General features: G+C 41.6%; 2 long non-coding RNA genes across 3 annotated transcripts; both read right to left on the reverse strand.

Moving 5' to 3' along the window:
* Positions 1-14,254: 14,254 nt before the first annotated feature.
* On the reverse strand, positions 14,255-26,188 carry LOC116438480. The gene is made up of 3 exons (XR_004237773.1): positions 20,414-26,188; positions 19,489-19,648; positions 14,255-17,923 (listed from the first exon to the last, which is right to left on the reverse strand). It is a non-coding gene; the product is annotated as an uncharacterized LOC116438480 (long non-coding RNA).
* A 2,366-nt stretch (positions 26,189-28,554) lies between these two features.
* Positions 28,555-40,820, reverse strand: LOC116438157. 2 transcript variants are annotated; one of them, XR_004237611.1, is made up of 3 exons: positions 40,713-40,820; positions 38,196-38,274; positions 28,555-28,670 (listed from the first exon to the last, which is right to left on the reverse strand). It is a non-coding gene; the product is annotated as an uncharacterized LOC116438157 (long non-coding RNA). The 2 variants fall into 2 exon arrangements; XR_004237612.1 differs by lacking the exon at positions 28,555-28,670 and adding an exon at positions 36,439-37,088.
* Positions 40,821-72,089: the final 31,269 nt, after the last annotated feature.

Raw genomic sequence — 72,089 nt, forward strand, 5'->3', positions numbered from 1 at the left:
GTTTGTACCAGCAGACTTTTAGAGTGGATATTAGGAAAAATTTCTTTATGAAAAGGGTTGCCAAGCAGTGGCAGAGGCTGCCCAGCAAAGTGGTTAAATCACCATCCCTGAAGGTATTTAAAAGACCCATAGACATGTAACTTAGGGATATGGTATAGCGGTGGACTGGCAGTGCCAGGTCAATGGCTGGACTCAATTATTTTAGAGGCCTTTCAAACATCAACAATTCCACGATTCTACTATCATTCTGTACTAACTTCTGTTAAGTCAGGTAATTTGAAGTTCTGCTCTCTGACATGGTCTGCAGTTGTAATGACCCATGACGCTCTTTTTTTCATACTAGTGTGCTTAGTGCTGTCTATATACACATATGTCTGGTACCGCATATGTTAAGTTCCACTTTTTGGTCTCCAATTCTTGGCTGAGCTAAGGCATAACTTCTAGATACAGATGATTTTTTCACAGCAAGATGGCAATTGATACAGGATAGAGAGGACCTTAGAAAACTGGGCAATCACTCTGATTGTAGCATTGTGCGGATGGTAAAACTGGGTTTTCTGGCTGTGGCATTCCATCCTATGACATGGTTGAAATTCTGGCCGACAGGTATCTGTGTATGCAGCAAAACACATTGGTAGGCTTTCTGCTAAGTGGAGCTGGTTTTAAGTTACCTGTCCCACAAACGTTGATTGGATGAAGAGTGGACTTGCTATTGGGGAGACAAGTTATTTTTAAGTATCTCACATATCTGTACAAAATCCTAGTGCTGGTCTAGATTTATTCTCTTGCAAAAGGTAGAGCCTGTGAAAAAAAAAATTTTCTCAAAGTTGATATCATAAATAGCCCTCCAGAAAGTAGTAAAAGATGATTACATAAAACACTATCAGGGAGAAGAGTGTTGAAAACTCTAGGTCTGGTGTGATTTCTCTCTTTGTTTGTGGCAAAATAACTTGTTTCTTTTTCATCCCTAATTAACATATCCATAGAATAGATAAGTCAATTATAAAATATTAAGCTGTCTTATTTCTCCTGCTGTTTTTTTCCATTTTGCTGTGGAAAGTCCACATTAGAATTTTGTGTGTACGTACGTATGTATGTATGCATATGTGCGCTCACTTATCAAGAGGTGTAAGTTAAGGAAATAAGATACTTGGCTTGTTTGGTTGGTAGCTGTCCCAGGGCTGAGATAGAATCCACTGACACGACACAACACAGAAGTTTCACTGAAAGAATAAGCTGGGAGGCTCACTTGTGCACCCAGGCTAAACTGTGCTTTCTGCAGCTGGGAAGGGGAGGAAAGAAAAGTACCTCTGCCATATTTGTAGTTCTCACACCCCAGCAGCTGGTTAGGAGCCAGTTCAGCCCGCAAACCAATTAAGGGGAACCTTGGGGCTGTTTTAACAGTAGCCCCAAGGATTATGCTACAGTTCACACCCCTTTCCTCCCTGCCTCCTGGCCATATCCATGAGATGTCCCCTATGCCAAGAGCTGGGAAAATTCTCCAGGGAAATTCTCAGCTGGCTTGTTGAGCTAGCTTTATGGTCGCTTTGCTATCCTGAGACCTAGACCATTGCTGATAATTTTCCTATTGAAAAGATGCTATTTTGCCATTCAAATTGCTCAACAATATTTAAGATGACAGTTTGTACAGGAGTGATATGAGCAGAAGAGTGAAAATATGTTTAGTTAGGTATGACTACAATATCTAACTGGGACAATGGCTTTTTGTCTGCCTATTGTTGTGCAGTTGTTGTTCCTGATAGGGATGTGTTAAATCTAACAGGCTAACAAGTCCTTTTAAGTATTCATATCCTTACTCTCCCACCCCAAGACAGTAACAATAGCTGCAGGGAAAGACACCCAGCACAAAATCCTACAGTTCTTGTGGATGAAGCCATCCATTTAGCCTCCCCTTAACTGCAAGATGTAGCATACTGTTCTGACACACATCTGATCAAAGTCCTGCTACTATGACCTGACTGAGCCTGTGTCTCAAGAAATTCTAATCCTCTCACTCAAACAGTGAAAGAACAGAATTTCCAATAAGCCCCACTAATGATAAATCTCAGTCCAGGTGTGAAGGTTTATGTTATCAGGTGTGGGACTGGAGAAACTAAAAAAGCAATATAGGAAAATAAGGCTTTTCTTAGTCTTTAATTTAGGATCATGCTCTAACATGTTGTTTCAGATTGATTTAAGCTGCATCTCCTCACCTGTTCTAGTCCAGCATTTAACACAACCAGGTTTTATCAGCAATAACAGAGCAACGAGCCTCCACCAACCCAGAGAAGAAGAAACACATGCCCAAAAACAACACTGTCCATAAAGCATCTTGTTACAAAGATGAAAATTCTCCCTTGCCTTAGAGGAAAAAGCGTGAGAGGGACAGTTTCCATGAGTCTAAATGCTCTTTGTTCCCAAACCAGAATATACCACATGAGAGAAGAAAGGTTTACCTGCTTCTCTTCATTGATCTTAACTAATACCGCATGGAGTTGCTCTCACTTCATGGCAGAATAATAGACGCTGAAGAACCAAATAAGGGTGGGAGAGCAGAATATATTTCCAAGTTCTACCTCTGGCTCCTATTAAAACTACCATGCCATATGTCCTTAGTTTCCACACCAATATAAGGATGATTATGCCCACATCTCACAGAGCTTAGCCTCTAGTGCCTATGAAAGTTGTCATAGTCTTAAGTGAAAGATTCAGAAGCATACAAGAAAATGGATGTCTGTTCCAGGTTTCAAAAATAAGAAGCTCTGTGGGCAATGTCTGCACATCATTGTGAGGGCTCTGCATAGTTCTTCTGCTACATGGTGGCAAAGGGTGTAGCTAGAATGAGTTCATAGTTATTTAAATGCCCTGCTTTATCTCTCAGCTTGCTCATATGAGCAGCCTGGCTGCTTTCTGTGGATTTTTTAAGAGGCAAATGTACTCAAAAATCGAGGACGAATGAAGAAGGGTTTTTTTATGTCTTCGTGTATTACACTGTGGCAAGCACAGCATTCATCTCCCCCATTCCAAACTTCACTGGATTTAAGATTATGTATCAGTGGTAAGTGCTGTGTTTTCATTCTTCCTGTATTTAGACAAATGTGCTTTGTCAATGAAGCATACCTCCCTCACCCCATCTGTTTCAATAAGCTGTGCTGTGCATCTGTCTCTGGGGGCCATCACAGGAGCATGCTTTACTCAGTACCCCAACAAGCAGCAGCTGCAGTTCCTCGGTGCAACATGGCAGGGTTTGAAATTGTAAAAATGGCAGCATTCAACTAACGACAGCGCCTAGAAGAGAGAATGCAGCTTCCAAGCCCTGTAAGATGCAAAGACTCTGGGAGGCACAGATCAAGCCTTTGACAAATTAATTTGGTTATCTGCCTGCTGGTGGGATCAGCTTTTCAGCCCCTGAGAGATGTTTTTAAAAAGTAGCCAAAACAATTAGCTGTATATCTAGTCATTCCAGGCCCCAAGGCAACATGCCTTTTCTCCCATTTCTTATTTCAGATATCAAAAGTTGCCAAAAAATATAAAAATATTAATAATTAAAAAATAATAATTTTTTATAAAAGGAGAGGGGTGTTTGGAAACCTGTAAATAAAATGACATTAACTGCAGAAACCTGGGCCTCGAAGCCCACCTGAACACTTACAGTCTGTGAAGGAGAAGATGGGCAGAATATTCCTTGCAATATAGCTTACTTTGTCCTCAGAGTTCCTTGCTAAATGTTTTGATATAAAATAAATCTTTTAAAAAAATAAACAGAAAGAAGAAAACAAAAACTTGGAGAAAATTTCAAGACAATAACTGTTGCCTGTTTTCCTTTAATTTTAGTGGAGATTGTCACAGCACCCAAAGCAGAAATATGGAATGTATATGTCCTATAGGAAAGGACACAGAGTAGGTGCCTGATGACATAAATATTGAATAGTGGGTTTTGTTCTGCTTATACAGATACACATGTCTGTAATATACAGACACTCTAACTGAAGCAATATTTGCAGGCTTGTTCTTCTAAATTCTCCAGAACATCCCGGTCATTTCAAACTGCCAGGCACTTGAGATTGAATTTTTCTTGTTTTCTCATCACTAAGAAATTAAGTCTGCTTAATTAAGTCTGCCAAGTGTTACATTGAACAAGGACTGTCAATGTATTTTGTGTCAAGAACTTAAGAGGCTCTTACCTAGTATTTCAGCAGTGTTTGTTGTTGCAGATCTGTAGCTGTCAAAGCAGTGGCCAAAGCTTGAACTCTGTGTAAGAGCTGACACTGTTACTCTAAACCATTTAATTTTCCAGACTTATTTCTCCTCATTTTATTCATTAAAACAGAAAAGGGCAGTTAATACATTTACTCTCTGAGCAGAAAATACATATTTTACTGACTGAGCATTAAGGTGTAGTAGATGGATGTCACTGCATATGTCATAATGAAAAAGATAGATTTCATAGCGTCATAAAATCTTTAAATATCTGGAGTTATAAGAGACCGACAAGGACCACCAACTCCTGGCCCTTCACAAGACAACCCCAACAATCACACCATGTGCCTAAGAGCACTGTCTAAACACTTCTTGAACTATGTCAGGCTGGTGCTACCACTTCCCTGGGGAGCCTCTTCCAGTGCCCGACCACCCTCTGGAAAAATCTTTTCCTAATATCCACCTAAACCTTCCTGACTCATCTTCATGTTGCTTCCTCAGGTCCTGTCACGGGTCACTGAGATCAGTGTCTGCCCCTCTGCTTCCCATTGTGAGGAAGCCATAAACTGTGATGAAGGCTGTCCTCAGTCTCCTCTTCTCTAGGATGAGCAGGCCAAGTGACCTCAGCTGCTCCTCATACAGCTTCCCCTCAAGGTGCTTCACCATCCTCATGGCCCTCCTTCAGATGCTCTCTAACAGCTTAATATTGTTTTATATTGTGGCACCCAAAACCACCTCCAGCACTCGAAGTGAGGCTGCCCCAGCACAGAGCAAAGCGGGACAATCCCCTCCCTTGCCAGGCTGGCAGTGCTGTCCCTGATGCCCCCCAGGACAGGGCTGGCCCTCCTGGCTGCCAGGGCACTGCTGACTCGAATTCAGCTTGCCATCAACCAGGACCCCCAGGTCCCTTTCCACGGTGCTGCTCTACAGCATCTCATTACCCAGTCTGTCCATACATCCAGGGTTACCCTGCCACAGGTGCAGATTCCAGGACTGGCTCTTGTTGAATTTCACAGAGTTCGTATCTGCATTTCAGTCACTGCCATGACTAGAGAGAAGGGAGGAAAGCAAGGAAAAGAAATACGTAGAGAGGAAGGAAAGAAAACAGCCCTATTCCCCCAGATCAGGTACCAATGTGTTAATGTATTCTCTCTGAACATATGATACCAAATGGAGGTGCATGAATCTCAATCCTGAAAACTCAGTGGATAGGAAAAAAGCTGACTACTTAAGCCTGCAACAACTTCAGTGCATCTCTAGACACAGCCTGGAGTAATAAAGTGTGAAAGAATTTTCATTTATTCATTTATTTTAAGATTAGATACTTATTTTCTATTTAGTACATTATTTTTAGCATTTGGAGACTGACTTGTACATTTATTTGCCTAGTAGACTTTAAAAGGCAGACATATCAGCCACAGGTACAAGAATTAAACTTGCATCCACACAAGAAAATGAATATGCCTCAAAGAGCTGTAAAAAGGGCACAAAGAATGAAGCATTTGCCCTGGGAGCCCTTTAAAGTGGAGCACAAAATGGAGGCATGTGTACGGACATGAGCCATGGATGGACTGTAGTTGTTGCTTTTGCCCCCAGGAGGAGTAGTTCTTCACTGGGGATAAGGGTAGGGAAATGTTATAAGGAAGACGCAGCCACAAAGTTGGGCTGGGAAGTGAAAGAGAGTTGCTTTAGGCTACAAACTGACTTTCTGGGGCTCTGAGATCCCACTGAAAATCTTCCAGGTTTGTACATGTGCATGGGTGCATATCAACCAAACATGCACCCAAGCTTATAGACGATCTTCTTTCATGGCTGAGCCTAGGCCTTCTGAAATGGGACTCCCCCTCTATGCACTATTGTAGTACAAAAAAATCAACAATATCCACAGCTCCGGAGCTGACCATTGCACAGATAAGAGACACAAGTCCAACAGGACCTTTTTTTTTTTTTTTATTTTTAAATAGGAGTCCGAGCAGAGGTTCCATATTTGTGGCTGAAAATGTAACTTGCATGTGCAAAAGATCTCAACCATCACCCGAAGATTCTGCCACTGATTTTGGAGGTGGAGCCTGAAGTGGACAAGGCAATGAGACTGACCTCTTCAGAAATCTGTTTCAAGTGCAGGCAACAACCAGCTGAAAAACAATGCACCAATGCTTGTGAAGCAGAAGCTTCCATAAGTTTGCACCAGGATATGATTCCAGTGAAAAAAAGGTGGTTAGCAGTATGCTGTGCAGGCCTGAGTTCCCACATGCCTTACCCCATGTGATACTGCTCTTTGCCAACACCCTTTTCCCCATTTTCACCAGAGCTAAATATTTGCCAACCTCTAACAAAATAAAAGCACACACAAAAATGAGGAAAGGGGAGCTGTTAGTTCAGATGCTGCTATTTGAGAGCTCACATAGCTCTGGGGAAATAAGTACTCAGTATGTAATCCCAGCAATGACACTAAAGGTAAATGGATTTGGGGATTTTTGTCATGTACTGTGGTAGCAATAACAGCAGTGACAGGGCATTTGTATCCCCACATCACATCTGGTGAAAATATTTCATCTGGGAAGCACAGCTTTTATCACATAATTTGCTCACATTATTTTAGTGGCTAATGTTTCACACTGCTGGTGATCCTCACCTGAATGGTGGCTGCAAGGTGTCACTCCACTCCACTCCAGATTTGGGAAGCTTGTGATATAAATTGAAGCCAATATATCCACTATCAGAGAAACATGTATTATTATTAAAGCTCATTCATCACACACTGAAGTAAATACCTTGCATGGGGGAATTGGAATCATTTTCAGTGAACTAGATCCATCACCTTCTAAATCAGGTACATCAGCTAGTGAATCAAATGCATCACCTTTGAATTAGACGGACTCCCAGTTGAATTAGATGCATCACCTATTGAATCAAATACATTACTATTGAATCAAAAACTGTACGTCACCCAGTAAATCATGTAAATGTTACCCATACTGCAAGCTGAACAGCTGCATCACCAATAAGTTTAACAGATGACATGTTAAAGCTTCTATAACATTTAAACAATTACCATAAGGGCCAAATTCAATATGTCAGTTACCAGTCCTGAAAGATCAACTTTTCAGAGACAGCAAAAACACTGTAAAGAAGTCTTTCATTTTTTCTAATCTATTAAGCCTATGAGTAGGCAAAACTGGAAGGACTAAGAGGGGAAACAAGATGCAATTCAATAGTATTGCCAGTGTAGCTTACAGCAGCTATAAGATGCTGACATAATCAAGGCGTAAGGTACAACAGTTGTTCCATAATATCTTTAACTGCTGTACCACGTGACTCAAAGAGGGCTAAGCCCATTGTTTAACACAGTGACTACCTTCCATCTGTCACAAGATTCTCAGTTGCCAACACTTCAGGGGTTGAAGCAGTGACCACTAAATACAGGGAAACATTTATTTGTTTATTTATTTATTCTTTAGCAAAAAATTTATCCCTGGGATAGGCCAAGTTTCTAAGGGTAGCACCAAGCAAAAATGAACAACACAAGATGAGCTCTGCTCTGGAATGGAAGTTGAGTCTAATTCAGACCTCAAAAGATATAAGTTTTATGAGCTATATTGTTTGCAAATGTTCTGTAACCTTTAAAAATAACCTTATTAACAGATATTTTGAATAATTTTTATTACTTCTTATCTGGAATTCTAAGCAGTGGGAAGAAATCAAAATATGACACTTTCTGAGTCTTAACCCTCTGATACAAACATGGAGAGTCCCATTTTACAGACTGGCAAAATTAAGAAGGCAGCCTTTTAGTGAATCATTACTTTCCCTTTCCATCCTCCTTTATGTTGCACCAATCATACAGTGAAAGCATCAGATTTAGATGGAGGAGTTTTTGATTTTGTGACTGACACATTTTTGGCAGAAGAACATACTTACCTTCCTCAAGTTATCTGGAGTGCTGGAACTCTGGTCAGCCCTTGCAATAACATGATTAAGATGCAGTCATAGTCATGTCTGAAAGAAGGAAGGACAGAGGACATATACGCTCAAGAGCACTGCAGCAGCATTGCTGCAAATGAATGAGAGCTGAGTCTGTGCTAAGCTCTCCTCTCAATTTAGAGGAGTTTCTTGATGTTTGCCTTTTGCTGAGGAACCCACAGAGGAGAAGCACAGAAGACCAGAATGAGGAGGGAGAATAGATAAATATCTGGTGCAGGCTGGGTTAGTAAAAAGGAGAGGGAAGAAAAAGGAGGACACTTCAATAAGGATATAAATAGGCGGAGTTAATAGAATACTAAAATGCTTTGATACTGGCAATCAAAATCAGCAGCTCCTTTGTTTATGGTCTGGGAGAAGGTGAAGGAAATGTAAATAAAATAAGTGTGTTGAGCTGAGCTGAGGAGAAGCTGATCTGCAAGATTAACTGCATGTTATCTGTAATGGTCATTTTTACCCTGTAAGAACACCACTATCAGTTCAGACTTACTGATACTGAGGTGGTGTGAGCATTCTCTTTCCACTGCAAGCAACACCCAGGATAACAATAGAAGGACTGCTTGACTTAGGTGCATGTGCACACACACAGTGTGTTTTTTGAACATTCACAACATTTAACATCCTTTAGAGAGTTTAGGCTAAGCATACCGTACCTTGCTTTCTCAAACATTGTCACACTTCGGAAAAAAAGGAAGTGTAATACTCAACTCACAGAAATCCCCTTTAAAAGTTCCCAATGAGAATGGCTTGTCTTTCCCATCCTTTGTTATCCTTGTGACAATCATAGTATGGAAGTATTAGGAACAAGACATCGGAATTGCAATGCCCAGTCGTCTGTAACAGACAGAAGTTTCATGCTCTACTCCTTAACCTTTTAAATGGTCTGGGGTTTTTTGAGTGGCTGGTTGTTCCACCTTTTTTCTCCCAGGTTTCCAGGGCTGCACGAGGGGAGAACAGGAATCAGCCAGCCAGTCAGTCCAATTACAGCACATGGAGACTACTGCTGTCTTTCATGAAGGGCATGAGTGAGGAATGAAAAAAATCTCATATGTGTGACAAGAGTTTCAGAGAGAAAAGAGAATGAGACTATATCAGCAGGTGCTTCTGAAGGTAGCCTGCAAAGGAAGCAGGTGAGCTTCTATCTATTATTTCCCCTGGATGGGGGAAAATCATATCTTTATATTCCTTTTTGATGTATGTTATGCAAATATCTTTCCTGAATAAAAATTTCTGCTCTTTATACTCATGGGGTCCTGACAGGCCTTCCCTGGCAAATCAAGTTCTACCTGCTAACTGTGATACTGCCCTGGCTGTCTGTGCCATCCCTGCCACTGGGGATAGTCTCACTGCAGAGCCAGCAAAATGGACAAAACAGAGGGTGTGCCGATGCCTCAGCTGATGCAGTTCACAGCTTGGCGGTTTCAATTAATACACCAGGCATGGACTGGAGCACCTGATGCATGGGCACACATCCCTGGAGCTGGAGGGGGTGATGATCTTTAAAACTGCTGCAAGTAGGTTTATGAGATACTATCTGTCAGAGCAGTTATCTTAGGTCTTGATTAGCTTCTCATTGTCTACACAAGCAGGCCACCAACCTGCCCCAGTATTGTCTGTGCCCAGCCCTTGAAGCAATAACCCAGTGGTAGCACCTCCCCTATGCCTCGTTGTTTCATAGGGCTGTTTGCTTTGCAGGGCTCTGTATTGGATTCCATACAGAGATGACTTAGTACATGATCTCCCCATCTAATTCAAGAGGGAAGATATGTTTCAAAGAGTAACTTAGAGCACTGGAGTCAATGGATGATGTATCTGATTTAGATGGCAAGCTTGACACTACAGTATGAAATACTACATTTCCATTGCAATGCCTTGTGCAAAGCCTTTCCTTCCATGCAGGATGTATATGTATGCATTCCTTTTGGGGTGGGGGTGAGGGTGAGAGCACATGCAGTTTGAAGAGTTAATAGGCACAGCAGCCTTTATGACTCTTGTTCTGTATAGAATCTTTTTTAGGGAAAGCAAACTAGCAGGCATGGCATTGAAAGGGCATGGAGGATTAGTCCAGGCTTGGGGAAATACATTGGTTTCTGTTACCAGGGCCTGATACCATTTGATGCAAACATTTCACTGGAGACAACTTCAGAAAGATGATGAGTGCAACCTGAGTACTGCCTCCATATCACCCAGGCAAGGGTAGGCTTGTCTTCCAGCTCCAACACCACAGAATCCAACTGTATCCAAAGATACTGCTCTCAGTGAACATAGACTCTTGAACAAAGCCGATCAGTAGCAATAATTCTGGTTTCCAAGATCATATGCTTGCTGTAGCTGTTTCTGGGTGGGTCACATGCTGCTGATGATTTGCATGCAGAAGATAGTTAAGTACAGCTTGTAGAGACACGCTCTCCCAACAGCAACACAGTGGGTTGTGATGGACGTTCAGGAACGGAGAAGCCACAGGATTTTTCTACCAGTGCACATCTGGGCTAGACTTTGAAATGGGAGATCAAGAAAAGTATAGTATAAACATGATTTTTAGGAACTGGCAGGTCTTGACAGATGATAATTTTTCTTGTGACTGTGGGCAATTCAGTTTTTCTGCATTGACTCTTCGTTGTTTATGAGATAACATATATAGTATAGAATATTTTACTGGGCCTTCATGGTAGCTTATGGACCAAAGACATTCTAAAAATGTCATAATTCAGTGTCACGGAAAAACCAAAGCTAACAATGGTGAAAACAGTTATGCAAATCAAGCAGAATTTGGCCTCCAGCAAAACATCTGTAAATGATGTGGTAGGACCTGCATGCTAATCACCTTTTACAAATAAGACCTGTGTACTTAGTTCAGCTAAGGGGACAAATTTGGAGAAACCATTCTTTTAGCTGAACTTCTCTGAGTTTATCTCAGGAGAGTTAAGTACAGACCATGACTGTGTACGCGCTGTGGAAGGCCTGCATATTAAAGGAGAAACACAAAGTTCCCATAATTGGCCTACAGAATTTTTCACTCTTTCATCCTCCCTTGTTGCTACACGTCTTTCTTGCTTTTATTGAGTCATTATGTGATTTATAGAACAAATGCAACTGCATTTGCAGCACTGTACTTAGTGATTTCAAAAAAAAAAGTAAGTAAACATTTACTTTTCCTTCCTAGTTCTTCTTTATCTGCAGGCGCCCCCAGGAGAAGAGATGTGGAAATCTAAAAGTCCTCCTGATAGTATACCGCTTGTTGCTTCTTAGAAATGTTTCTCTAAATGGGATCAGCCATCACTTCCTATTAGTACAACCAGCCTTTTCAGTGATGACATTACACAACAGGCAAGACTGTGATTACTTAGAGTCATAAGACTAGTCTTGTGAATATACTCCTGTGTCCTCCTGCATTCTGAGGGAAGAGTGCTTTGCTTTGCAAAACTACTGCGAAGATGTGAAATCTCAGGTGGATGTAGAATGGTACACAGCTGCTCTCAGCTCTTTGCTATCCTCTCTGGCATTGTGCACCATATCTTAGTCTCTTCCATGTCTATTTTTCATAGACACTATCTAGTTGGCCTCATTTTGCCTCCTCAATGGAGATTGCCATGCTGTTGTGAAGACTAATAAGACTTTTTCAGAGGAAGCATGTGGTGGGGACAGGTTGTAAAGATCAGTGTCATTTCACTGACAAGGGAGTGAACTAAATGATAGACCATACCTGTTTGGTCTGTGGTATACCTTCTCAGTGCTTTCCACAGTTTACCCTTTCTGAAATCCTAGCGAGGTCTTTTGTCACTCAAAAATCCCTAGCTGATGTAATGATTGCAAATGAGTGTGCCTTTGTGAGGTGTATGAGAGAGTATATTGCTCATAAATGATCAGAAAAGTAACAGAAGATCCAGCCAGGTGGATGAGGCACTGATGGGTATTAGTCACAGAAAAAGAAATCAGTGAGCACTGGATGTAGGACTGAAAGAAAGAAGTAACTGCCCTCTCTCAGATGCTTACTATGGCATGGGCTACCTGCTTTGCTGACAGGCCACAAGGAGACAGTGTATTTTATCTATCCTTACCATCTTATATTAATTCCTTGAGATAGCGACTGACTTCCATGCTCCTCTTCAGAGATTAGATGTCCATCTACCCTTCCTCCACCACATACAAAGTGTATTTCTTGTAGTCACACTTGGGCTGTGGTAAGAGAAAGAGATGGCACTGCTAGTGAAAGATCATCTTCAAAGTTTGGGTTGTTCCTGCACCAGATATTGGGATAACTGCAGACAACCAGGGGACATTCAGGCTGAAGCTCAAATTATATTGAGCAGCATTCATTTTAAAACTTTGCATCAGAACAAAGCATTAGTCAGGGCAGGAGTTTCTTAAAATCCTGATGTGCCTGAGCTGTTTTAGTGGATTCATGTTGAAGTATTATCAGTGAAGCAGATATCCTCGGTTTGACTGGTTTTGTCTGGCCTCCTTTTCTTCCAGCTGGATGGAATTATGGAATGCTACCTAGGCAGAAACAATATGTGTGATACCTTTTATGGGAGAATGGGTACAGATTTGCAAGTCACTAAGAAGTATTTATTCCTCCAGTGGTGTTTAAATGCAGTCCCATATTGTGCTTGCTCTTTGCCCCAAGGAGAGTTTTGCTCTTTGCAGAGATATAGCAGAGGATTTCAGCAAGTCCTTCGACAGTAAAACTGTATAAATGAGAGGCTCTGGTAAGAAAGGGTCCACCAAAGTAGGCTCATTATCACCACAGAGTAAGAAATATATCAAGAATATGAAAGAATTCTTCCAGGAAAAGAAACCCAAGCATCTAAATTCTTGTCTCATAATGAAACTTAACTATTACAGTTTTAACTTATAAGACCGGTGTTCTGGTTTTAATGTAGGTTCCTTATGCTGTATAGGCCTTATTGAAAAATGAGAAAGTAGCCCCCTCCAGAACAGCCCCATTCTGATACCACTCTACAAGCTGGGGAGAGATCGAAGGAAGTTAGTGACCTAATGAGGATGTAAAGTCGGAGTGAGTGAAATAACAGTCCAGCAGCAGCTAACTCAGCTCTTTGGATGCCTGTGTACACAATCATTACAGGGACCCCAAAAGGAAATATGTTTGAGGAGATCACTTCACAGCCAATATGTGAAACCTTCCTCATAAAAGTTTAAAGTCAGCATTGTGGTGCAGTCCTTTCAGCAAAAACAAGTGCATTAGCACAGAAGAGAGCAGCTTGTAAAGGAGGCAGAGTATTCCCACCTCCCCTTGGTCTTGTCCACTCCCATGGTTGTGATAATCCTTCACCCCTTCAATCCTTTCATGCTAATTGCTTTTTTAAGGGACCAAGTGCAGCAAGAAAAATAAACAGTTGGTTTTACGTCAACAACAACCATAATACAGTGAAAAATAAACCCTCAGGATATTGTTTAAAGCCCAGAGGTCATGAGCCCCAAGACAACGGCTTTTGGTGCACCTGGAGTAGGAGACTCCACATCTCTGTGGCAGATTTGAGAATTCTGTGAGGGCCCAAAATGAGGATGCTGGTGGTACAGGAGGCAGGGAGACCTCAGACCAAAACCAGCAGAATTCATGCCATGATCTGCATCTGTCCACAGAAATTCCACATTTAAAGTCGGCCACTGTGGCTGTGAATTGGTTCCATTCCCCAGTGAACCTGCAAACCACACAGAGTATCTCCAGGCTGCTGCTGCCCAGAGTGTCAGAGAGCCCCTCTGTGCTAGTGTGGGCCTGCACAGCTATCCCACAGAGCGTTATTGCCTGAGGTCTTCTAAGTAGGATAACTATATTAAAAAAAACAAACCTTGCCTCTAAGTAACTTACTAGCTTGAGCTGAGTAACCCACAGATCTAACTTTACTATTTTCCATCCCAGAGCTAGGTAAGGCTGCAATAACTTGAAGCTTCCTCCACTGGCTCCCACCTCATATTTCTCTGTGGGACAAAGAAACAACTCTCAGCTGGTTTGTTTTCATGAAAAGCCTTTTTTTTACTTGCATGAGTGGAATTGATATACAGAAAATTACTGGGACTGTAATAACAAAGTAAAAATAGATGCCTTTGATGGATTAAAAAAAAATTATGCTGTGTTGTCAACTGTATCATTAAATGGCTTAGACGCTGGAATGAGTACACTCTCCTTCCATGACAATGCAGGTAATCCTAGAAAATGTCTTAGGTAATTGTGTAAGAGAGTGCACGAGGGTCCCTGAGCTAATATTTCAGAAACAGTAGTCCATCCCTCACAACTTTGGGATGGGATCAGGATCTTTGGTGCAGCAGGCAATATTGTGCAACAGTTCCTACAACTCCTCAGGAAAGCAACACTGAAGTATGTGTGGTACACTTCTGTTGCCAAATGGTGATGTCTAGTGCCATTTCAGCCACTCTCTGGTTTGTATCTGCAGGTTTAGATGATCACAGGTCTCCATAGGCCCTGTGTCAGATCTGCCAGCTCCCTACAGATGTCATGGGTATACCAGCATGGATTACACAGCGCCACAGAAAGTCCCATGTTAAGCAACTGAAATGTGCCAAGGGTGCTGGTGCAGCTAAAGTGGCAAGAAGCTGGTGATACCTACAGCAGAACTAGAAGAAAGTAGAAATGAGAAATGCAAGAATGAGGAATGAGCTGGGGCTTCACGTGCTGGATTAAGAGTTGGGTGGCCTGCATTCAGTACCCTGTCACAAGCTCTTGAGTAATAGGAGAGTAATTAAATTATTAAATTATTAAATAATAAATAATATTTCTTCATCTTGTTTTTGCCATGTATTAACAGATGATACTCATAGTTTCTTTTCAAGGAAGATATTTAATGTGGGGCTTCAACGGTTACTGCATGTCTGCACCATACATCATGGATTCTTCTTTTACTGTTCTCACAAATAAGAGAGGGAGGACAGAGGAAACTGATCACTCTTCCAGTGTGCCATCTCTTTGCTCTTTGTCTGAGGCTGACTCTCTGAAAACCTAGTTATAAAGGAAGCATGTCTGTCCTCCATTACACTTATTTCTATTTAGTTTGCACTAAAAGCATTAGGATAGGTACTTATCCCTGACACCAAAACCACAGTCTCACTTTTTAATTTCTCTCTTGATTAGCTGATTTTTTTTTTTAAACTAGAATACCCCTACCTTCTTCTCTGATATGTTTTTCCCCTTTTAAAAGTGTATCTGTTGCCCTAAGTGCAACTGAAATGAGTGAACATGTTATGTGGTGCTTCAGGGAATTCCTGAAGGATTGATTCAATTCTTCTGGGATCTGCATTCTGAGAACTGAGAGCACAAGTGTTGCAAAACCTGTTTGTGAATCAAACCCAGGCATTAATATATATTAATGTGTGTGTGTGCATGTGTGCACGTGTGTGTGTTAAGGAAAAAAATAAAGGTTGACTCAAAGAAAGAAAATCAGAGGCAGAAAAAAAGACCAGGATCCTGAGGGTTTGGGGGTATGTTTTTTTTTAAGTGAAAGCTAATGGAATCCAATATAACTGCTGAAACCTTGTCATCCTTGCTATCAGTGAGAGCCTTTGAATAAGCTAAATCCTTAATCAGTATAGCCTAAGACCCCAATGACTATGTGTAGAAGTGTTAGTCCAGATAAATCCTTGAAGGTTTCAAAGATTTGAAGAGCACTGGCACTTTCCTGTGTAGTGCCTGCCCTTTGTCCTTTTCTTCGTGATGTCATTATTGAAGTTTTATACTCACTATGCATGGTGTAAGTTGACATTGACAGTTTCAACACTTTCACACCGACTCTGGAGGATTGTTAGCTTTGAAGCTATTTGGCCTTGAGCAGTGAATTCTTTTTTTGAGCTCATACTGGCTTATAATATCTGAGAAGGTTTGCATCAGCACAGCCCCAGCTTGAATTATGAGAGAAGGCTGGTTTCCAACTTGGAACTGATACCCACATGATAGAAATAGAGAACATTATACCATTTCAGATGGGCAGCAAAGTCAATGTTCCTGAGCCCCCCTGGGACGCAACAATGAGTTTTCATTTTAACATCACAGTTAAAGCAACATCGGCAGCATGGCTTTTCTTGTAATCAGAACTCTGAAAAGCAGTTAGGCTTGGAAGTGACTGTAAGAATATGTGATCTTCTGCCCTGTGATCTGTTTGTTATTAGGCTTTTTGGAAACATCTGCATAGGCCCAGAGGCGTATTTCATATCAGTGTAATTTAATTCAAGTATTTTATGAAAATAAAAATAAAATGCTGTGTGGTGATATAGACACATTGAATATCAAAGCACACAAGCACTAACAAGCAACACAAAGAAAGTGAGCTGTTCAGACACTTACTCATGTGAGCTGTCCTGTGGAACTTTATCAAGATGACACACATAAGCAAAGACTTAAAGGCTGGGTCCAAAGCCTAAGGCATTAGTGACCATTTGGCGGTAGGTTTTGAGACTTCTCCAGCTGAAGCCAAAGAGAATTCTCTACATTTCAAAGAACCTTCAAGGTGCAAGGCCCTGGCACCTTCGAGGATAAAGGGCTGTTGTAACAGAAGAGCTGTGGGAGAGAAAATCTTCCAGGAATTGTGAGCTGAGTTTGTATCTCTCCTTAACAAAACTTCTAACTTTTCATGCATTTCCTCGTAAGGATAAAACATGATGGTAGGATATTCAGCTACCTGAAAATTTCTAGCTCAGGAGGTGAGATGCCATCAGCTACCATCATTGAATACAAATGACATATAGAGGTCCAAAATGCAGTGTTCCCTTTTGAAGTTCTCAACAGACTATATCAAGAGTAAACCCAGCTGAAAAACTTAAAGACCAAGAATGGAATGAAATCTGATTCTTTTGGTATACCTGTTCCAGTCTTTTAATTAAAGATGAAAACAAAGTCACTAAATCAGGACAAAAGCTTTTTCTCCACCTGTGTGCGTATTTAACTTCAATCCTTTAGCCAGATATTGTGAGCAGTCATGGAGTTTATTTAAAGAGTCTTGCATGTCCTGTATAGCCAGAAACATAGATATCTTGAGCCCTTCTCCAGAAATGCTTTGAATCAGTGAAAAATTTTGTGGGATTTTCTAATAGGCAATATTTGGCCATTATTAATCCCAGAGCTATGCACAGAACATGTAACATTTTAGGGTTTGAGAAGGTACCAAAGACTCAATACACCAACAGTTACATGAATGATAGATAACTCTTCCACAGAACTTTTGGCTGGTTCATACTCTCTGCCCTCACATCCCAGCAGTAGCCTTCCCCCTTGCAGTCCAGATTCAGGCAGGCCAAGTCTTGTAGCACACTTGGTCCCTGTATCCTCAGCAGTGACACAAGTCTGTCTTGGGACTTGCCCACTTGAACTGGTCTCAAGTTGAACCAATGTATGCACGGGAATGACCACACTGGGCTGACACTGATTAACAACAGTCTTCAGGGAGAGGTGCAATAGGGAGTCTTCTCAGTAAGAAGAGGGAAAGTAAGAGTTGCCAAAACACACATTGCAGCCCTCTAAAAGAAAAGGCTCTTTCATTTTCCTCTCTGGTCAGCTCTACTAAGCAGAAGCTATGCATCCTCAGATGAAGCAGCTTCTGTAACCTGCTCACCAAGAAGTGTGGGAAGAGCTTCTTGTTCTCCTGAGCTTCAGTCTCTGGAGATTTCACATCCTTTTTTGTGTAGAGGTCAATCTTCCTGTATATTATTTATACTTATAATTTAGGGGATTCAACTTTAACGACCAGTCTTGAAGGGCAATTCCATTTTCTGAGTTCTGGAAGGAAAAAAAGCATTTCCAAATATTTTCCTATTTTTTCTCATGCTGTTTTGTAAGGACAAATAAATCAATGATATTAACAAACACTTGAATAAAGGTATTTTACTTCTTTTGGCCACAAAAATCCACACAAAAGGCAATAATCTTACATTAATATATAGTCTCTGTAAGGTATGAAACTCTCATCAATGGTATTATAACTCCAATAAACTCCATCTCTGAAATTGCTTAAAACTTCCATCACTGCAAGAATGAAGAGAACTTAATTTACTGATTTTGCTGGGTTCTTTTCCACTAGGGCTGGAAACTCATGTCTAAGGTAATGGCTTGACTTTCTGAAGGACAGATGGAATTTTAAGAATTTGGAGAGTACAAGTAGTTACAAAGAAAAATGACAGTCTTAACCAAGTATAATCCTATTCTTACTAAATCGGTGTAAAATGATAGCATGCATTTTGTTTAACTCCGTCACTTTAATATCAGAAAAAAAATTAACTGAAGTCTGCTGCTGAAAGTACTTTAGCCCAGTTCCTCAGTCAGTATAAAATGCCCTAAGTCACTGAAATTAAGGGGCTAGTACTGAATTTCACCCACATAGGTAAGGTGAAGCAATTGCACTGAACTATTCTTGTGTTGGGTACAACCTGTGGCACTTCTCTCCCAGTGCTCTGGAGTCTGCTGGTGTTACTGTACTTATAAATTGCCTCTGGCTATCTACTCAGTAAGTCACTAGAAATGTAGCAGAAATCAATACAAGGAAAAAAAGTCTTCTTGCTGCTATGATTTTCTTCTACTTATATACAGCCTAAAAGGTTCATAGGAAAACTACTTCTGAACCTTCAAATCATAATTTTTCTTTTCGGTTACCTAGTTTCTCGATATATGGACTCATTTTACTTCTAAGTAGAATCATTCTAAGACACAGTTTTAGTCTGCTTGGTTTACTGGTGCTTTTGTGGGCCAAAATATTCTCTTGTCTTTGTTCTGATGAGAGCCATTGTTCTCATTTAGCAAGTGACAGTTCTTTGGAGTGGTTGGGTCAAAGCTTGTGTTGAAGTGGCCTGACTTGGACCTATATGATTCTAGTCCAGGACCTGGCTGCTGATTGGGAAAGTTTGTATAAGGCAGGGTAGCGTGTCGAAATCTCTGGTCAGGGTGAATATCCTCCTCTTGGTAAGTTAAAAATTAAAGTATTTGCCAGATAAGGACTTATTAATATGTATGTGTTGCTGTTGAGATCTACAATAAAATTCCTATTGACTTTCCATGACAGCTACTATATCATTTACTACCAAAACTCTTAGTCAGTTGCTGAATGATTTCTCTCATCTCCTGATGAAATATTTTGGTACAGAACAACAGTGCCCCTATAACTATTAAATGCAGCATTCCCATAGTTGGAGAATGGGCAAATGGGTGAAAATGTACAGTAGTGAACATTTCCCAGATATCAGTGTGGCTTGACACCACCCCAGACTTGCAAAAAAAAGCTTTTTCCTTGAAGTCCCAACCTTTCCTCAAAAGAGAGACCTCATTTATTTATTTAATTTTGTCCACAATACCTTTGTGAATGGCAAAGCAGCATGAAAAGTAGAATGGAGCGAACACTGACTGATGAAAGCTTCTGAGGCACTTGTATGGGGATTATTTGAGCTCGGACGCATCTTTGGGAGTCAGAAGAGCAACTTGAAGTGGGTATTTAACAATCAGCTACCTTTGACTCTAAGCACAAAGAAATGAATGAGACTTAATTACCTTAGAGACAGAAAAAGATGTGGATTAAATTTGAGTTTTTCATCATCTTGCCATTTTTAACAGGGCTGGGTGGTGGGGGAGTGGTGCAGAAGACATCTGAAATATTTACAGAATTTGGGAATAGCAGAGGGAGCAAGATAGGATAGAAGGTTAATGCCATCTTTAATATGGAAAAACTACTCTCTTTCTGTGACATATGCCTTTGGGATAATCTTGATAAATGCACGAGTATGATCCAAATGTCAGCCAGACTTTCATTAGTTCCTATCTCCCCCCTGAATGCTCTTCTACAGTCTAGAAGTTGCCTGCAAAAGTCTAGAAGTGGAGATTATCCAGATAACACACTACAAGGGCAATTTTTAGAGAGGGGAAAAAAGAAATTTCTCAGATAATTCCCCTTCATCCCTGTAATATAAATGAGAAATCCAAGGCTCTTACTGTGTCCATGTGCATACATATGGTCTGACACTCATCTTGGGATTGTGCTACATAAGATGCATCTTGTTGCATCAACCTAATGACTGCAGTGCTTGGCAAAGCTGAACTTTTGGCTAGAAAGGGATATTTCTGGGGTTTAAATACTGTAACTCTAAACAATGCCTCTAACTTTGCTTCTTTCACTGTTCCTAGTCAAGAATCCTGTTGGTCTATTCCATCTTGCAGCATGATTGCGTAAGAATATATAAGTATACATCAAAGTAGTAGAAGAAACATGGTAAGAGGAAAACTTACCTAGGATCTTTGCAGAGAGCCCTGAGTGAACCTTCGCTGGCAGTCTTCAGATGTTAGTGACTTCCCTGAGAGATGACCTTCCCCTCCTGAGAGCCAACAGGCTCTAACATTATTTGGCCTATAAGGTCCCTCTTTGTTCTACTCTGAAAATCCACCTGCCTTGTGTGGATAGGGTTTATCTCATCATGTACTCTTTCATTGAACTCTTGGGTTATACTTGAGGGGCATCAGGGAAAAAAACAAGAGAAAACTTTTAGAGCAGGCTCCTTGCAATACCATAGCAGTCAGACTTGGTTGCATCTTCTTGCTAAACACTGATAGGCCACATACAGCCTTGCTGGGATACCTGAGAAAACATCCTTATTGCTTTCCTCTATCTGCGTGGAAGGTTTATGAAGAATCTGGTGTCAGATAAACAAATACCATAAGACTGTCTCTAAAAGCTTTGTAATATTTATAGTGCCAAATTCCTGAGTCTGCCTTATCACAGACCTGTACAGCCGGTTCCTGAAAAATAAGGATCTCTTGATGTTTTTCTTACTCCAGATGCTGGTCTCCCCTCAAAATCCGCGCTGCAAAAATCAGCTTTAACATGTCAATGGAGTAGTGAAGCACACTTGGAACTGCCTAGGCACTGCCCTCAGCTATAGTGAAAATTGTGTGGATGCTTTATAAAAATTATCTTTTAAAGTAATAATAATGATGATTATTATAGTGTTATTTGTTAGTGTTTTATATTACAGAACAGCTGGCTTCTGGATCAATGGGTGCACTGTATCTGTTACATGACAGAGACATTTTCAAAACAAAATTTGGATTCTTCTCACAACAAAGAGAGAGAGTCAGAGTGTGCCCAATGCAGTTCCCTGGAACACACACGAAACCACAAAGGAATTACAGGACCAAAGGAAAGGAGAAGGTATCTAAGAAAGAACATAGAAGCTGAGTTTGCTGCAAATCCGTGGAGCAGTGATTTGGCATTACAGAAGACAGATAAGAAGACGAGAAGCTTAGAAAAACGTTGAGGCGATGAATCTTGGAGCAAAGTGCAGAAGAGGTGGCCAAATATAAGCAAAGTGTTGATAAAAGTGACCAAAACACTGTGGAATAGTAGTCTATGGAGAAAACTGAGAAATTAGGGGAATGAAAAGAAGAAATCGCACACTGAGAAAAACATAGCAGATACCTGCATGTACCAAACAAAGGAGTGTACGTCTTCCTTATCTGTGTATACACAAAAGCCAGTCCGAGCCAGAGTTTCTGTCAACATGGTTATTATAAACAAGAAGGGATGGGTAGCTGGGAGAGTGGGATGAGAAAGTTACAGTGCATTAGAACAAAAATATAGAGTGAATTTCTAAAGCCTGGGATCACGTAGTTCTCACAATAAAGCAAACAAGGCAACTGGCAGAGTTCTATAGGGAAAATGACATCACTGCAGATTTTTAGGGATAATCATTTAACTGGATTAGCCCCAAAGTGCTGTGTCTAAAATCAGCATCCCTGTCTCTTTATGTACTCCAGATGAAACACATTAGCAGAAATATGGCAAGGGACATTCACAATGCACTGTTCTACATTATCAGCATTTTTTACAAATCTGCAATTAGTCTAAAGGGCCTGGGTAAATTAGGCCTCTTGATAAATGAAGCACCTAGACAGGTCTCAGATTTATTGGATCTAGCTGTCCTGCTGTCCAGAGCCTGTTGGCTAGGCTGTGGAACAGAGATGGTACAGTGGGAAACTCTATGAAGCCAACATACTTGTGAACTGCTGAGTAAATGTTGAAAAAGCCCTGACTAGGATTGCTGACTGATTAGACTTGGAAAGTTTCTGCCAGGAATAGGGTAAGTTAAGGGAAAATGCAATGAGTGAATAAGTTAAGAGATCCTCTTCAAAATTAGGTATATATGTGTGTGAAATCCTCTGATATTATAGTGACAGGGACACATAGTGCCTGAGACAGAGATGAACACATATGGAAAATCAGAGAGAATCAGAGAGGAGAGAGAGGAGAGAGAGAGAGAGGGGGAGAGAGGGAGAGAGGGAGAGGAACACTTAGTGAAGCCAAAGCTGGTATTTTCATATTGTATAAATTCTGGAGAAAAAAGGATGCAATGTTATTAATTCTTCTCCTTCCCCTGACCCTAAACAAGTCTGTCTGAGAGGTGAATATTTTCATTCCTGAAGGGAAGACTGGTAGTTTCTGTTACTTTTCACCTCCAGAGTAATTTTAAAGAAAACAGTATACTATGATAGGGCATCTTTGATACATGCAGCTATTTGCTTACAAGCATAGCCTGCTCCTATCTATTTTAATACCTCCCCTGAGCTAACTATCACACGATAAAGTTGCTGTCACTGGGAAGCAAAAATAGTCTGGAGGGAAGGAGGTATAGGGAATGTCCAGAATATTCTTATTTATATCTCAAGATCATCTGCAGTGATTTCCATCTACAGTGTGGCGACACCTGCCAACTCCTCTGCTGTTGCTCTTGCTGAACTCAGCTGAACAAACCAGTTAGGATTTTCCAGCAGATGTTCAGATGTTTCTCTTCTCCCACTCTCCTTCTTTGCTGCCTTCTGTCTTTAAAAGCCCTGCAGGACCCCAGGTTTGCAACTCTACCGAGCTTCTCAGAAACAGACCACATCCAAAGTTCCACTTATTGCAGTGCTCAGATCAGCAGAACTAATAATTGAGCATAAAGACACTTCATACTGGTTGTGAAAAGTGGGGAAAAGCAGAAGAAGGAACTAAAATGTCTAGACCTGTTTGTTTCTGAAGGAAGTGCAGAGGGCTGCCACTCCTGTCTGACTGCTTCTTTGCTCCCTGATCACTCAGCGTTCTTTAGTAAACCCACATTGATTTCCCTGTCGATAGTGTTCCCTCCAATCACAAAGAAACTGTCAGTGCCAAATAAATGGCCGAGTGTTTTCCAGCAGCACACTTAGTTCATCCACCTTATAAAAAGCCTACTTTGCTGCTGTATCTCTCTCTCCTTTCAAATGAGTACACTCTATGTGATCTTAGAAGAAAGAAATCTCTTGTGCCTACCAGGGACCCAAATTCACACTGGAAGTGCACAGTGTATCCAATTACACTGCAGTTTGATCCTGTTACTTTTCAAGACCTTCTAAATTATGGAATTAAAATGGTTTAGTGGAAAAAAGGGCTGGTGACACTAGCAGTGTTAAGAATTTAGAATGTGCCTTCTCATATATTAAAAAAGGCTCTTTGAATATCATCAAAGAGATTTAAGAATTTTTATTCCTTTTTAAAGCTGTTTTAAAACTGATTAGGCTTTTTAGAATATGTCTGTCTCTCTCTCTTTCCCACTGCCTTTTCTCCCAAGTCTTGCCTCCTGCTGATTAATCAAACTTTTCTTTGTTAACATAGGGCACTTCTGCCAAAATATTATCATTTTGCCAAAGAATGAAGCAGGCAGCCCAGCACTGAGACCTGGCACTGTTTGTGTTAAGGTCTCCTAAACGCTGTAGGTGTAAAATGACTAGAGAGAATCAGCACTTTTCCAACCACTTAATCTTTCCAACAACAACAAAAGCGCCTGACACTATTCTCACAGAAATAAAAAAAAAGGTGGGGAAAACACAGAGGGAAGCTAAAAGTTCTGATGTCCTGTGCACTTGAAAATAATAAAGGAACTTCCTTGGGAAATGTCTGTGAGTTTTTCAGTGGGGAGGTGAAGCCAGATGTATGTCTGTTTGGGAATGAATGTGCACTTATCTTTGTTGAGGCTGAGGGCATCTGCATCCATGCAGCCTAGGCTATGCAGCACCACTGTGAAAATGTTGATATTCACCATTTGAAAGCAATTAGCAGGGCTGTTGTCTTTAAAGTATTCCCTATGTTGAAAATGCTTACAATAATAAACACTAATTGCTTTCAAATGGCAAACTGGAACCACTGCATCTGGGTGGTGTTCCACAAGTGAGCATGAAGGCGCATGTATCTGCGGGTGTAGAGATATATATGGATATGTGTGTATGCATGTTTGTGTGCGCATATGTGTAGATGTGAGTCTAACATAAAACACACAGCCACACCAGCCAGAAACAGAAACCTTCTGCATGTGTTATTCCTGTCCAGGAAAGAAAATCTGAGATAAGGTGACTTTCAAAGGCTGAAGAGAAAGAAAAGATGACAGGCTATCCTGCAGAATCTGAAGGAGAGAAAGCACAGTCTTGTTGTTTAGGCACAGAACTGTGTATGGCCATCTCTGGGTGCTGGGACCAGCCTTGACAGAACAAGTCCCCTGCTGGAGACAATCTGGCTGTCAGGGACATTCACCAATACACTGGGACTATGAAAGAGCGGTTTTCAGCAGCCTTGATCATCATCAGGAGGAGAGGTGAAGGGATGTTTGACTTTTTTCAAACTGTAGAATGTGAAGTTGGGCAATGAAAAATAAAGTGTCTAAACTTAGTAGTGCTTCTTTAACAGTCTAGCTGATGACCTTTTTCCACCATAGAAGATCTCCTGAGGCTAGCACTGAGGCTCTGTTCATAAATGCTTATCAAATATATTGACATTCTCAGCTGCTCTGAGCTAAGTTGCAAAATGTTCTCACTCCATGAGGGATGGGTTGCTAACAAGCCTGTATCTCTTCTCACACCAGCGTAAATCAGAAGCAACACCAAAACAGTCAACGTAAGCCATACTGTCATCAAATTGGAATGAGCGAGGGGAAAATCATGCCTGATTCTGCTTGTCAGTTTACAGCTAAGTTGGAAATCACATGCTTGGCCCTAATTGAACAGTTCTAAATGAAACAGAAGTTCAGTTCATCTTATTCAAACCCCACAGTAAAAATTAACCTAGCTTGCACTGTCAGCAATAATCATGTAAAGTCCTGTGGGACTGTAAAGTTGCAGATGAAAAAAAATATCCTCTCAGTGAGGATGGTATTACACTTTCTAAAGCACCAGAAGCTAGGATCAGAGCTCACCCTCAGGACTATGGCTCCCAGAAATGCGCAGCCCTTGCACAATTCTTCCACTGCTCTGTAAAATGCAGGGCAAGATATACTGTGGCCGTCTCTGGCAGCTGTGTTAGGCCAAACAATGAGTCCTTTAGAAAATCATCCTCACATCTGTGAATAATAATTGGAACATAGACTGGGGACGGCTCTCCATCACAATGTCTCTCTGCAAGGAGGCTTGCAGTTTCCTGCAGTGGGAGAGCAAGCAGGAGGTCCATCAACTCCTGGAAGACCCATTCTGGGAGATCCCAGCTTGCTTTGGTTTGGCAGGAGAGGAGGAGGCCATGAGTCCTCTGGGTTGGCAGGGCTGATGCTCAGTGGATTTGCAGAGCTCTGCTGAGTCTTGGAGCTGCACCATGCAGGTGGCCCTGCCATACAGAAATTCAGGAGGGAGCCACTGAAGGACAGGCACCCTGCCTGGTGGTGTGCTCCCCAGCAGTAGCACCAGTGTCTTCCTCCTGCAGAAGGAGTCGGAGACACACAGGCCCACCGTCACACCGAGCAAGTCACAGAACTCATGGGGAGTCTTTGTGTGACAGCAGAGGATGAGCAGCCCTCCTCCATTGCAATGTGTGGGTACTCCAACACCTCAGCTTGCATCAGGTCAGGCTTAGGTTCAATATCAGCAAAAATTTCTTCACTGACAAGGTGGTTGGGCGTTGGAACAGGCTGCCTAAGAAAGTGGTGGAATCACCATCCCTGGAAGTGTTCAAAAGGCATGTGGATGTGGCACCTGTGGAAATTTAGTTATTTAATCAGTGTTAGGTTATCAGCTGGAGACAGTGATATCAGAGGTCTTTTCCAACATTAACAATTTCATGATTATATACTACTACTTATTTCCAACGGTGTTTGGGATGAAAATTCTGGGGAAAAGAGCTTAGCATGAGATACTACTAATTTTTTGGTGAGAGAGAATCCTTAGAAACAGTAAAGTGACTGATTGTGTGTTCCTCTGAGGTTGTCACTGTCCCTATAAAACCTACTTGCCTCCCTCTTGACCTCTCTGCATCTTTGCTGGCATTGACTTTAGATGCTAGCACCGACAGAGGCTTTGTATCTCCCCCATTCAAAGTACTGTAAAACATGACCGAACAGGGAATATCGGAGGCCGTTAAACATGCTTTAAAAGTTCTTTAATTTGATGTATCATGATAACTGCACTTTAATAAAAGCAATCTCTGGTCTTAATAGCCATACAATAAACTGTTATTTATATGAGTCAACGTGCCTGGCTGAGCCTTCCAGGTGTGCCCCAGACTTTGAATCATCAGAGCAATCCAGAGGGAGGACGTTGTCTGACAGAACCCAAACAAGGCTTATAAACAGGTGCCATTTGGCCTAGTCGCATCTAGGGGTATGCTGGCTATATTAAGCGCCTGGCACAACATGGCACTTTCAGTGCTTTGATTTATTTCAGTATTACATTTAATTGTTTCCTTCTTGCCGAAGCTTTAACATGCAATGCTTGTAAATATAACCTGCGCCCTCCATATGGCATGCCGGTTTTCCATTTTCAAATGCAATCGTCCTGGAATAATGACTGTGGTATAACTCAATTTGAGTTCTGCTGCTGGGGACTTTATTACATAATGCTTTCTAATTGACCCTCATAGTTTAATAAGACAGAACATTTCGCCAGAACATTGACAAAAGTTATTAATTTTCACTTCAGCAGAGACCAGTGTCCCAATTAAATCCCATGATAATGCCTGACTGACTGACTGACCTCATTATGGCTAATGCTTATTAGTCCTGCAGAGAGGATAACATCACACACTGTTAAAATGGCTAAATGAGCACATACAACTATTCAGCATGATTATAATTTACATACATGACTAATTTTACTCCACCAGTCCTTGTCTGGTGAAACTAATGCTGTAAACTCCTGTCACACAACAAGATAGCCGCTGAGAATTTTGAACCTATCATAAAAAAAGACCTTTAGTGTTTTAACAGAAAACAACACCCAGTTAAATCCTGCCTGCCTTCTTGAAAAACAGTTATAAGTACTCATAGTATGTATACTTCAACTGGTAATGTGCTTATGCATGTTTCTTTTTAAAAAGTAATTACTTCATTTTCTTTAATGAACTAAAATAATGGCTAAGATCAAACCTTTCTGAAAGCATTTTTACGTGCCATACAGTTTAACTGCTCTTCCTCATGAAGGGCTGTGTTTTTACATTTTCTAGGAGATGTTAAAATGTAGTATACACAGCAATTTGCATTCATCAGAACCTTTCCCTCTGCCTCTTTTAATAGTTCCTCTCAGGAAATCACTTAAGCCAAAATCCTTTATTAATACATTATAAACTAAAGAAAGCACAAGTTTAAAAAAGTCACCTGTTTTGACAGAGCCCTTCTGAAAGAATGGCTGCATTTTTCATGTGGTTTTAAGAAGAAGTAGGGTAGGTGAGTACAGTGTAAGGACTTCTTACACCCTTTCACTATGGTTTTAAGTTGTTATAATTACATACATCTCATGATATGGAGCATGTACCAATACTCCATCCTCAAGATTTTCTGTGGCTTTATTCCATCTTTTTCCCACAGGATTGTACATTTGACAAAGAACAACAGTGAAAGCCTGTCTCCCAGGATTTGGTTTGTTCAGAGGCAGGGCACTGTGAACTTTCAGAAGAGAAATTGACAAGACAGGACAAGACTCACAGATGCTGGTAGATTAAGATAAATAGCAACACCCACTACCTCACACACACACACATATGCAACCTCACCAGGGCCAGGTGATTTTCAGGTTAACAAGGTTAACTTTCTCAGACACACCTCAATGACATCACAGTCTATGTCCCCTTTCCTTCCAGTAAGATTTATCCGTAATAGAGTGGCCTCTTTGAAAAAAGAACTTCCAAGCCTGGTGGGCCTAGGCTCAGAGGTCATTCTTCTTCAAAATGACCATAAAAGCAAAGCCAAGGTCATCTACAGCAGTTGCTGCCACTGCATAAAGGCTGCATGCATGAGAATGACTGCCAGGGTAGAGTCCCTTTCCCTATACCAGTTCCTTCCTCCTTTTGTTTTCAGACACATCACTTTTTCACTCATAAATCCCTTAACTCATGAGACTGGGTTGAGCCTTTCAGCCTTGTTTTCAACCATGCATTTTCTGCATTCATTGTTTGCAGTCACATACCTCATACCAATGCCTTCAATATACTTCCTGCTCAATCCCCATCTTAATCACATTTCATCTTCTGTCGTTACACCTTGGAAAGGAATATAGCTGACATTGTCTATAAAAATAAAGTGCAGACACAGCAGAAAATTAAGTCTCAGACATATACAATAGATGTTTGCATGGTTACAACTGAGCAAAGAATTTGGCCCAGCATGTTTGTAAATAAAACCTTGAAGGTGCTGAGAGATGTTAATTAAGTTGATAGTGTATTCTTAATTTAAAATTAAGTATTTGTATTTTGCCATTTAACTGTCATGTTTCATTTCCAGTATTGTGTTATGTTCACTAACAACATTATGAGACATAACATAGCATGATCCTTCACTATGCAAAAGAAGCCAAGCAATTGTGAATGCATTAAAGAAACATCTGATCACACCATGCATTATGCAAACAATTATTCCAAACAGAAAATAAGATACTGTAAAACAGATCTTCAGTTCTGGTACAAATCTTCACCATACTCTATTTTGCTGCCACTTTTAATTGTTGTTATCTGGGGAAGGAGGGAAGCAAGCAAGCAAGCAAGCAAGCAAGCTGCCTGAGTCTGGAAGCTGCTGATTTGTGTATGATGATCAGCATTCACACTGTCAGGAAGATCTGAAAATATCCGAAACAAAAATGGCCAAATGGACTCCATCTAGACAACTAAAGGATCACAGGGTCTGTCCATGAATAACATTTCTTTAATTGAGCCTTCTTAGGAAGAGAAATACTGTGGTTTGAAACTTCCTGTGGTTCAGCATAAAATTTTTTTTCATATTGTTTTTTCATATGTTTTTTTCACTTAGTAATCCTTCCAAAATCATTCATAAAGGGATTGACCACAGTTTAGGCATAGGGAAACAACACTAAATCAGTACAGGTAAAAGACAAAATGGACTGTCTGGAAGCTACATACAGTGAGGAACAGAAACAACTATAATGCTGAGTTCAGGCTAGCAGGAAGAAGAGTCCAAAGATATATCTATGGCAGTAGTGTTACACACACAACAGCAGAAGGAAATAAAGTAGCAAGACAGGTGAACAGCTGGAAAATAGATAATAAAAGGCCATAGGGAAGGGGAGGAAAAACTGATGAAAAATGGAAGTTCATGGATAGTGGTCAGGCAAAGGCCTTGTATACTTTAGGTAATGCTGGGTTAGACAAGTAAAGCAAGTCATGAGTTCAGGAAGGTTAGAAAAGGGGAAAAAGGAGGGGAAATAGTATGAAAAGAAGTTTGTTCTTTTTCAACATCTCAGAAGTCAAAATGCTATACTGTGGAATCAAGTGAAAAGGAAGTCAAGGAATTTGTAATAGAAGACTTCTTCATCTGGGGTCAGTCAACAGTTACACTCCAGTCAGATCATGGTGGGAGCCATGTGGACAGAATGTGGCTGTTAGTAACAACAGGAATTCAGAAAGGAACACTTTTGTCCATTTATTTTAGAACAATAAAGAAGAGCATAAAGGTCACAAACTAGTCATGGGAGTTGAACCTAAATAAACTGCTGCCTTATTAGTTCACTCTCAACCTTAAGGGATGCTTTCAGCACTCCTAGAAATGTTTTCTCTCTGGTTCTTATCACTCATGAAGCCTTTCTCAAACACCTATTTTGACGAAACAGCTTGCTGCTTCCATTTATACTATATGGACTGACAACAAACTTTACACCTCAGTGTGCTTTCTTCTCCTACTCTTCCCTCACCTCTGCAAGCGCTTCCTTGATACATTAACTCATGGGATGAATCTTTTGAGTTTAATGCTTTCTATGAAGACTGCAGCTCCTTCTAAATACATGTAACTGGAGGCCACTGCAAGAATTCCTGTCTGAAGCTGATTTTGCTGCGGTGGGTGTAAATAGTCCAACCTGCGCATCATCTGAACTGTGTAAGATAAGAGTCTAAAGAGAAGAAAATAGGAACAGTGTATGTCACTTTTAAGCAGTATATTCCAGGTGGGGATGGAGAAAAGGAGGAGGAAGGAAGTACTGCCTGCAGGTTGAACACTGACTATGCAAGAATTCTGTTTACAAATTACTGGGGGAAAAAAATGGAATAAGAAGAAAAAGCAGTACTTCCTTTCAAAATTGTTTGCACTGTGAAATCAGAAAAGAACCTCCTGTAACAGAAAAATAGCCTCCCTTCTGCCACCTTTGGTGTAGAAAGTGGTACATACTGATAGTAATGCTATGCTACAGGTCAAGTAAAGATTAATCTATCCCATTGATACTGTAAGGGGAGTCTGGGTAGGCAGTAAGTAATCATTCCATTTGGAATTGGTCCAGAATGTGGGGGTTAATGCACCCATTCTTGCAAAATATATCATAAGACCTTTAATGAGCTGAGTGGTCAGTATCAAATCTTGGAAAGGTGTCTAAATGCTCTCCTGACATCATTCTGGGCTGTGGTTCAGCATGGACTAGGGATGAGAGAAGGGAGAGAAAAAAAGGAAAATGCCACCTACAGTACTGAGTTGCCAACACCTAATAAAGAACAAGGAAATGAAAAACTAATCAAAGGTGAAGAAAGGACATGAAAAATTTAAAAGATCAAGTCCAGAGTGGACTACAGAAAGGACTAGAAGCAATGGAAAGGAATGGAAAGAATGGAGGAAAGAAAACAAAGTAAGAAAATGAAACCTGAAGAATGGAAAATCGTTGCTATCTAGAAAAAGAATAATAAGTTTTAAAAAATCAACCAACGAACCAAAACAAAACACAAAAAATCCACAAAAAAACCCAAAAAAAAACCCAATCCAAAACAAAACAAAACAAACCAAACAAACAAAAAAAAAACCAAAAAAAAAAACCAAACCAGAAAAAAACCCACAAACAAACAAAAAAAAACCACACCAAAAAACCCAGCCATAAGAAATACATGGAAAGAAGAGATAGTTGGCCTCCAGGATGTGGCAGGAGTAATTTATTGACAGAAGAAGACCTCACTGTGGAAGGGAGAGGGAGAGAGAGAGAAGAAAAGAGAGAGAGAGAGAGAGAAAGAGAGAAATTAAATTAATTTTTCCCCTCTATGTTCACAAAGGAAGATAAGAGACAAATGCCAGGAACAGACATAAATTTCCCTGGGGTAGAAGACGAAATATTGAAGAAAATCAGGATCATGTCAGACCAGGTGATTGAGAAATTAGAACTTCTGAAGACTGAAAAAGCTTTACAGTCAGATTAGTTCCAACAAAGGACAGTGAATGAAGGATGGGGTAAAGAAATGGAGGAAATCTTTAGATTGCATTTTGGTACAGCAAACCTGGGCTAAAATGGTTCACAAAAAGTTCAGGAACTGTTGAACCAAATATCTCAGGAACTGCAGGATCAGTGTTTCATATTGACTGCGACTCCACCCTAGAGGGACAGAAAGCAGGGGAGACTTCAAAGGTTTTCTCCACAACCACGGAGGTCACCGTCTGCCTGTTTGCTCACTTTTATGTACCTGGCACTTGAGATCTGCTGGCAGTCATTTCAGCGTGGCTCCAGTGACAGGGTGGGCCAGTAACTTTACATGTGGGGTGTCAGGAAGAACTGTGTTCCCTCTACTCTTTAAATCAACATTGTAAATGTGTCAACATCACCCGTAGGAAGCATTAGAAAGTGTTACTTTAAAGTGTTTAGAAGGCAGCTTGGATTTTTTCCATTGGAGTTTTGTGTAAACAAGGCTTTTCTACTACCTGGGGCTCCTGTGGGAGGCACCCAGTCACCACAATGAGAAAATACATGCTGGAAAATACACAGCAAAGGCAGAACCAGTGAAGATTGCTGTATTTGCCATGTATGCATCTAGGTCAAATTCAGCAGTAAAACAGTAGCCAAACCTCGCTAGAAAATAGTAATGGGGTACATTTCATGCTGTATTTTGGCATTTAGTGTTTGTAACATTCTGTGCTGAAGGAAAAGAAAGGTGTGGAACAGTCTGTGTGACTGAGAGGGTGTCAGATTAAAAGAGATGGAGCAAATTAGAGATTGTTAGGAAGCTCTGATTACTCACAACTTCTCAGAAAATTACACTCTAGTTATTTGTTTGGCCGCTGCTTATGTCACCAGTATGTTTGCTCTGGTCTAAAATACTTGCACACAGAAACGCCAAACTGAAGTTAATGGGACTGACATGCTGCAAGAGACTAGATAATTAATACCAGGGTTGGGGTGGAGCAGGACAGGACTGCTCCACTCATTTGTTTTGTCCTGCTCATTTATTACCCATTGTATGAAACAGCTGTAATTCTTTAGCAACACATAAACGAGATTTCTGCCAATTAATAGCAAAGAATCTCACAGCATTGATTGTTGCCCTGTGTCTTAGTCTGCAAGGTCTGCCTCAGACACCCTCTTAAGGAGTAGATGCCATTCATGGCTTTGCTTGAGGGTAAGAAAGTATCCCAGCCTTATGGTCTGAGTAACTGTGAAGTTTCCACTTTTCCAGGGCATTCAAAATTCCTGATATTATAAGATTTCAGTAAATTCTTTCAGCACACTTAATTATTTTTTATGTAAAAGGCAATATAAATATAGGTTGTTCATGGCAGTGCAAAGTCTCACGCAGTGAATTCCCATTACAGCTACAACAGCCTTTTTATTTTTTGTCTCATTTCTGAAGAGTTGTTAAGAAATGTCTACAACCCATTGGAATGACAATGTCTAAGTATTTAAAAAAGTCTCTTACGATCAAATTTTTCTAACCTGGATTATTATATGGGGCTTTCATCTTGCACAAATAAGTAGTTGTCTGCACAACAACCAGATTTCCTTATGTAAATCTGCAAATAGCCAGCAAGATTCTCTCTCTGCACATTACCTATGTATGCAAATAAGTCTTTTGAGAATAGCTCCATTTTAACTTCTACATGTATACACATTCAAGAACAGTCAGATTCTTGCTCATATTATCTAAGAAGGTTGATCAAATACTAAAATTTACAGGATCAATATTTTTTTCTTTTACAAACACAACCAAAGACATTGAGATTTGTGTATATAACTGCATATCACTTTCACTTGAAGCAGGAAGCTTCAAAAGGAACTGCTGCCAACAGGACAACAAAGCTCATGATTTTAACCTTTGCCCTGTAGTCTGTAAGTCAAAGATCAAAGTTCCCTAGTTCCAAAGTTGTTTGCATACAGTCATTCAACACAACATGTGCTTTCAAGGAATTCCTTTGTAAATACAATTATAATGTGCAAAACCCAGCAAAACAAAACAGTAACGTATGTTCACGTTGATTGAAGGTTAAAATCATACGTCACTCTCAGTTTCAGTTTCCTGGGTTTTGGGTTTGCTCTCTCAGATAATAAAAATTGTGCTTTGCAGAACGAGGTGTGTAATAAATTTAGAAGGAAGTTTAATTGGTAGTTTCTGGGATTAACAGCAAGAATGTGAGTATGAAACTACTTACACTATGCACAAACTTTATATGATTTCAATAATGTCTGCACAAAAGGGGAACCTTATTGTTACTTTCAGCTATGCTAGGAAAGTCTGTATTTCCCCAGTAAAGATTCAAGAGCACTAGGCACAAAAATATTGCATTAGCTCTTAGGAAATATTTTGTGCTGGTGACATTTCTGTGATTGTTTTTGGAAGTAGTGACTTAAGGCTCATTAGGTAATGCTAGTTTAGTGCAGACAAATGTAGTAGGTAGTTTTTCACCCATCACCTTTAAAAGTGGATTGAATGCATTGTATTGTATGACCAGAGAGCACAATGCTGACAAGGACGTTCAATTCCTGCCTGTATTTTTACTGCTTGATTATCAGCAGAGCTGTGTGGAGCCTGATGTCTCTTCTAAAGAACAGCAGCTCTAAAAGTGCACCACATCCTTCATGATGACATAGACAGTGAATGTCTATTGCCAAAGCAACGTCCTGAAGGAGGACACAAAACACTGGGGGCTTTTTTGTACCTTCAGTGTCAACGAGCAGATTGTGCTTCTCCATGATGTTAATCTAATTTGAGAAAACAGATTGTTCAAAACATCTTGTCATTGCTTATAGTGCTGTAAGCATAAATGTGCTATATTCTCAGAATGCAATTTGCAAGAACCTCGGTTTGTGTGTTTAAAATTGTGCAAGATTTGCAATAAAGTGCAAAGACAGTTGTTTTGCACTTTTTCCAGTGCCAGAGGGACTGGGGAAAAAAGTATTCTCCAAATACTAAATTTGAACACTGACTTTCAAGAAGCTGAATAAAAATTTAAAAATAATAGTGCTTTTCTATGTTTTTTCTCCCGAAAAAAATTTATCAAAGATTTTTTAATGGGAAAGAGTACATTGAGTTTTAATTTCAGATAAATCAAAATATCCAAAATCAAATATATTTTTGCTTTTCTTCACAAATTGTTACTGGAGATTTCATTTCCTAGTAAGTATTTTTTTCACAGTGTCTGTTCACTAGATCTGGATTTTTGCAAAGTTTTTAAATTTTTGCATATCTTCCCCACTCATTAAATGTAGCACATTCCCAGTTAACACTGGAATAAAAAGTACTTAAATACCAAAAGAAGCTCTGGTATTTCTGGCCACAAGTTCAGCTGTGAGGTCTATGAAATCTTGCAGGGAAACCTATCCCAGCTAAATATCCAACCGAGTTTTGCAGACTCAACAGATGTGGATGGTTCAAATAAGCATCTGGACTTTTGATGTTTACATAAAACCAAACGCTGGTTTTCTGAGGTTCCCCAGATCTAGAGACCTCCCTGCCCCTACTGACAAATTCTGACTGAAACCTGAACCATTTGTGACTAACCAGTATCAACTGTCTGAACCAAAACTGGGGACAGAAACCATCTCTGTCGTAAAATCTTTTCAGAGTGTTCAAGCCATGAGGCAAGCCTAGCAATCTGGCTACATCTCTGATTGCTATCAGGGGCTAACACTTCAGCTGGGACAGATGACCATTACACCATTGACTGCCTAGATTTCTGGATTGCTTTGAAGTGAATTTATCACTTACTGAATAACAATATCCTCACAAACAAATTTTGGGAGGAAAAAAAATAGAAAAAGAGAGCTCTTTAGTTGTATTACCAGGCTCTGGATTCAATTAATTTGTAAGAGTTGAGAAAAGCCCTTTTCTTTTTTAAACCAGACATTTATTTTTAACAAGGGATGAAATCATTGGAGAACAAAAACTGAGACATCTGTTGTTTTATATCTGTTTATTGTAAGTGCTTAAATGTGAGTTCGGTTTCACACAGTTTTGACATTGTTGCTTCATTAATAATGATTACGTAATTGCAACCACAAAACAAGCTGTAAGGCTGTAACATTTTCATTACTTATTAGCAAAGAACTCAAAACAAAAGACAGATCAGCAAGGCGGTAGCAAAGATTTTTGTGTTGAAAGTGGTCCATATATAGAATTTCATAGCAGCTGTGATCTGGATCAAACTGGTGAAAATAACTAATAGACATTTCTGTTAAGGAATTTGATTTAAAAAAAGTCAAAATGTCTTTGAAGAGCAGGCTTATTTCATTTAAATTTTGGGGGGAAAAAACAGCAACTCACTGTTGCTGTTTGATAAAGTTGACAAACATCACACTGTTTAAGTAAAAATGTTTTTCTAATGTTTTTCCTAATTTTTGATTAATTTTTTTTACCTTCACACATTCATACAAATATTAAGTCTAATCTGTGATTTCTAAAGGAGCTCAAAATGTAAAGCGAAGCACTCAGGTTATTTAAACCATTGTAGAATTTTACAATTTTAGGTACAACTCTTCAATGCATATTTTTATTTTAATAATGTCAAATAAAAATGAAATTTTACTTTTTTGACAATTAAAATTTTGAATTAGATTTTTTTAAAACCTTTAACTTTTTCATAAGTGGAAATTTAATTTTCTTACTAGCTGCCATGACATGGCCTCGCCTGCACAGACTACTTGGAACAGGCCATTTTCTTTGTAAATTTCCTAGGCAAGGAAGAGTGTGGTAAAGACGAAGTGTAGTGGCTTCAAGCAATGTAATTGTAAAGGAGGAATGCTGGTATCTCACGAGTAGATACATCATAGCCATGCAAGCAGCAGAGACACCATTTCCCAGAGTAGTAACAGACCACAGGGTACACTATATTAACCACAGCTCTATTTTTACATATGTGATGAATATCTTCTGGGTTTTTGCTTAGTATTTACACAGATACATAAATTTTCCACCCTGAAGGAGTCATGCTAGTATGGACAGTTGCTGTGTGAATCAAAGTAGCAGTCACATTTGTTTCCCCATGTGATATAAAATCACAGGTTTCAGGATACTCAGGCCTCTGCTCTACTGACTTCCCTTAAGCTGCCACCCCAAACTGACAATACCTTGAGCATAAAAGCTTTCCTATGCAGCAGTAAGCCCATAGAAATGCTCAGTCCATAATTGCAATCACAAATTTTAAATCAAATTAAAGCCAAGATGCTGGGGTGTTGTATCATCAAAAGTTTGCAGGCTCAGATGGAAGGACTAAGGAGGATTGGCAGGCATGTGGAAACAGAGCTGTAATAGAGACAAACAGGGAGTCTTAAAACTGAGGACAGAGAGCAATTGACTCTGCTAATGGAAACACATGCAGTATTAAATGAAAGTGTTCCGCACCTTCTTCATAAGGCGGCACTTGGGAGCCCAGTCTCTCCATCCTGTAGGGTACATTTCTAACACAGTGTGAGGGGAAAAACAGCTGAGTGATTCCAGCTCCAGTTAATGGGAGCTGTGCTCCTAATCCATGATGTGCAGTGTGAAATATTTACCTATGCCTTTCCAGTGAGGCTACTTATGTAATTTCAGGGGAGGAAGTAGCCAAGGGGAAGCTGCTTTATACCAATTAAATGGAGAGGAATTGGATGGAGGGCAATTCAAAGCATTCACCCTTACAGGGAGATCTATGTTTAAACATCTCAATGGGACATTTTTTAATGAAGAACTAAACTGCACGCCCTGCGTATGTCAGAAAGGGATAGCTGGGGCCCACAACACTGAATTTCTCTCTCAGGAAGGAGACTATTGTGTAGTGTAGCTTCCTGCTGGGTGATATATTTACCTTATCAAGATGATCACAGAGAACAGTGTAAGTATGTATATTCATAAATCACTTCACCTCCAGACTATGATGGGAGAATGTTGCAAGGTTGGAAGGTTTAGAAAACACCTCCAAGTATCTTGAGGCTTTTGTCAAAGTTTATCAGATTCTGTCTGACCCTGATGAGTCTTCTAACTCCTTGTCTTCATCTTACTTTTAAACTTTTCTCCACACTCCTCCTATTTCTTCCATTCTCCATTTGCCCTTCTCCAGCCCCTTCTTCAATTTACTACAAAGCTGCATCTACTGTCTCTACACATAAACAACACTTGTGCAGATCTTCAATCTCAGTCCAGACTGAGGGGATCAAATCAGAAGATTCTGGAAGGTATCAATAGCTATGTAATATATCATAATATAAAGTCTCTTTGACCCGCTTTGCTAAAATACGAGTGAGTCAAAGCTGGAGTAGTTAACACCCTGAGAAACTAAATGAAAGTCTAACTTTGATATTGGGCAATTTGTTGCAAAACCAGAAACTCTCCCTTATGTTTGGAAGAGAGAGTCTTGGATAACGTGTGACTTACCACCTCTGATGATGTTGCTGTGTATTCTACATACACAGATCAGAAGTCTCATGAGCAAATGTTGAAAAGAGCATCCCACCTACCATCAGAACCAGCAAAACTTTACTATGGATATTTTGGCATTAACAAAACAAAACCAGCCACCAGCAAAGGAATAGTTATAAATTTACTACATTATCCCAGTTCAGAAAACAGTTCAAAACTGTGCCGGTGCTTTGGTTCACAATTGTCTAATTATTCTGGTTTTTCATGCCCAGCCCCCTGTAGGAAGCAGTTTAGATGCAACTTTTTCTCATGCTGGACATAAATGAAACTCCAGCTCAGGCCACAGGCAGACAGCTTTTAGACCTACATTTTGACATCAGTGGAGTTGCTCTGCATTGGCATGGGTGTAAATGAGATCAGAATCTGGCCTGTGCTGTACCACTGCAGTCACTCTTGAGAGCTGAGCTAAGATTCACAGGTGAGAATGTGCACATATCTGCCAAGCCTATTAGCTTGCCAAACCTCAGGTTACATATATTTGCAGATTCTCTATATGACCAGTAACAGATGCAATCACCTGGTGTAGGATAACTGCAAAAAGTGATCTTGTACACTGAGCTCTGGTACACAATTCTTGCTCCTGTGATGTGTGTAGCTATAAAGATATTGGCCCCCTTTGTCTGCAAAGTCCCTCTAGTTTTCCCGGGAAGCAACAATCAGACCAAGAATAAACTGCCAGATGCTTCCATCTAAGACCATCAAGTAAACTCAGCACTAAGAGCTCCTGCCTGCCATACTCCAACGCCAGAAAAGATTGCCACTGTTCCCAGGGAGTCAGAGAACTTACAGATGCTAGATGGGTGGAGAGCAGCGGGATAAGTGGGTAAGGATGAAAAAAATGTCTGCAACTCTGGGTCCTACCATATTTGCCCAAATTATCATTTTCCTGTGGCCTGCCCTTGTGCTGAGATCTGTACTGGGTTGCCTAGGGCACTACTACAATCTACTTTCTTATGCAAACTTTCTTTCTCTTATTTAACTCTTTCATTTGTTTCCGCATGTCAAAACAAGTGATTAAGAATTATGCATCCTCTCACACAATAAAAGATGAATCTTTCCATGGTATACCCCTGGCTTAGAAACAGTATCCATTACTTGCAAAAAAACTGTGGGAAACATGAGGAAGCAGAATGAACATGCAGTTTTGGAAATTGCTAAGACAAGAAACTAAGAAAGTCAAGAAAACGTTGCCTCACACTCCTTCCCAAACCCTTTTCTGAGCTGTACTTGTCTTTCTCAAGGAGTGTGAGACAGCCCAGAAGAGAATGAAATGGTAGGTCTGAGAAGGCTGCAATACATGGATGTCCCAGCATGTTTTTGATACACTGATTAATTTAGGATCTTTGATTACAGATGCAACCCAGTCTGGCTTCCATCCAAATAGATTGAAGTGGGGAAAGAAGACAGACTTCCAGTGGAGGATGGAACCTAAGGATCTTCCTTAGGTTTTCTTGTAAAATAACACAAAATAGCCTACATGAAAGACAAAATTATGAGTGACCCAAGAAGACCATGATGAATAATAAAAATATTGGGAGAGATCTCAAGTCTTATAATTAAAAGTCTTCTGCATTCTCTAACTCCAAGATATGCTGAAAGGTGACCAGACCTATCTTGAAGAAATCCAACAAGGACACAACTTCCTCACAATGAAAATTCAACCTATTTTTCACCTATTCATTGCCATAAATTATTTCAGTAAGCAATATTCTATATTCTTACTTTATTCTCATAAGCTCATTCTTGCTAGTACCCAGTTTCAGCCTCTTTTAGGCTGAAAATAATTTGTTCTCCCCTCCTGTCCACTCCCATACAATTAGGACATATAAAGACTCACTACACCGCATGACTCTGTCTTTCCATCTGTGGAAGACTGCAGGGCTGTGACTGCAGGGCCATGAGGAGAGGTAAGCTGTAGAACTAGTGGTAAACAGCCTGAGGTGCCAATGGGAATTTCAGAACTGACTTCCCCTGGGCTTGGGCAAGAAAACATAATAAGGAAGTCTGCAATAACTGTGGAAGTCTATAGAAAAGTCAGAGAAGAGAAGTGGCTGTGTTCACCTCTGGGCTCTGCTGGGGATGTAGGCAAGACCCACATTTTTACCCCATCCACACTGCAGGGCTGCAGTTGTGATCTTCTGATCACAAGAAGGAGTCTTTGCAATGTAGGGACCAAACGATCCACTTGGCAGGACACATAGATGGCCACACTAGTCTTGTCCACTGTGGCCATCATTCTCCTGCTGAGTCAAACTCCTGTACAAAAGACACTGCAAACTGGTTCAGGGGTCCTAACAATGCCACACAAGGCAATCCTAAGAAAGAAGTAGTTTGTGGGAGTTCATGACATCTATACCTCTTCTTAATGCCTGTAGGCTACTCTGGACCAGATTTCCCTGCTCTGCTGCAACAAAACCACCTCTACTCCCTATCTGGGAATTTTAAAATATCATTTTTTAATGTATTTCTTACCTTGCAGCTATGGTGAAGTAGGAGTGGATGATTTCCTTTCCTCCTCAGAACAGCGATTGCTTCAGAAAATGTTCCTCCAGGAGCAGCTGTTCCCTGTTCAACCAAATGCAAGATGAACATCGGTGCATCAAGCACCCAGTCTTTCCTGCATCACCTCTTTAATATCTTTGTCATCTACCTTGCTCTGTGTTCTTATAAACCAATAGAAGTTCTTCATGCAATAACCCTACTAGGCTTGTGTCCTTGAACCCTGGCTCTCTCTATAGAAACTAACAATTTTCTGACATGCACCAGGCATGGGCCCCTCAAGTGCTGTGCTGTGTGAAACAGAGGGGACAAGAAAGGAAATAAATTATGGGAATAAACCCCTTCCCCAAGGGTTGGAAGTCCAGAGAGGAGAAATACATGCTATAAAGTACAAAAATACTTTATTATTGTCACCTGAAGAAACCTCTTTATTTTGTGAAGTTCGAGCAAGTTGGATTGGCTTCACAGGGAGAGGATGCTAGTTAACCGAAAGCCCTGAAAGCCAGCTCATGCTTTACCAACTCTCCAGACACTGGCTGCACTCCTGGGAAGCCAAAAAACCGAGAGAAAACCTTTAAAAGCAGTTCGTTGCGTCTTACCGGGAGCTGGCTCAAGAAAGCTGAAACACAGTCACCATGTACAAGGAAAGCCCCCACACCTTGTGTATCAGGCCATCTTCAGTTCATCAGAGGCCTGCAAGAGAGCAGAGAGATGGCTTCCTGCCACATATCTCTCACTCGCAGGGGCTGGCTGGGGCTGCGGGACAGGCCTGCTGGAGGACATGGAGGGCAGACAACCCCTGCCTGTGTGGGCCTCCCATGTCTGCAGGAGCAGAGCACACAAACTGAGGGCTGTGAACCCTCTCTGTTACACAGGTTCAGGCTACCAGGCTGTGTGCTGGATGTCTCTGTCTGTGTGCTCATTAGAGAGCCTGGTCAAGATGAGGAGATGCACCGAACACCCGGTCTTACGTAAAAAATTAATAAGAATAATTGAAAAACCTCCCCAGAAGCCACAAGGCTGACAGCAAACCTCTTGCTTCTTGGCCAGATGCCAGCCTACCCCTTGTTTTTGTCTTCTCATCCTCCACTGATAGGTCAACCAGAAGAGCATGTTGGGGTTCACCTGCCATGGCAAGGGGTGCTCTGGGTGAGATCAGACCCCATGCACAGCAGTGCACACACATGCTGTGCACGGTTCTGCCTGGATGCTCTTGTTTGCTACTGGCCTCCAGGCAACATTTTTAAGGGTGGCTGAAGGCTGTGCAGGGATGTTTGGCAGTGGCAGGTCATAGAAGGTTTGGTTTGGCAGTCACAGGAGGGAGCAAGTGGTAGTGCTCCTTCTCTCTAGTCCACCCCACTAAGGACTCAGGTAGGAGACTCTTCTGCACCCTTGTGAGCAACATTACTGTTGAAGGGCCTCAGCCGTCGACTTGCTGCTGGCTCCTTGCATATGCTTCTGGTGGCTTTTCCTCCTCTCTGTGGTAACTTCCATTGCCCTGGTTGAAATGCCCCAAGGCCCCTTGCTGGAGGCCAGAAAGCCCTGCAGACCCCCAGTGTGGTGGCACTTCCTTGTCCTCGTGCACCCAGCAGGAGTTGGACAAGCATGTCTTGGGAAACAGCAAAGCCTCCATGGGCTTGGCAAAGAGCACACAGAAGGGACTACAGGCTTCTTGGGCTGGATGCTGTGCTCACTCTGTAAGACAAATGCTTGGTGTTTCTAGACATAGCTTCAGGGCAGATGTATCAGCTTGTCTAGTCTGAACCCCACAGCTGGCCTGCAAATACTATTCTCAGGCAGGCTTGAATCCTTTCCTTCTTTTATCTGTAAAATCATGGTGACACAGAGGAGGAGGAGGTGGATAGCAATCAATTGCTCTCTTTTTCACCATAAGAACTAGGGAGTGGCAAACAAGTTAGTGGGAGGTGTAACCAAAACAAATAAAAGGCGTTCATGTGAAGAGTACAAAGACTTCTTATGGAGCAGGACCAAGTCTGGGGAATTCTGTTTTCTCATGAGGTTTTGGAGTGAAGGATCTGCTCTCCAAAATCTTTTGGGATTTCTTCTAAAGTAAAGATGCAAACCAGACTAACTGTGCTGATCCACTAGTGCCATGTGAACCTAACTGGGATAATTCAGACATTTTATTCTTTACCCAAGACCCTGTGAAATAATTGGATTAATTCAGAGTTCTGCTTCCTGCAGAAAAAAAAATATCAAGAGTAGGGTGTGACAAACACACAAGTGTGTATCTCCTGCCTTTACCTATAGCTTTTTAGCAAAAAAAACAGTCAGCAGATACATGGGTGACACTAAACAATGGATTGCAGGGAGATGCAAGCAAGTTAATTATCAATAAGCACAGTGGCTGTGCTTTTACAGCCACTTTAGACTCCTCAACCCATTTAGCTAAGCATTGCCATATAGCCCTGCACTGAAGAGTCATTACAAAAAGGTGTCTGAGCAAGGTCTTGTCTGCTTTCAGTTCACCTCTGAAGTGCAGGACCAAAGAAATTTTTCCAGCAACATATTCTTGCTGCTATGTTGTTGATGTCCCAGTTTGAATTTTAGTCCTGGAAATTTGCTTCCTGCATTGCGAATGGGTGCCCTTATTTGCTAAGTAGTGAGCAAATGACTTGCTGAGAGTTCTAACTTAAAATAGAAGAGAGAAAAAGGGGAAGGGAGGAAGAGAGGTTGGGAGAGAAGGAAAGAGGTGGGCAAAAGAAAAGAAAAAAGGAAAAGAAAAGACACTGAAATAGGGAAAATTAAAAAGAAGGAAGGGAGGGAGGGAGGGAGGAATTCGGAAGGAAGGAAGGAATTTAGAAGGAAGGAATTTGAAAGGAAGGAATTTGAAAGGAAGGAATTTGAAAGGAAGGAAGGAATTTGGAAGGAAGGAAGGGAGGGAGGGAGGGAGGAAGGAAGGAATTCGGAAGGAAGGAAGGAAGGAAGGAATTCGGAAGGAAGGAAGGAATTCGGAAGGAATTCGGAAGGAATTCGGAAGGAAGGAAGGAAGGAAGGAATTCGGAAGGAAGGAATTCGGAAGGAATTCGGAAGGAAGGAAGGAATTTGGAAGGAAGGAAGGAATTCGGAAGGAATTCGGAATTCGGAAGGAAGGAAGGAAGGAAGGAAGGAAGGGAGGGAAGGAGGGAAGGAGGGAAGGAGGGAAGGAAGGAGGGAAGGACAAAACAAAAAAGGGCAGGCAGATGGGAAGGCAGAAAAGAAGGAGGGGAGGAAAAGGAAGAGTGAAAGAGAAAGAGAAAAACCAGAGCTCTTTTAGCCTCCCTGTGAAGTCTAGAATGTTTCATTACCAGTGATAATTCAGCTAACAAAAATATGACCCAAATCAGTTTATGCAGCTATTTGGTCCTCTCTTCACTTTAAAAATAAATCCTCAAGCCCCAGTAGGATAAGCTTGCATGGCAAGGGAGATTTAATCCATACCAAGATTTTGGTCAGATATTTTTCAAACACTGGCATAAATTTTTAATTTGGACTTTGATATCCAAACAGGCCCAGCTGTAGTCCTCCTGGGGATCCTTCCAGAGGCTTGGACTTTGAACAGGCTCTGCAGCAAACAGCAGAGACTACTGAAAATTCTGATGGCTGGTGCTGAACTACCGAGCAGTACAATAAACTGGAAATCAACACATCCTGCCACTTGGAGGGACTGTTTAGAAAGAACTTCTCAAAGGAGAACAAATGGAAATAAAGTACATAGAGGCAGGAAATACTGGTGCATTTGTGTCTCCATCTGGGAAATATTCTAGGAATGTTCTCAGTAACACAGGATTAACACCTTGAAATGAGAAAAGCAAATAAACACAACTGGATATGGTTTCATTATTTGCTTCATTCTGTTTTGATTTCCTCTTCACTTTGCATACACTATGTGCCCTTTTCTTCTAGATGTGGCCCTAGATAACCACGTGTTAACTGTTTGGATGCTGACCAGCAAAAGAATCTAAAAATTGATTTTTCTTTTCCTATAGCAAATTTAAATTTTCTCAGGTCTTCCAAAATGTCACTTCACTGCAGGTTGTGGCCAGCTGCTCTTTTGTGAGAGCAGCAAGTCAAGAACTTGCAGCACCTAAAAGACATTTTTCTACTGCTTCGGGTCCAATACCCATTAGAAGTGTCAGGCTTTGATATGCTAATATCTGATCTTACCAGCCCAAATTAATGCTACAGACACAATCCTTGCACAGTTATCATGGTAAGTTCAGCATAACCTAGCTGATCTTAAAGTTTCACTGGAAAGCTGCACTTTGGATAAATAGGAAGATCAGTGTAATTTCACCTTGATTACTTAAGACTATTTTAGTCATTTGGGCTTGAAACAGGAAAATATGACAGTTCTATGGCTGCCCAAAATTGAACATCTCTGGATAAATATATGCTTATCATTCCCTGTCACTTTTAGAAGATAGCAGACTCTGCTTCCTTTATCAAGGTCCTAATGGATGTGTATCCTTTGGATTGATTGTCGTGTTTCATTTCTTCCAAAATAAAAATATGTTTTCCTAATTGTGAACTTAGAATCCACCACGGAATCATCACATGTCACTGTGAATACAGAAAAAGATATTTTAAGACGGAATGGAAATACGCTAGGAAGATTATCTCAGAAGGTTGTCCACCATCTTTTTTCTGTTATTCCTGGCTTTAACCAAACATTACATGCGTTGTGTTTCATGAACACTAAGTTTACTAAAAAAAAAATGAAAGTGCAATTAAAGATGTCAACTATCAAAAAAAAAAAAATTTTAGAAATAGGCAGCTAGATGGGGAAGAGCCCTTTGTTTTTAGAGACTCTGGCAATAATGAAAGGAAGTAGAATCCCTGGAGAATTAAATTCTTGTTGCCACTGATTAATACACGATACACTGTCAGCTTCACCAGCAAAAAGACAGCATATATCTTTGAGAAGAGACATCATTTGCTGCATAGGCCTTCTCGCTAAAATTGTTGTGGTCTGCCTTTGTGATATGAACTCTTATGTTCAGAAACTGGACTGTGTCCATCAGCTCACTTCAGGGGTTCTGAAATAACAAGATATTTCAATAACTTTTGGGTCGAACTTATCTGAAGTGCAAAAGGTTTCCCTGTCTGTGATGGTCCACTGATTGCCTGTATTTGTGATACCTGAGTTGGAAAAATAGACAGCCTCAAACCAATCTAAATCGTTTGAGTTTAAACTCTGCTTATTAACCTCACCAACTGCATTTCATTGAAGATCTTGATTTTCTCATGAATCTACAGTGAAGAGAAAAAAATGTCAGGTCTGCATAACACAGGAAATTCCCTTGAAACAAGCCAAAGTTCTTCAAAATCTTGTAATGTGAAGAGGGCCAAGAAACTACTGTAAATGGTAATCAGGATCTACAAAGTAGCTGACTTTATGCAAAGCAGGCAAGTGCAGTCAAAACACTTACAGCAATCAATTGAAGTTGTTGGGTAAAGTTTTTTCCATGTCCCATAAATTATTGAACAGTTAATTTTGTCTTTGTGCCTGCAAGACATTTTAGCTTTAGGATGACAGCTTTATCCATTAAAGGGAGTGTGGTGACAGCAGTACAGAGAGTGCTGAGAACGCAGGGAGAGAAGGCCCATTCTCAGCTGCATTACCACTGAACAATACTGGGATATGTCAACATCTTAATCAATATGCAAGAGTCAATTACTGGGGAAGCACATTGCTTAAGCAGGATCTGATTATTAAGTTCATGTTTAGTCCACCAAATAGGTGAAATCAATACAAAGCTGGGTATCATAGAGTAAATAGATAACCATCCACTCTTACCCAGCCTTTCTTCCCTCCTTATTCCCTCCTGGGCCAAATTCACACGTGCCTCTTCTCTCTCTTTTTCATATTGCAAGGGCAGATCTTGAGGCAGACAGCAAAACTGACAGAAGATTAACAGATTGCAAAGGGCCAAATTCTGTCTTCAGAGCTGAGGAGAAAAGCCCTCCAAGGCACCAAAGGTGTCCCTTTGAAAGAAAAGGTGAAATCCTTCAGAAACCTGTGTTTCTGTTTTTCTCCCTGTTGGAGGTTTCATCAGATCAGTGCTCTTACTGAGTCCTGGAAATGCAAGCAGTAGGGGCAACCATTTTTTTACAGAAGGGACTCAAGATGCTATCTGGCTCACTCACTGTCTAGATTTATATTCTGGGCAGTTCCATGGTTTTGAAAAAGAGATGAGGACACATGAATGGAAGCAAGGATATAAATGGTTGACTTCATACCTTTACCGTATAAATTATTTCAGATATTTTATCTGCTCCTATGCTTGTTGATTTGGGGGTTTTGGGTAGCAAAATCAATGGACGAATCAGTACTTCTGCAGGCACAGCATGAATATGTGGAATATCTGGTTCCACCAACAGTCAGGGATTTTATGTTCATTTTTTGGCCAGTTGTGGTAGTTCAATCTTAAGTGGAACGGTCAGAAGGTGAAAGCAGTGACTATTAGGAATTGAATATTTCACTTGCTGAGGAGGCTTGATTTACAGTGGAAGTACTTCTGTCTTTATGCCCTTGAAGACTCAGAAGTGTATGGGGAAAAAATGAGAATTAAGAAAGGTGACTTCTATGAAGTAGTGCTAAAAGAATGAATAGTGTAATCTTATCAGACAGTACAAAAGACTGTGTATGCTAGGTGCTTGTTACACTAACATAAAGATGTAAGTTTGGAAAAAAGAACAGAGAGAGTCTTTAGAGAGGGTATTATGGACCTGCCCCAAAATCAGCTGTAATACTAGCAGTTATTTCCATGGCACAGGTTGGGCTATCTACCTAGTCTTCTAAGTAATCTTCAGGTATGAGAGTACTCTCAGTGACACCCCTGCAGAGCAGAGTGAGTAGAAAGCTTTGATCTCCATAAGGAGGCCTCAGCCTTGGGAGTGCCCCTGAATTTAGACTTAGATTTTTAAATCCCCTGTCTTGAGTGACACAGAATAGCATAGGGGAAGGAGAAAATAGGAATGATGGTGTCAGAGAGCAAACTCCACTTGGTATCTGGTGCTAGGAGGACAACAGCTGACTAACTCAGCCACAGTAGTCTTAGTGTGCAGTGTGACAGAAGCCAGTGTGGACTTCTCAGAAGACTCAGGGCAAGAGTCTGAGACACATTCTATTTCCACCTACGCAGAGTGGAAAACTTGCTCTGGTGTGTTTAGGATGTGCATATAGCCAGCAGATAATGTGCTCTTCCTCCTTTTTTTGCTACCAAGCAGGTAATTGGAAGTAGTGTAATGCAACATGTTCAGGGTGGAAAAGGTGTGTCCTAGACATTGAAAAGCAAATAAAAATAGCATGATATCAGTCACGGCATGGAACTTTCTCACCTTTGTATTTATCAGAGAAAAAAATGTGAGAAAAAACTGACAGTGTAAAGGGATACTGAAAGAATGACATATTTGTCTGTTAAGTATAAATATGAACAGCTATGGAGATCTGGTGCTATGGTGCTAGGTTTTAACTCCAGTAACATTCATCTAGTGCCAGGAAACACTAGATTTAGTACCTGAGGGATTGCAGTCTCAAATACCTTCTACATTTTGTTTTAATATGCTGCCAAGAATTTAAATTGGTAAAAGCTGGGGACTGACAAAAACTTGATCCCCAAGAGCTTTTCTGGCACAGGTTTATCAGGGAATATGGTGCCATTATTTTTATTATAATTATTTTTTTTGTGGTGGTCGGGGAGCTCATTTATAACTCTGTGACTTCTACTCCCAAACGTATTTTTAAAACTCTTAAATAAACAAAGGGTTTGGTTTTCTTGGTGGCGCTAGGAGCTGTCATTCACTTTATATACAATATGCCTACTTGGATTGTAGTCATTTTAACATATTTCTTGAAAGATCAAGAGCAGGCAACAAAAAAAAAAGAAAATAAAAGGCTGTGGGGTACACATTCCATCCAAACCACTACCACCCATCTGGTGCCTCTCTGTTCCAGTGAGGGATGAACTTAAAATATATAATAAAGTTAGGCAACTCTCTTAGGCCCAGTCCTGTTTTCACTGAAGTCAACAACCAGCATCTGTTTTGCAATAAATATGTAATGGGAGCAAGCATTTCACATGGAAATATGGACTTGCAAAGGAAAGGCTGGGCTTCATTTGGAGATAGACATCTAACAAAATGACATTTAACCTTTATTAGATTTATTTAACCTTTTTAGCTTCCCACTAAATAGAAGGTCCCTGTGATGCTTAAATGAAAAGTAAAGCCAAGAAACCCCTCTTTATATTGCAATCATGACAGAAGGACCCAAATTAGTTGATGTAAAATCTAGATTAATCTTACAACATTGGATAGAAAAGCAACAAGGAATCTAATTTGAACGTGATTGTGTTGTCTGTTTTGCAGGCCAGAGAAATTTCCTTCCCTTGGAGTGGAGACTGCTAGGATAGTCTCAGTGCTCTCTATGAAGGTGAGGAACACCTTCACTCTTGAGCCTTTGAGGTTTATGCAACTGACCTGCAAACCCTTTACACATATCAAACAGGCAGCTACAAATAAAGCCTCTGTCAAATAAGTTTAGTCAAGGTGGTACAGCAAATAAATAGAACAGAGAACAAAATCAAAGAAGTTTCTGGTTCCCAGATTTATGCTCATTCCATCAGGTCAGGTTGTAGCCAACAGCACATTGAAAACACAAAGGTAATATACACAACAGTATCTTTATGGTTCTGCATTGCTCTCACATGCCATAACCAGATCTCCCTAAACATACTTTCAAGTTCACTCAGTAACAGTTTATAGGGTTTGGTGGTTTTTTTGTAAAAAGAATTTGTCATCTTGTCCCTTGAACAGACACAGCATAGCTTGCACTGCCCACAATGCCTTCAGTTGTACTATATAACCAGGTTAGACATCTTAGGACTTGTACTCTTTCTGATACCTGTGTTATGGATAAGATATCCGCTGGATTTTTTCTTCCCTGTAGCTCCAAGTACAAGATAAAATTCCTTCCACCTGCTGGGAAAAAAAAATATTTTTTATTGTATAGAATCTATGTTGGTTTTGGTCTTCTCTTGAATTTTGTTAATAAAAGCACAAGCACAAGTTTTCTTATTAAAAGAATTATTGCTTAGGTTTATAGTATGCCTTTACCTTGAAGGAACACAAAACACTTTTCAAATTGCAGCTTGGACCTGGCAAGCTTCTGTGCCCTCGCAGCATCCCGTTGACTTGAATGATGTTCCCAACACATAAAGATTTCTCCATATGGATCCACTTGCAGATCTGGCCCTCAAGGCACAATTTGTTCCTATGCCAAGAGAATAAAAGCACTTTGAAGAAAGGAAATTTTATACATTTTGGGTCAGAGTTTCCACCTGGGCTTTGCTCCTTATGGAAGAAGTGGGGTTACAAGTTTCTAAAAGGATCTGCTGAAGAACCCAACACTAGAGCCACATTCTTTTTTGGCCCAACACAACACTGATTTCTGAGTAGCCATATTACCTTTTCTATATATTTCTGCACATGAAATCTACCTCTTGTGCATGCTGCTCCCATTCACCTGCGGGAGTATGCACACCCACATGTGTCATGCACTTGCCATCCATGGCATTGAGGAGGATGGGATTATTCCTCCTGCACAAGGGGACGCTGGCAGCAGTAGGGATGACAGTACTGCAGCTGAAAGTCTGCCCTCAAAGGAAATATGCCTCAACAGATGACTGAGCATAATCTCAGCAAAGGTCCCTGACTAGTCTCCCACAGAACTGAGTGATGGGGAGGATACAACTGCAGCTTCAGTACCTTCCCCAATCTCCTTCCCTGAGGTGTAACTTGTGGATAGGTTTCTTCTACTCCTCAAAAGCAGAAAAAAATCCCAAGCACTTTATAAACAGTGTTCAGTCTGCATGACACCCTGTAGAAATTAAGCCACCCTTTGACAGGGTGATTCGACAAGTATTGTCCCTCATTGCTATCATGCGTGGAATTTAGCTGGCTAAATACACAGATTGGGATACCTAGATTAATATGCCTAATCACTAAAAAATTGCATTAAATATCTGGAGACTATAAGGGCAAACAATTTCACTTTAAGCTAACTTCCAACTACAGCCCACATAAAAGCCCCAGATGTTTGTTCATTGCTTTCTCTGTGTAAAGGTCATGCATAGACATTAGTATATGTAATTGGTTATACACTACATATGTAAGTGCAAAAACTGCAAAAACAATTTCCAGTAGTCTTCTTCTACCCTGACAATTTCTGCTGCAAGTAGGAAGCAGGCAGGTCCACCTCAACAATTTGGGGGTCTGAAGAGATCACAGATGTAAAAACCATGCCTTTCTCATGGAAGGGTTAAAATCTTAACAACTTACTTGCAAACTAGCAACACAGGGAACAAATTCTTAAATTTGGACTTCTGAAAGTTGCTTGCAGGCATGCCATAGTGCAGGTTGTCCCACACTAAATTTATAGTGAATTTATGTTAACTTGCAGAGCCATTCCTTTTACTAAAAACATTTAACAAATATTTTCACACTGTTCTAGAAATAGTCAACGTATGATTTGTCATGGGAAAGGTAAAATACATAGGTAAAGTACTCTATCAAAACAAATACATGAAAATGTATTATTTTAGACTACATTTAGTGCAAGAAACATGCACATCCACTAAAATCCCCTGTTCAGCCTTTCTACTTGAAGCATGTGTTCATTAATTGCTTGAATGTTCCACATTGTCTTAACTAGCTAGGAGCATCCTAGCTGAATATGCTCCCCACAATCACCTCAGATCAATGCAGTGGTAGGTCTCCTTTCATCCCTAGTCCAACAACCCCCCTCCAACAACAGAGGTCCTTTGCAGACACAGGGCCCTGATTTATGTTTAATGCAGCAGTGTTTTTACTGCTTTTGGCACAAGATGTTTAAAAGAGGTGAAAAAGACACACAGGCAAAAAGTCTGTTTAGAAAACAATTCCAACATAAGCACCATATGCCTTCAACTCATAGGCTCATTTCCAGGCAAGCCACCACAGCAAGCACAACAATTAGCCCAGTTTTTAATTTTTTCTTCTTTAAGAAGTGGATGGGGGTGTGGGGGAGGGTAAAGGGAGCAAGTGAGTAGGGGAGTATTGTTTCCTTCCTATAGGATTTTTTTATTAGGTTTTTTTTTTAACTGTTTTTTCTTTCCTTTTACTGGTTTGCTACCTTGTATCTATCTACCCCTCGGGAGCTTAAAAGCCTCAAGTAAGTATTATTAGGTTTTTAGTGTGTATTTTCTAATTGTGTGTGTGTGTGCCTGTGTTGGAAGCAGTTAAACCCTCACACAAGAAGCAGGCTGGCTTTTATTGATATTGGTACATTGGTAGGGATGGCAGCTTGCACCAGCAGGGACCATGCCTGCATAGTGTCCCATTCACTCCTAGAAGTGTAGACATCAATCTCATGTTGCACATAATTTTCATATTTGGTCAAATCTTTTGATATGTACATGGATTATATTTATCTGGACTGAGAAAAGGAAGTCCACATTGCTAGAATAAAGGTAGTAGCTACAACAGAAAGAACTAACAATTTTGTTGCCCCTTGTTCTACATTATTGGAGATCATGATAAAACCCTTAACACCTTCACCAAAATGAGGCTGAGAAGATTATGACAGGGCACAAGGGAGATATGACTTTATACAAGAATGTCACCACTATCTCTACATGAACTGAAAAGTTAAAGGCTCCCCAACATTCAAGATTGAAGTTGTTTTTACTTTTCCAGTAATTCAAATCCTGTGATGTCTGGAGCTACAAAGGAAGAGGGAGAAAAGAGAGATCATCCTTGTGGTTCACAAAAAAAGGAGGGCAGTGCTTAACCATAAGCAGTAGTCATTATCATCAGACACCTGGAAAAAACCAACAAGATTTAAAATTTAAACAGCATTGTATCTACACCTACAGATTATCCACTCCTCCAGCACAAGATGTATATTACTATTATTTGAACAATAATGGCTGAAAGAACTTGATTTCCCTTAAATTATTCTACTAATAATAAGCCATTTTCGTAATCCAGTCAAAGTATAGAAAAATATATTCACTGAATATTTTTTGCATTGAGTGTCAAGAAATTATTTGCAAATAAATGTTGAGGTTTCTTGGCCAGTTCCATTGCAGCCCGGCTGTAGGCTCTCCCAGGGTATCTGCGCTCTTACAAGAGTGCCTTTCTAAGGTGAAGAAATAACCACCTCTGGGAGCATGTGAATCCATGTTAAGCTTGCTGCTAGATCTGCAGAAATAAACAAAATTTATGTTAGGAATGAATGAGTCTGTAACAGGAAAAGCCTGCTGTATTCCCTCTGTCATGATCTGTACTTGGAAAATATAAAATTCTACTCCAGGTCTTAGTAAGGGACATATCCTTTCCTTTTTCTTAAAGAAAAAGAAAGAGTAGAAAAACTCAAGAAAATTCATACAGATGGGGGGTGGAGGGGAGGAGGATGTATGGAAAGGTGGTCATTTCCTTTCTTTGTCAAAAGCAAATTGAAAACTCCAAAAGCTAATGCCAGTGACACCATCTGTCCAAAGATCCCAAGGAACTTTAAGAACATCAGCTGACATATCTGTCACTGAGGAGAGCATCACTAGCAGGAATTTAGCTCAGGATTAACAGCATGCTGGGAAGTTAGTTGGCACATTCGCAATCAAGGTTGCCACACTGATCGAGGAGTTTCCTGGTCTAACAGTGTCATCCTCCTTGGACACCCTCCTCCAAAGTCCTGCCTGACAGCACACGACCTTAAGAAAGAAAGAAATGAAGTTTGTTTAAAATATGGGGTTTCTTTTGTGAAAAACCCAGTGATCCTTTTGTTCAGTATTTCCTTTGTTTTGGTGAAACAGAGATGTCAGCCAAGGGAAAAACAAGACAAGATGATCCTAAGAGAAGTCAATTCCACTAGTGTATGATGTGTGTGCCAGAGCGCTGTGTTACACCAGCAACCATGGCTGAAAGGGGAAAATATTTGTGACAATGACAGTGTGACACCAGAAAAGAGGGGAGGGGGAGAGGGAAAATTGCTGGAATGAAAAGGATTAGCTGGGGGTCAAGAGCTGGGAGCATGAATGGTGAGGTGGAAGCGTAGAAAGAAATACATCTGGGAGAAAGATCTTTTCTGGGTTTTTTTATTGGTGGTTTTTTGGTTTGTGGGGGTTTTTGTTGGGATTTTTTTTTGGTTGGTTGGTTGGTTGGGGTTTTTTGGGGTTTTTTTTGTTTGGTTTTTTGGAGGTTTAAAAGGTTTTTTTTTTATTTTTATCTTTACATTTTAAGTATTGGAGGTTTTTGTTTTCCTTTGCTTTTCTGGAAACTGGAGATGAGTAACTCGAGTTTGGAAGTTAAAATGCAGACCCAAACAATACAGTACTGATAGTACAAAATCAAATTTTCTCATCTCTGAACTCTTTGCCTGCCTTGGCTTTTACAGCCTTTGCCCCTTCTTTGCCCCACCCGCCCTTCAGCCACACTTCAGTCTGTGTCTGGACAATACTTAGTGTAGGTTCATGAAATCCTATCAATCCACTTTTTTCTTTTCTTTTCAAAGTATCAGGCTAGCAATCACAGGTCTGCCCCATTGAGCAGAAATTCATACGTCCTCCTGCCTCCTCACACTTTTTCTTCTTTTTTTTTTTTCTCTGGCAATTAAAAAAAGTAAAATCTAAGCCCAAACAAATCAATGTTTACGGATTTGTAATAAGTTTCTTTCTATTTATTTATTTATTTATTTATTTCCTCTTCAGTCACTAAAGAAGCAGCAGCAACTTGCACGGAGAAGCTGTTGCCAGAGGGTGAATCATAGCTATATTGATTTGATTATGTAAAAGCTCAGAGGAACCTAAAGCCAGATACAGAAATATCTCATAGTCCAAACCCTGTGGGACACACACTAGTAAAAAAGCAATCTTTATATTGTTCCTGATAAAAGCATCATTAGTTTCCTCACAGTGAAACCATTTCTCTGCTGATACAGTATATGGTTTTCCTTTTCTCTAGAATCCACTCAGACATAATTAACACTCAGTTACGAGATTTCAGCTTTCCTCTGGAGTGTGTGCTTTGAGGCTGTTGAGAGCGTGGGTGCACAGTCCTGAGCATCTTCAAATTGCTCTCTCTCCCCTCTGCAGAGCAGGGGTCTGGCCTCCGGGGAATGGGGTGTGCTGCACCCGAGTTTCGGCACCCTCCCCTGCGCCCTCGATTGGCTGTTCGGTGGGGCTGAGAGGGCCCAGCACTGGCGCCACTGCTCTATCAGAAAATGTCACTCACTCCCCTCCAGGCTTTATACTACAACAAAGGCACAAAATCACACAGACACACGGACCTGCACAGATAGACATGCTCCCAGCTTGTCACAACAAAATGCTTGCATGTGTGGTTTTCTGCAGAGCGGCTCCTCGCAGGCACCCCAGCATGGGGGGAGCACTCCTCTGCCATGGCTGGCTTGAAGGTGGGGTGGGAAAAGCAGGGGCAAAGAGTTTAAACAAAAGCATCACGAAAAGCTAAGGCTGTACATTTTTACTTAGACTTCTGTTAACCATGCAGCTAATAACTTGACAGACTCCAGCTGGGATAGGCAAATTCATCAACTCCAGCTTTTTCTGTGTATTGTGAAGGAAGAATATAGCCCTTTTTTTTTGAAACCAATCTTACTAGTTCATGCCTTCATTATAGAGGAAAGATGTATTGTAAGTCAGTCTACTTCATTCACCTCTGGTTCTCTCTTTCTTATAAATTTCAATCTTCTTTTGGCCCAATCAAAGGAAATGAACTTTAACATCCTTTGTTCAAATCTGCAATGTGGTTCTCGGCTGTAAGATAATGTAAAGTGTTACCATGATACTAAAGGTGATACTAGACAGATATGGCACAGCTATGCTTCTTGCTAAAATATTACATGCTTCAGAGAGGAAACTTCGTGTAGGTGAGAGAAGGGAAAGGACAGAAGGACTCATTTCAACGCTTGCACCTGTCTTCTCTTCAAATAAATGTGAAGACTCCTCAAGGAAACTTCAAGACATCTGGGAGTTTTGCTGACAACTCTGAAGGATTCATACACATACAATTTGAAACAATGCCAGAAAACTCAAAATGTCTAAATGTGATGATTTTGGGGGATCCTTTTACCTAGTTGCAAAAGTCTTTAACCTTATTGCAGTATCACTAACATAAGAATCGTTTCTGTCCCATACTCTTGAATTGCCAAACAATTTGGATTACTATAAACCAGGAAATTATCCTCTTTTTTGTCTCTCTCTCAGAGTTCAGTTCACGTCTTTTTCTTTCTCAGTGCTGTTCCATTGGCTGCAATCCTGGCTGGCATATGCCTTGAACTCTTCAGATAGCACCACAGAGTTATATTACAGGCTAAAGCACAACATTTAGGAGGTTTGTAAAATCCAGCCTGCTGAGCACTTTGCATAACCAGTGCTTGAGAAGAAAGGCTGTTCATATAAATTATTTATTCAACCTACCATTTGCAGTGATTTTTCATTATCAACACAGGAATAATTCCAGTGGTTTCAGATCTCTTCACCTGCTTCTGCAGCACCCACAAAGGTAGGGGTGTGACTGTCAAGTGTAGGATAGCAACCTGTCTGCCTCATTGAGTTGTCCAAGTAGGATGTATCACTGCTGTTCACAGCCATGTCTGTCTCCCATTGCAATATGGTGCTGAAAACCAGAGAGTGCCACAAAATACTGTCCTCAGCAGTGAGAGCTGAGCCCATTTCATGTGTCTCTGGGTTGAACCTGGTGCATAGTCTCTGAATATCTTTTAGCACAAAAGTGAAAACAAATCTCACTAAAAGAGAGCTTCAGCTATTGGAGAAGCAAATGATTCACCCATCTTTTACACATTAGCACAGGAAGTTTTTAGTAAAATATTAAGTGCACTATGATATGGTGCTTCTACTCTGAATTCTGTACACATTTGCAGTTGCACCACATGAATTAGGAGTCTTGTTCTGACAAACCTGTGGTATTTGGTGTTTTTAATTGTAACTTAAGAGAAGACTCAGCCTTTTGCATGATCTTTGCAATCTGAGTGTTCAGCTAGCATGACCTACAGCATTACAAGTCTGTTCAAACCATCCATAGATATTTGTCCCTTCAGTTCTCTCAGCATTCAAAATAGGTGAATCTGACACCTCACTTGTGGCCAAGAAGAGCTGCTCACATTTGATGGACGACATGTGATTTGAACATATTTGTGCTAAAACAAAACCTAAGACTGCATGGATTCATTCTCTTTGAAGTCCTCAAGAACTTTGACCCAAGAGCAGCTGATATGTTCAGAATCAAGGCGTATGAGAAAACCTTCCATGAGAGAGAGTTAAAAAACCCAAATTATTTTTTAAGCAAATGCTGCAGTTTGGGAGTAGCTGACACATAATTTTGTTTTTAATAGATTTACTGACTGAAATACCTTTTAATTAGAAATGTTTTAATTAGAGTTCACTTTCATACATTATAAACCAAAAATATAGATTCTATCTTAATTTATCTGAAAATATAAGCATTTCTATTTTAGAGAGAACTTGTGCTTTCCACTCACTGGAATTAAGTTATTATGATTGTCTTTCTTGTCTGTAGTGATCTGGGTCTTCCTTCTGTACAAAAACCAGGCATCAATATAAGCATCAAAGAAAACCTGGGACCAAAACCACTGACACAGGTGAAATTACAAGATGGCTAAATGTGAACCTTCATTTTGATAAGTCTTTGCAACTGAAAATGTAGCAAACAGAACGGGTAACTTCATACAACAAACATGCATATGTTTTGGTTTTTAGTCTGCATCTATTCATCAAGAAACCCTTCTTTTACAAAAGGTGTTCTCACATTGAAAAATGCTCAGTTCATTGGCTTATTCTCTGCAAGAATTAATAAACCCCTGAAAAATTGCTGTGCACAACAGCTTTAATAGCTCTGTCCGGCTGCTTCCCAGTCTCTACCTCTTGAAAATAAAGCAAACTCTAACTATAAATCAAGGCCACTGAAATGAAGGCCAGTTGCACATCACAGAGAATGATTTTATAGGTGGAACGTGGGCTTGCTAATTTCTAGAATAAATTATTGTGCTTTATTGAAAGCAGTTCCATTTACACACTTTTAGTTGCAAAGACTTAAAGACAGAATCATAAGTGCTGTTACAGGCTAATTTTAACATGTCTCTTTTTTTTTCCAGCTCTCAGTATAAAACGTTTAGCTGACAATGTGCCAGGAAATCCGTTTCATTAAAATAAACACTGATACACTCATTGTGAAGTTATCTCACTTATAATATCAATGATCTTTAATAGAGTTGTTTTATTACTGGAATAACATTTCTGTCTGACAAGCCTGGAGTCAATATTTAACAGATTTAGGTCAGATTTAGCAATAGGATTTTGTAAAACCTGGGAAGACTGAATTCTGACTGCAAACTCATAAAGTAGGTTTACAGATTACAAAATGAGCATTTTCATAAATATGCATGTCTCATAAATATTTGAGAAAAAAATGAAATGAGATCCAATATCTAAATGATTGTCTAATTAATAATTCTTTTGATAGGGTAGTCTTGAATACATATTAAACACGTGAGAAGAAAGAGAAAAAGAGAGAAAGAAGGAAACAAGGAAATAAGGAAACAAGGAAAGAAAGAAGGCAGGCAGGAAGGCAGGAAGGCAGGAAGGCAGGGAGGAAGGAAGGGAGGGAGGGAGGGAGGGAGGGAGGAAGGAAGGAATTCGGAAGGAATTCGGAAGGAAGGAATTCGGAAGGAAGGAAGGAAGGAAGGAATTCGGAAGGAAGGAAGGAAGGAAGGAAGGAAGGAAGGAAGGAAGGAAGGAAGGAAGGAAGGAAGGAAGGAAGGAAGGAAGGAGGGAAGGAATTCGGAAGGAAGGAATTCGGAAGGAAGGAAGGAATTCGGAAGGAATTCGGAAGGAATTCGGAAGGAAGGAATTTGGAAGGAAGGAATTCGGAAGGAAGGAATTCGGAAGGAAGGAAGGAAGGAAGGAATTCGGAAGGAAGGAATTCGGAAGGAAGGAATTCGGAAGGAATGAATTTGGAAGGAAGGAATTCGGAAGGAATTCGGAAGGAATTCGGAAGGAAGGAATTCGGAAGGAAAGAAGGAAGGAAGGAAGGAATTCGGAAGGAAGGAAGGAAGGAAGGAATTCAGAAGGAAGGAATTCGGAAGGAATTCGGAAGGAATTCGGAAGGAAGGAAGGAAGGAAGGAATTCGGAAGGAAGGAAGGAATTCGGAAGGAAGGAATTCGGAAGGAAGGAATTCGGAAGGAAGGAAGGAATTCGGAAGGAATTTAGAAGGAATTCGGAAGGAAGGAAGGAAGGAATTCGGAAGGAAGGAAGGAAGGAATTCGGAAGGAAGGAAGGAATTCGGAAGGAAGGAATTTAGAAGGAAGGAAGGAAGGAATTTGGAAGGAATTCGGAAGGAAGGAAGGAAGGAAGGAAGGAAGGAAGGAAGGAAGGAAGGAAGGAAGGAAGGAAGGAAGGAAGGAAGGAATTCGGAAGGAATTCGGAAGGAAGGAAGGAAGGAATTCGGAATTCGGAATTCGGAATTCGGAAGGAAGGAAGGAAGGAAGGAAGGAAGGAATTCGGAAGGAAGGAATTCGGAAGGAATTCGGAAGGAATTCGGAAGGAATTCGGAAGGAATTCGGAAGGAATTCGGAAGGAATTCGGAAGGAAGGAAGGAAGGAAGGAAGGAAGGAAGGAAGGAAGGAAGGAAGGAATTCGGAAGGAAGGAAGGAAGGAAGGAAGGAAGGAAGGAAGGAAGGAAGGAAGGAAGGAAGGAAGGAAGGAAGGAAGGAAGGAAGGAAGGAAGGAAGGAAGGAAGGAAGGAAGGAAGGAAGGAAGGAAGGAAGGAAGGAAGGAAGGAAGGAAGGAAGGAAGGAAGGAATTCGGAAGGAAGGAAGGAAGGAAGGAAGGAAGGAAGGAAGGAAGGAAGGAAGGAAGGAAGGAATTCGGAAGGAAGGAAGGAAGGAAGGAAGGAAGGAAGGAAGGAAGGAAGGAAGGAAGGAAGGAAGGAAGGAAGGAAGGAAGGAAGGAAGGAAGGAAGGAAGGAAGGAAGGAAGGAAGGAATTCGGAAGGAAGGAATTCGGAAGGAATTTGGAAGGAATTCGGAAGGAAGGAAGGAAGGAAGGAAGGAAGGAAGGAAGGAAGGAAGGAATTCGGAAGGAAGGAAGGAAGGAATTCGGAAGGAAGGAATTCGGAAGGAAGGAAGGAATTCGGAAGGAAGGAAGGAAGGAAGGAAGGAAGGAAGGAAGGAAGGAAGGAAGGAAGGAAGGAAGGAAGGAAGGAAGGAATTCGGAAGGAAGGAATTCGGAAGGAATTCGGAAGGAATTCGGAAGGAATTCGGAAGGAATTCGGAAGGAAGGAAGGAAGGAAGGAAGGAATTCGGAAGGAAGGAAGGAAGGAATTCGGAAGGAATTCGGAAGGAATTCGGAAGGAATTCGGAAGGAATTCGGAAGGAAGGAAGGAATTCGGAAGGAAGGAATTCGGAAGGAAGGAATTCGGAAGGAAGGAATTCGGAAGGAAGGAAGGAATTCGGAAGGAATTCGGAAGGAAGGAAGGAATTCGGAAGGAAGGAAGGAAGGAAGGAAGGAATTCGGAAGGAATTCGGAAGGAATTCGGAAGGAATTCGGAAGGAAGGAAGGAAGGAATTCGGAAGGAATTCGGAAGGAATTCGGAAGGAATTCGGAAGGAATTCGGAAGGAATTCGGAAGGAAGGAATTCGGAAGGAAGGAATTCGGAAGGAAGGAATTCGGAAGGAAGGAAGGAAGGAAGGAATTCGGAAGGAAGGAATTCGGAAGGAAGGAATTCGGAAGGAAGGAAGGAATTCGGAAGGAAGGAATTCGGAAGGAAGGAATTCGGAAGGAAGGAAGGAAGGAATTCGGAAGGAATTCGGAAGGAATTCGGAAGGAAGGAAGGAATTCGGAAGGAAGGAATTCGGAAGGAAGGAATTCGGAAGGAAGGAATTCGGAAGGAAGGAAGGAATTCGGAAGGAAGGAAGGAATTCGGAAGGAAGGAATTCGGAAGGAAGGAATTCGGAAGGAAGGAATTCGGAAGGAAGGAATTCGGAAGGAAGGAAGGAAGGAATTCGGAAGGAATTCGGAAGGAATTCGGAAGGAAGGAAGGAAGGAAGGAAGGAAGGAAGGAAGGAAGGAAGGAAGGAAGGAAGGAAGGAAGGAAGGAAGGAAGGAAGGAAGGAAGGAAGGAAGGAAGGAAGGAAGGAAGGAAGGAAGGAAGGAAGGAAGGAAGGAAGGAAGGAAGGAAGGAAGGAAGGAAGGAAGGAAGGAAGGAAGGAAGGAAGGAAGGAATTCGGAAGGAATTCGGAAGGAATTCGGAAGGAATTCGGAAGGAAGGAATTCGGAAGGAAGGAATTCGGAAGGAAGGAATTCGGAAGGAAGGAAGGAAGGAAGGAATTCGGAAGGAAGGAATTCGGAAGGAAGGAATTCGGAAGGAAGGAAGGAATTCGGAAGGAAGGAATTCGGAAGGAAGGAATTCGGAAGGAATTCGGAAGGAATTCGGAAGGAATTCGGAAGGAATTCGGAAGGAAGGAAGGAATTCGGAAGGAAGGAATTCGGAAGGAAGGAATTCGGAAGGAAGGAATTCGGAAGGAAGGAATTCGGAAGGAAGGAAGGAATTCGGAAGGAAGGAATTCGGAAGGAAGGAATTCGGAAGGAAGGAATTCGGAAGGAAGGAATTCGGAAGGAAGGAAGGAAGGAATTCGGAAGGAATTCGGAAGGAATTCGGAAGGAATTCGGAAGGAATTCGGAAGGAAGGAAGGAAGGAAGGAAGGAAGGAAGGAAGGAAGGAAGGAAGGAAGGAAGGAAGGAAGGAAGGAAGGAAGGAAGGAAGGAAGGAAGGAAGGAAGGAAGGAAGGAAGGAAGGAAGGAAGGAAGGAATTCGGAAGGAATTTGGAAGGAATTCGGAAGGAAGGAAGGAAGGAAGGAATTCGGAAGGAATTTGGAAGGAATTCGGAAGGAAGGAAGGAAGGAAGGAAGGAAGGAAGGAATTCGGAAGGAAGGAAGGAATTCGGAAGGAAGGAAGGAAGGAATTCGGAAGGAATTCGGAAGGAAGGAAGGAATTCGGAAGGAAGGAAGGAAGGAAGGAAGGAAGGAAGGAAGGAAGGAAGGAAGGAAGGAAGGAAGGAAGGAAGGAAGGAAGGAAGGAAGGAAGGAAGGAAGGAAGGAAGGAAGGAAGGAAGGAAGGAAGGAAGGAAGGAAGGAAGGAATTCGGAAGGAATTCGGAAGGAATTCGGAAGGAATTCGGAAGGAATTCGGAAGGAAGGAAGGAAGGAAGGAAGGAATTCGGAAGGAAGGAAGGAAGGAATTCGGAAGGAATTCGGAAGGAATTCGGAAGGAATTCGGAAGGAATTCGGAAGGAAGGAAGGAATTCGGAAGGAAGGAATTCGGAAGGAAGGAATTCGGAAGGAAGGAATTCGGAAGGAAGGAAGGAATTCGGAAGGAAGGAATTCGGAAGGAAGGAATTCGGAAGGAAGGAAGGAATTCGGAAGGAATTCGGAAGGAATTCGGAAGGAAGGAAGGAATTCGGAAGGAAGGAATTCGGAAGGAAGGAATTCGGAAGGAATTCGGAAGGAATTCGGAAGGAATTCGGAAGGAAGGAAGGAAGGAATTCGGAAGGAATTCGGAAGGAATTCGGAAGGAATTCGGAAGGAATTCGGAAGGAAGGAATTCGGAAGGAAGGAATTCGGAAGGAAGGAATTCGGAAGGAAGGAAGGAAGGAAGGAATTCGGAAGGAAGGAATTCGGAAGGAAGGAATTCGGAAGGAAGGAAGGAATTCGGAAGGAAGGAATTCGGAAGGAAGGAATTCGGAAGGAATTCGGAAGGAATTCGGAAGGAATTCGGAAGGAATTCGGAAGGAAGGAAGGAATTCGGAAGGAAGGAATTCGGAAGGAAGGAATTCGGAAGGAAGGAATTCGGAAGGAAGGAAGGAATTCGGAAGGAAGGAAGGAATTCGGAAGGAAGGAATTCGGAAGGAAGGAATTCGGAAGGAAGGAATTCGGAAGGAAGGAATTCGGAAGGAAGGAAGGAAGGAATTCGGAAGGAATTCGGAAGGAATTCGGAAGGAATTCGGAAGGAATTCGGAAGGAATTCGGAAGGAATTCGGAAGGAAGGAATTCGGAAGGAAGGAATTCGGAAGGAAGGAATTCGGAAGGAAGGAAGGAAGGAAGGAATTCGGAAGGAATTCGGAAGGAATTCGGAAGGAATTCGGAAGGAAGGAAGGAATTCGGAAGGAAGGAAGGAAGGAAGGAAGGAAGGAATTCGGAAGGAATTCGGAAGGAATTCGGAAGGAATTCGGAAGGAAGGAAGGAAGGAATTCGGAAGGAATTCGGAAGGAAGGAAGGAAGGAAGGAATTCGGAAGGAATTCGGAAGGAATTCGGAAGGAAGGAATTCGGAAGGAAGGAATTCGGAAGGAAGGAAGGAATTCGGAAGGAAGGAAGGAAGGAAGGAATTCGGAAGGAAGGAAGGAATTCGGAAGGAATTCGGAAGGAATTCGGAAGGAAGGAAGGAAGGAAGGAAGGAAGGAATTCGGAAGGAATTCGGAAGGAATTCGGAAGGAATTCGGAAGGAAGGAAGGAAGGAAGGAAGGAAGGAAGGAAGGAAGGAAGGAAGGAAGGAAGGAAGGAATTCGGAAGGAAGGAATTCGGAAGGAAGGAATTCGGAAGGAAGGAATTCGGAAGGAAGGAAGGAAGGAAGGAATTCGGAAGGAAGGAAGGAAGGAAGGAAGGAAGGAAGGAATTCGGAAGGAATTCGGAAGGAATTCGGAAGGAATTCGGAAGGAATTCGGAAGGAAGGAAGGAAGGAAGGAAGGAAGGAAGGAAGGAAGGAAGGAAGGAAGGAAGGAAGGAAGGAAGGAAGGAAGGAAGGAAGGAATTCGGAAGGAAGGAATTCGGAAGGAAGGAAGGAATTCGGAAGGAAGGAAGGAATTCGGAAGGAAGGAAGGAAGGAAGGAATTCGGAAGGAAGGAAGGAAGGAAGGAAGGAAGGAAGGAAGGAAGGAAGGAAGGAAGGAATTCGGAAGGAAGGAAGGAAGGAAGGAATTCGGAAGGAAGGAAGGAAGGAAGGAATTCGGAAGGAAGGAAGGAAGGAAGGAATTCGGAAGGAAGGAAGGAAGGAAGGAAGGAAGGAAGGAATTCGGAAGGAAGGAAGGAAGGAATTCGGAAGGAAGGAATTCGGAAGGAAGGAAGGAATTCGGAAGGAATTCGGAAGGAATTCGGAAGGAATTCGGAAGGAAGGAAGGAATTCGGAAGGAAGGAATTCGGAAGGAATTCGGAAGGAAGGAAGGAAGGAATTCGGAAGGAAGGAAGGAAGGAAGGAAGGAAGGAAGGAAGGAATTCGGAAGGAAGGAAGGAAGGAATTCGGAAGGAAGGAAGGAATTCGGAAGGAAGGAAGGAATTCGGAAGGAAGGAAGGAATTCGGAAGGAAGGAATTCGGAAGGAAGGAATTCGGAAGGAAGGAATTCGGAAGGAAGGAATTCGGAAGGAAGGAAGGAAGGAATTCGGAAGGAAGGAAGGAATTCGGAAGGAATTCGGAAGGAAGGAAGGAATTCGGAAGGAAGGAATTCGGAAGGAAGGAATTCGGAAGGAAGGAATTCGGAAGGAAGGAAGGAAGGAAGGAAGGAAGGAAGGAAGGAAGGAAGGAAGGAAGGAAGGAAGGAAGGAAGGAAGGAAGGAAGGAAGGAAGGAAGGAAGGAAGGAAGGAAGGAAGGAAGGAAGGAAGGAAGGAAGGAAGGAAGGAAGGAAGGAAGGAAGGAAAGGAAGGAAGGAAGGAAGGAAGGAAGGAAGGAAGGAAGGAAGGAAGGAAGGAAGGAAGGAAGGAAGGAAGGAAGGAAGGAAGGAAGGAAGGAAGGAAGGAAGGAAGGAAGGAAGGAAGGAAGGAAGGAAGGAAGGAAGGAAGGAAGGAAGGAAGGAAGGAAGGAAGGAAGGAAGGAAGGAAGGAAGGAAGGAAGGAAGGAAGGAAGGAAGGAATTCGGAAGGAAGGAATTCGGAAGGAAGGAAGGAAGGAAGGAATTCGGAAGGAATTCGGAAGGAAGGAAGGAAGGAAGGAAGGAAGGAATTCGGAAGGAATTCGGAAGGAAGGAATTCGGAAGGAAGGAATTCGGAAGGAAGGAATTCGGAAGGAAGGAATTCGGAAGGAAGGAAGGAAGGAAGGAAGGAAGGAAGGAAGGAAGGAAGGAAGGAAGGAAGGAAGGAAGGAAGGAAGGAAGGAAGGAAGGAAGGAAGGAAGGAAGGAAGGAAGGAAGGAAGGAAGGAAGGAAGGAAGGAAGGAAGGAAGGAAGGAAGGAAGGAAGGAAGGAAGGAAGGAAGGAAGGAAGGAAGGAAGGAAGGAAGGAAGGAAGGAAGGAAGGAAGGAAGGAAGGAAGGAAGGAAGGAAGGAAGGAAGGAAGGAAGGAAGGAAGGAAGGAAGGAAGGAAGGAAGGAAGGAAGGAAGGAAGGAAGGAAGGAAGGAAGGAAGGAAGGAAGGAAGGAAGGAAGGAAGGAAGGAAGGAAGGAAGGAAGGAAGGAAGGAAGGAAGGAAGGAAGGAAGGAAGGAATTCGGAAGGAAGGAAGGAAGGAAGGAATTCGGAAGGAAGGAATTCGGAAGGAAGGAATTCGGAAGGAAGGAAGGAAGGAAGGAATTCGGAAGGAAGGAAGGAAGGAAGGAAGGAAGGAAGGAAGGAAGGAATTCGGAAGGAAGGAAGGAAGGAAGGAAGGAATTCGGAAGGAAGGAATTCGGAAGGAAGGAAGGAAGGAAGGAAGGAAGGAATTCGGAAGGAAGGAAGGAAGGAAGGAAGGAAGGAATTCGGAAGGAAGGAAGGAAGGAAGGAAGGAAGGAAGGAAGGAAGGAATTCGGAAGGAAGGAATTCGGAAGGAAGGAATTCGGAAGGAAGGAATTCGGAAGGAAGGAAGGAATTCGGAAGGAAGGAATTCGGAAGGAAGGAATTCGGAAGGAAGGAATTCGGAAGGAAGGAAGGAATTCGGAAGGAAGGAAGGAATTCGGAAGGAATTCGGAAGGAAGGAAGGAAGGAAGGAAGGAATTCGGAAGGAAGGAATTCGGAAGGAAGGAATTCGGAAGGAAGGAATTCGGAAGGAAGGAATTCGGAAGGAAGGAATTCGGAAGGAAGGAAGGAATTCGGAAGGAATTCGGAAGGAATTCGGAAGGAATTCGGAAGGAATTCGGAAGGAATTCGGAAGGAATTCGGAAGGAAGGAAGGAAGGAAGGAAGGAATTCGGAAGGAATTCGGAAGGAATTCGGAAGGAATTCGGAAGGAATTCGGAAGGAATTCGGAAGGAATTCGGAAGGAATTCGGAAGGAATTCGGAAGGAAGGAATTCGGAAGGAAGGAAGGAATTCGGAAGGAAGGAATTCGGAAGGAAGGAATTCGGAAGGAAGGAATTCGGAAGGAAGGAATTCGGAAGGAAGGAATTCGGAAGGAAGGAATTCGGAAGGAAGGAATTCGGAAGGAATTCGGAAGGAATTCGGAAGGAATTCGGAAGGAATTCGGAAGGAATTCGGAAGGAATTCGGAAGGAATTCGGAAGGAATTCGGAAGGAAGGAAGGAAGGAAGGAAGGAAGGAAGGAAGGAAGGAAGGAAGGAAGGAAGGAAGGAAGGAAGGAAGGAAGGAAGGAAGGAAGGAAGGAAGGAAGGAAGGAAGGAAGGAAGGAAGGAAGGAAGGAAGGAAGGAAGGAAGGAAGGAAGGAAGGAAGGAAGGAAGGAAGGAAGGAAGGAAGGAAGGAAGGAAGGAAGGAAGGAAGGAAGGAAGGAAGGAAGGAAGGAAGGAAGGAAGGAAGGAAGGAAGGAAGGAAGGAAGGAAGGAAGGAAGGAAGGAAGGAAGGAAGGAAGGAAGGAAGGAAGGAAGGAAGGAAGGAAGGAAGGAAGGAAGGAAGGAAGGAAGGAAGGAAGGAAGGAAGGAAGGAAGGAAGGAAGGAAGGAAGGAAGGAAGGAAGGAAGGAAGGAAGGAAGGAAGGAAGGAAGGAAGGAAGGAAGGAAGGAAGGAAGGAAGGAAGGAAGGAAGGAAGGAAGGAAGGAAGGAAGGAAGGAAGGAAGGAAGGAAGGAAGGAAGGAAGGAAGGAAGGAAGGAAGGAAGGAAGGAAGGAAGGAAGGAATTCGGAAGGAAGGAATTCGGAAGGAAGGAATTCGGAAGGAAGGAAGGAAGGAAGGAAGGAATTCGGAAGGAATCGGAAGGAAGGAAGGAAGGAAGGAAGGAAGGAAGGAAGGAAGGAAGGAAGGAAGGAAGGAAGGAAGGAAGGAAGGAAGGAAGGAAGGAAGGAAGGAAGGAAGGAAGGAAGGAAGGAAGGAAGGAAGGAAGGAAGGAAGGAAGGAAGGAAGGAAGGAAGGAAGGAAGGAAGGAAGGAAGGAAGGAAGGAAGGAAGGAATTCGGAAGGAATTCGGAAGGAAGGAATTCGGAAGGAAGGAATTCGGAAGGAAGGAAGGAAGGAAGGAAGGAAGGAAGGAAGGAAGGAAGGAAGGAAGGAAGGAAGGAAGGAAGGAAGGAAGGAAGGAAGGAAGGAAGGAAGGAAGGAAGGAAGGAAGGAAGGAAGGAAGGAAGGAAGGAAGGAAGGAAGGAAGGAAGGAAGGAAGGAAGGAAGGAAGGAAGGAAGGAAGGAAGGAAGGAAGGAAGGAAGGAAGGAAGGAAGGAAGGAAGGAAGGAAGGAAGGAAGGAAGGAAGGAAGGAAGGAAGGAAGGAAGGAAGGAAGGAAGGAAGGAAGGAAGGAAGGAAGGAAGGAAGGAAGGAAGGAAGGAAGGAAGGAAGGAAGGAAGGAAGGAAGGAAGGAAGGAAGGAAGGAAGGAAGGAAGGAAGGAAGGAAGGAAGGAAGGAAGGAAGGAAGGAAGGAAGGAAGGAAGGAAGGAAGGAAGGAAGGAAGGAAGGAAGGAAGGAAGGAAGGAAGGAAGGAAGGAAGGAAGGAAGGAATTCGGAAGGAAGGAATTCGGAAGGAAGGAATTCGGAAGGAAGGAATTCGGAAGGAAGGAATTCGGAAGGAAGGAAGGAAGGAAGGAATTCGGAAGGAAGGAATTCGGAAGGAAGGAATTCGGAAGGAAGGAAGGAATTCGGAAGGAAGGAATTCGGAAGGAAGGAATTCGGAAGGAATTCGGAAGGAATTCGGAAGGAATTCGGAAGGAATTCGGAAGGAAGGAAGGAATTCGGAAGGAAGGAATTCGGAAGGAAGGAATTCGGAAGGAAGGAAGGAATTCGGAAGGAAGGAATTCGGAAGGAAGGAATTCGGAAGGAATTCGGAAGGAATTCGGAAGGAATTCAGAAGGAATTCGGAAGGAAGGAAGGAATTCGGAAGGAAGGAATTCGGAAGGAAGGAATTCGGAAGGAAGGAATTCGGAAGGAAGGAAGGAATTCGGAAGGAAGGAAGGAATTCGGAAGGAAGGAAGGAATTCGGAAGGAAGGAATTCGGAAGGAAGGAATTCGGAAGGAAGGAATTCGGAAGGAAGGAATTCGGAAGGAAGGAAGGAAGGAATTCGGAAGGAATTCGGAAGGAATTCGGAAGGAATTCGGAAGGAATTCGGAAGGAATTCGGAAGGAAGGAAGGAAGGAAGGAAGGAAGGAATTCGGAAGGAATTCGGAAGGAATTCGGAAGGAATTCGGAAGGAATTCGGAAGGAATTCGGAAGGAAGGAAGGAAGGAAGGAAGGAAGGAAGGAAGGAAGGAAGGAAGGAAGGAAGGAAGGAAGGAAGGAAGGAAGGAAGGAAGGAAGGAAGGAAGGAAGGAAGGAAGGAAGGAAGGAAGGAAGGAAGGAAGGAAGGAAGGAAGGAAGGAAGGAAGGAAGGAAGGAAGGAAGGAAGGAAGGAAGGAAGGAAGGAAGGAAGGAAGGAAGGAAGGAAGGAAGGAAGGAAGGAAGGAAGGAAGGAAGGAAGGAAGGAAGGAAGGAAGGAAGGAAGGAAGGAAGGAAGGAAGGAAGGAAGGAAGGAAGGAAGGAAGGAATTCGGAAGGAATTCGGAAGGAATTCGGAAGGAATTCGGAAGGAAGGAATTCGGAAGGAAGGAATTCGGAAGGAAGGAATTCGGAAGGAAGGAAGGAAGGAAGGAATTCGGAAGGAAGGAATTCGGAAGGAAGGAATTCGGAAGGAAGGAAGGAATTCGGAAGGAAGGAATTCGGAAGGAAGGAATTCGGAAGGAATTCGGAAGGAATTCGGAAGGAATTCGGAAGGAATTCGGAAGGAAGGAAGGAATTCGGAAGGAAGGAATTCGGAAGGAAGGAATTCGGAAGGAAGGAATTCGGAAGGAAGGAAGGAATTCGGAAGGAAGGAAGGAATTCGGAAGGAAGGAATTCGGAAGGAAGGAATTCGGAAGGAAGGAATTCGGAAGGAAGGAATTCGGAAGGAAGGAAGGAAGGAATTCGGAAGGAATTCGGAAGGAATTCGGAAGGAATTCGGAAGGAAGGAAGGAAGGAAGGAATTCGGAAGGAAGGAATTCGGAAGGAAGGAATTCGGAAGGAAGGAAGGAAGGAAGGAATTCGGAAGGAAGGAATTCGGAAGGAAGGAAGGAAGGAAGGAATTCGGAAGGAATTCGGAAGGAATTCGGAAGGAATTCGGAAGGAATTCGGAAGGAATTCGGAAGGAATTCGGAAGGAAGGAAGGAAGGAAGGAAGGAAGGAAGGAAGGACGGAAGGAAGGAAGGAAGGAAGGAAGGAAGGAAGGACGGAAGGAAGGAAGGAAGGAAGGAAGGAAGGAAGGAAGGAAGGAAGGAAGGAAGGAAGGAAGGAAGGAAGGAAGGAAGGAAGGAAGGAAGGAAGGAAGGAAGGAAGGAAGGAAGGAAGGAAGGAAGGAAGGAAGGAAGGAAGGAAGGAAGGAAGGAAGGAAGGAAGGAAGGAAGGAAGGAAGGAAGGAAGGAAGGAAGGAAGGAAGGAATTCGGAAGGAAGGAATTCGGAAGGAAGGAATTCGGAAGGAAGGAATTCGGAAGGAAGGAAGGAAGGAAGGAAGGAATTCGGAAGGAAGGAAGGAAGGAAGGAATTCGGAAGGAAGGAAGGAAGGAAGGAAGGAAGGAAGGAAGGAAGGAAGGAAGGAAGGAAGGAAGGAAGGAAGGAAGGAAGGAAGGAAGGAAGGAAGGAAGGAAGGAAGGAAGGAAGGAAGGAAGGAAGGAAGGAAGGAAGGAAGGAAGGAAGGAAGGAAGGAAGGAAGGAAGGAAGGAAGGAAGGAAGGAAGGAAGGAAGGAAGGAAGGAAGGAAGGAAGGAAGGAAGGAAGGAAGGAAGGAAGGAAGGAAGGAAGGAAGGAAGGAAGGAAGGAAGGAAGGAAGGAAGGAAGGAAGGAAGGAAGGAAGGAAGGAAGGAAGGAAGGAAGGAAGGAAGGAAGGAAGGAAGGAAGGAAGGAAGGAAGGAAGGAAGGAAGGAAGGAAGGAAGGAAGGAAGGAAGGAAGGGACTCTTTTTGAAACAGTAGCAAGATTTTGAAATCCTACTTCTCCATTTTAAAATTTCAAAATCAGTCAAGACCCTTTAACCTCATCAATATTATATGAAAGTCCTCACATATACAGCCTGTTGCACATGAAAGATTGCTGTTTGATTCCCGGCACAGCTGGGGCCCAGGGCTTCAGGCAGCAGAACTGCATGAATTTAAGAACACTTTCTACTTGAGGAAGTGTAAATCCTGAGGAAGAGGAGGTTGGACAAGCATGCTGATGATGACCCATTGCATGCTGCTGCAATTCAGCTTTGAATGGGATTTCTACACTGGTTGCTCAAGCTATAAAGTTATAGTGGCCAAAATGTATTAAAAGCTATTCCCAAATTATTTCACAAAAGCAAGTTACACAGTCATTCAACAGTCAATTGTAGACCTGAATTTCCCATAATTTGCAAATATTTTGATGGAAATTTTGTTGACAGAGCTAAGAAATCCTTAACTCTTGGATGAATGATCATTCCGTGTGGAATTTGAGAGATGTATTTATTATTTTCTTTAAACTATATTTCCACTGTAAGAGTTTTTATCACCCACATAGAGAGAAGGCATAGTGATGGCAAATAACTCATGTAGTGAGAATTCGGTGTAGTAAGTCTTCTGATTAGGCAGCAAAGCAGATTTAAGAAGAATTAAAGGAAAGCAACAAGCAATCCCAATGTCCTCTGCACATCTTCAAGCAGTTACACTGAAGGGGTTTAGCAGAGATCTGGAGGGAAATACCTCTTTTGGCTGGCAGAATGGAAACAGAGATGTATATCAGTCGAACTTGTGCCTAAAACCACTTTTCTCTGGAGCAAACGACAGAGCTGGGATTCATAAACTGGCACTCTGGCTATTGCCTCATTCCTTGAGTTGCAGCAAGATCTTCATAGTCCCTCACACCCCACTGTTCACCCATCATTCCCATACTTAAGAAATCACATCAGAAATGCAAAGCCCATAAAATCAATGGAGAAAAGATTTAAGTCTGAGTCATCTCTCTAAGCTTGTGATTTTCAACTAAGCTGAACAACTTTTGTTGACATTGAACAGTACTGCTATTTATGAAGTTGCTGTACTTGTTCACCCATGCAATTATTGACTACAAGAAATTTTTGCCTTTTCCACATACCACATAATCTTCCTCATCTGTTCCCAAGTGGAAAAAGAAACTGTAGTTTTCCTTAGAGTCACTCAAGAATTACAGTTTCTGCTGCATTTTCAAAATAGTTAAGAGAATGGGTTTCTTTCCAAAGGAGTGGTGTTAAAGATTCAAGATATGATACTAAATCTCTGTTTCACATACAAAACAACATGCCCGGCAAAATGCAGCCAGGGTGCATTAAAAATAAACAAGAGATAAGCAAGGAATGCTGCTATTGCTCTTTTCAGAAGTTCAGAAAAAAACCTCCTACCTTCATGGTTTGTGAAGAAATAAAAGGTTTGCAAGATACCGAGAGTAAGAAACTTGGCATTATCTGTCATGCTGCACAACAGGGACACAGAGGCGTCTGAACTCATCAAGGTGGCCAAGTATTTGCCAGGGTCAGGCCAACACCCCTTCTCTGTTAAGAAATATGGATACAGCTCTTCAAGTTGTAGCCAGGAAAATTATTTTTATGAAATGTGTAAGTGCAAGGATCACATCTGCTCTCCAAGGTGTTTGTGTCTGAAATGTTATCAGTTGGCTCAGGAATTATTTTCACTATATTTAAGATGGCTGGGTTTTATGAGCACAAATGTGCATTTGTATAATTTTAGAGATGCAAAGTTAGAACACAGTTTTGATCATTTTGTCCATGACTGTAACCATTGACTTTTTAATGTCCTTACAGCGGCAAAAAGACGTTCTTTATCCAGACAGAACTGAGCTCCCTGAAAGTGGCACTTTGGCTCTCCTAAATTCCCCTAATAGAAGATGAAAATGTGTATCTTGCTTTTGTTCTCATCTC

Source organism: Corvus moneduloides, chromosome Z (genome assembly GCF_009650955.1).
Source record: "Corvus moneduloides isolate bCorMon1 chromosome Z, bCorMon1.pri, whole genome shotgun sequence".
NCBI lineage: Eukaryota > Metazoa > Chordata > Aves > Passeriformes > Corvidae > Corvus > Corvus moneduloides.